The 71,903-nt window shown below is 42.4% G+C and overlaps 6 protein-coding genes across 6 annotated transcripts; all 6 read left to right on the top strand.

Moving 5' to 3' along the window:
- Nucleotides 1-13,012: 13,012 nt before the first annotated feature.
- Nucleotides 13,013-13,927, top strand: LOC117061142 (taste receptor type 2 member 8-like). Its single transcript, XM_033173825.1, has one exon. It carries the CDS (start codon nt 13,013-13,015, stop codon nt 13,925-13,927), a length of 915 nt encoding a protein of 304 aa, XP_033029716.1.
- A 6,055-nt stretch (nt 13,928-19,982) lies between these two features.
- On the top strand, nt 19,983-20,897 carry LOC117061143 (taste receptor type 2 member 8-like). The gene has a single exon (XM_033173826.1). The coding sequence runs from the start codon at nt 19,983-19,985 to the stop codon at nt 20,895-20,897; it is 915 nt and encodes a 304-aa protein (XP_033029717.1).
- A 5,319-nt stretch (nt 20,898-26,216) lies between these two features.
- Nucleotides 26,217-27,131, top strand: LOC117061144 (taste receptor type 2 member 8-like). Its single transcript, XM_033173828.1, has one exon. It carries the CDS (start codon nt 26,217-26,219, stop codon nt 27,129-27,131), a length of 915 nt encoding a protein of 304 aa, XP_033029719.1.
- A 10,449-nt stretch (nt 27,132-37,580) lies between these two features.
- On the top strand, nt 37,581-42,131 carry LOC117061145 (taste receptor type 2 member 8-like). The gene is made up of 3 exons (XM_033173829.1): nt 37,581-37,584; nt 41,437-41,673; nt 41,788-42,131. The coding sequence occupies exons 1-3, from the start codon at nt 37,581-37,583 to the stop codon at nt 42,129-42,131; spliced, it is 585 nt and encodes a 194-aa protein (XP_033029720.1).
- A 1,429-nt stretch (nt 42,132-43,560) lies between these two features.
- Nucleotides 43,561-44,469, top strand: LOC117061146 (taste receptor type 2 member 10-like). Its single transcript, XM_033173830.1, has 2 exons — nt 43,561-43,623; nt 44,302-44,469. Exons 1-2 carry the CDS (start codon nt 43,561-43,563, stop codon nt 44,467-44,469), a joined length of 231 nt encoding a protein of 76 aa, XP_033029721.1.
- Nucleotides 44,470-55,670: 11,201 nt separating this feature from the next.
- Nucleotides 55,671-56,594, top strand: LOC117061147 (taste receptor type 2 member 40-like). The gene has a single exon (XM_033173831.1). It carries the CDS (start codon nt 55,671-55,673, stop codon nt 56,592-56,594), a length of 924 nt encoding a protein of 307 aa, XP_033029722.1.
- Nucleotides 56,595-71,903: the final 15,309 nt, after the last annotated feature.

The following is a 71,903-nucleotide window of genomic DNA, read 5'->3' on the forward strand; positions in this document are numbered from 1 at the left end:
GTTTAGTTGAGTCCGACTCTTCGTGACACCATGGACCAGAGCACGCCAGGAACTCCTGTTGGAGCCTTATGTGCTCCCCCGGGGTACCTTGAGTTGCGCCCGGCGAGAAATGATGGAAGCAGTCAAGAGACACAAGGCTTCTGGCTTCAAAGAGAGAGAAAGATTTATTTCTGCATGCAGAGGCACTTGCTGTGTTCAAACAGCCAAGCAAGTACACAGCTAGTCAGTTTTCCAGCAGTTCTTATACAGTTTTTCAGCTCACCTCCCCATCCCAGGAATCTCAACCTGAAAGTGGGTGCTCGCAAGAGGGGTCAAGGGTTATATACAGGAATATAGGGGGACCTTGGTCTGCAGCTCATCATGAACACGCTGTCTAGAGACCTTGGTCTGCAGCTCATCATACATGTGTTGCCTTATACATGTTGACACGGGAAACCGGCTCCCCTGGTACGATGTTTTAGAATCCTTGAGAAGGGCCTCTTCAATTCCTATATTTTGTCTATGCTTTTAGTTGGGTAATGCATCGACCTGTGATAAGGAGTTCTTTCTCCCAGGGTCGTCTGCCTTCCTAGCAGGCTGGCTATCCTGCTTCCCTTCCTGTGTTTTGATAACTTTAGGCCTTCCTCACTATCTGAAGTGCTTAGCAGAGCAAGACACTCAGAAAGAGCACTAATGGGTCTTTAGGTGAAGGGGGAGAGAAAAACCTCTTTGGAAAAGCATCTTTGGAATGCCAGAGGCCTCTCACTTGGCTGCATTCAGATTTGGAATGCCAGAGGCCCCCTTTGTGAGAGAGACCCCTTTTTGCAGCACTAACCAGCTCAAAGTAAGAATTATACATTGAAAAGTATACACTGAGAAAGGTACAAACTTATACAATAGCAAGCTTCATCTAAATATATGCCTTATGCTGAAATGAGAAAACTACAATTTGGTCACCTCCTCCACTGTCTTCCACTGACTCCCGCAGTTTGATCAAACTCATGTTGGTAGCTTTAAGAACACTGTCCAACCATCTCATCCTCTGTCGTCCCCTTCTCCTTGTGCCCTCCATCTTTCCCAGTATCAGGGTCTTTTCCAAGGAGTCTTCTCTTCTCATTATGTGGCCAAAGTATCGGAGCCTCAGCTTCAGGATCTGTCCTTCCAGTGAGCACTCAGGGCTGATTTCCTTCAGAATGGATAGGTTTGATCTTCTTGCAGTCCATGGGACTATCAAAAGTCTCCTCCAGCACCCTAATTCAAAAGCATCAATTCTTCGGCGATCAACCTTCTTTATGGTCCAGCTCTCAATTCCATACATTACTACTGGAAAACCAGTATGCTACATCAACTATGCTACATCAACTAAAATGTTGAATGAAGTCATCATCTTAAGGGTCACCAAGACCTTATGGAAGTGACATCCCCTCGCAAGAATACTACCTGTGTGTGTGTGTGTGTGTACATATGCACTGAGGATACAGACTACCAGACATTCTCCTGCACAAGACTGCCACGCCATTATAAGCATAGCTGTCAATTATCCCGTATTGGCCGGGATTCCCCCGTTTTTAAATGCGTTTCCCGCTGCTGTCCCGGATGACTCAAAAACCCGTATATTCCCGGGTTGTGTGAGAATGTGGATGGGGTGCTTTGGGGAAGCCCCCCGAGAAACGTGCCCCCTTCTCAACAGCTTGTTTCGCTCCCCTCCGGCCGTGCGCCTTGCAGGCCTGCCGAGCAACGCGCTGCCCGCCCCCCCCCTGTGGGCCGGGGCGGGGCGCGCTGGCCAGGCCCTTGGGCGTTCCCACCCGGCAGAGCCGGCCCCTCATTTGGGCGGAGGCAGTGAAATAGAGGCGGGAGGGCGGGCCCACGAAAGGGGCTGGCCCGGCGAAGCAACCTCAGCCAGGTAGAGCGAGCTTGGGAGCCTCATGCGCGCTGCTGTCGGGCGGGAGTGAGAGAGGCAAGGCTCCATTCCATGCGTCCTGCCGCTTTCGCAGCGTAAGCCCTATGTGGATCACCCCGGCCGGCTCCCACTCTGTGCCCGTTCCAAATCCAAGGGGGGCTTGCGTCGCCAAGAGCGCGCACTCCCCCCACGGCGACGCTCACTGCTTGTTTGCTGCCTGCGCTCAATTCCAGAATTTACTGCTGCTATTTTCGAAAAAGAACAGCTCGGATTTGGCCTTTCATTGCCCCGGCCTCTTCAGGCCAGCTGTTCCCCTTTGCGCGTAGGGGCCATTGCGCTCCGAAATCTGGAAAGGGAATGGGTGGAGGGAGTGGTAGCAGTTATGGTAGTTAGTGGCAGAGGCAGTGTGGGGGAAGAGCGCGGACGCCCACTTTTGCTTCTGGCTCCGCCCACCACTGCCATGTGACTGTCATAGGTGAGGCTGCTGATCCCTTATTTTCAAATCCAAAAGTTGACAGCTATGATTACTGTATAAAGAGGTTTGCACAGGAGAACCTCCTGCTGGATATGCCCTTTTCCGCATTTTTTGATACTATATTCACTCTGTTTGCTTAATGATTTATTATTATTTCAAAACTGAATGACGATTATTCTGCCAAAGGAGGTTCCTTCCCCATTCTGTGCTTTGATTCAGTGGTGTCGAAGCGGCACCTCCTGGGGGAGGGGAGGGGGCACGCGCGTCGTGACGTCACGGCGCACGTGCGGCATCACCCGGGCTAGCAGCCGGCACCCCTTCCGCGGCGGCTGCTCGCACGGCAACTTTTAAGGCTGCAGCGCATAAGCAGCAGCACAGATGGGCGCCTGTGCTACTGCTCGCACGCTGCAGCTTTACAAGTTGCCGCGCGAGCAGCTGCTGCAGAAGGGGTGCCAGGCGGTGGCTTGGGAGTTGAGCGGGTAAACCAGCCCGGCCGCTGCCGCACTGCGGAGTGGCTGGCCATGTGAGACTCACTTGCTCAGCAGGCGATTTGTTATTCCTGCAGCAGGAATAACAAATCAACAGTCGAGCAAGTGAGGCTCGCACGGCCAGCCTCTCCTCAGTGCTGCGGTGGCTGAGCTGGTTTGCCCGCGCACGGCCAGGGCTCAGCCTGTCACCCCACCTCCTGAATGGAAGGAGGTGGTAATGGGAGCGCTCCGCTCCCATCGCGCATCCCCCCCCCCCAGCGATGCCACTGCTTTGATTTCAGATATCCATATTAACCTTCTCCTAATTATTTGCACAGCAATGGGGTGGCTGCTGTATGAGCCAACAGTGCTGTGGAGAAGTTGGTTCTACCTCTTTCTTTGGATGCTGTGACGGATTGGCCCTAAGATGGAGGAGGTATGACAGCCCAGCGCAGAAAGAGTTAAGCCACCTTCATTTTTTGACGGACAGTTCATCCTTCGGGGGAGGGGCGATCCCCGGTTTAAAAGGAGGGAACAGCCGTTTTGGCAAAAAGAAGAAGAGGGAGAAAGAGGGAGTAAGTGGTGACTGAGGAAGAGAGGGTTAGAGACCAGGATAGTGGGGGGTAGGTTAGGCTAGGTCGAAAGTTTAGTATGTTATACTGAATAGAAAACCTTGTATGCTGTTATGAAACTACCTTTAAACTATTGATTTACTGAAACCGTTATGCTATTAAAAAAATAAAGACTAGTTTGTGTTGCTATAAGTCAGTCATCGTCGATTCTTGGGTCTTGTTCTGCTTTGTTGTATACTGTCATTCACTTATGCTGCATACATAATAAATGTAACTTCTTGATGTGATACTGGAATGTTGACCCTGCCTTGAGGATATTAAAGCCAGAAGCCCTTATAAACAAATATAGATCAGCTTGGAATTCTTCTTGAATGACAGCCCAGTTAGAACCTCTGTAAAGGACTAAATACGGACTCTGCTTTGTTAATAGTCACATGCCTAAAGTGACAACTGCTCGCAGGTTACGCTTGCTAAATACAATGCGCTCCCAGGAAATGGTACCTTAGGCAAGCATTTACCTCACGGGTTGGCAATTTCCATTATTTCCAATGGAAACATTTCTAATCCATGGTTTGTCCAATCTCTCTCTTTCCCCCACCCGCTCCAATGATTTCTTCCTGAAATGGCTACAGCCAACCAAGTTTGGGTATAATCCTTTGAGTTCAGAAAACTGAATTTGCGAATAACGAGCTTTCTGATAGTAGGATCTGTGTATCACTGTTCTGATACCGCGACCTGTGTGACCATTTCTTTTGGTCAAACTTCCTTCTTTAATCTTTCAGCCTTATTCTCTTCCGGCATTATAGCTGCAACCCTGTTTTCGACACTTCCCCCAACTTCAAGCATCTGGTAAAACCTCTCTACAAAAGCAGAAAAATATTTTAATTTCATTAACCATAGAGTATGTTGAAATTAAAATATCAGCTTTTACAAGGTGTGCACCTGAACCCACTTGTATCCAGCACTCCCATGTATTCCTACACGGAGGTTTAGAATCTTTTGCTGGAATTAAGACATGTGTCTATTATGAATATGTTTACCCTTTACCCTTAGCTCAGCTCCGGCATCTCTCAGATGGACGCCATTGCCATTCTAAGAAAACAAGGGAGAAGTTCATGTTGAGCTCTGGCACCTCTTTTTCTAGAAAGATAGCGTTGGATATGAGGGTGCTGCTTTCAGACAGCAAAGTTACAAATATCAGCATATTTTATGAAAGGGACAGGAGTATTTTTGGATGAGTGATTTCCATTATATCCTTTTTCTTTGTACCATTGTTTATTTCCTACAAGTTCCTGTCTGTTTGCTATTTTGTTAACCTTGTCCAGTTTGTAGTTGAAAGGACAAGACCTAGTTAGAAATGACTAAGTGGTTACCGGTATCTTGTTTGTTTCCTGAATCCTGAGGTTAACTTTGGTAGAAGATTCTATCCAGCATTATTTTTCTAGAAAAAAGGGTACTAGAATTCACCATTAACAGCTCCTTTGTACTCTTAGGACTGAGTCCAGCTGGAGAAAAAAGCCCCGATTCTATTGTATAGGTGAACCCCCCCTTTTTTTACAGGATGTGTTAATTAAAGTTCAATGGTAACACCAAATGTGCCTGCTGAGCTTTCCTTATCCCAACTATATTAATGTCATCATCTAGAGAAATAAGCTGTAGAAAAAGTTCAGACGGACACATACCAATACACAGCTACCTGATGTTTAATTCCTCTAGTTTCCATTTTCCTTAGGAAATGCAATTCTAGACATTCCTGCTATTGGCCGGCTAATTAAACACCCTGTTTTAATTATCCAAATAATCAAAACAACTTCCCTTACAAACACAATAAACTTATTAAATCGTTAGATAAATATGTTTTCAGTTGGATTAAGAATAGTCATACTGTTGAACAAACATTCTTCAAAATCAACAAATCAAAAAAGAGTCATTCATCATTGTTTGCTAAGCCAGATGCAAAGATGATATTTTGCAAGTATGACAACAGGACAGATGATACAGATTTAGTAATAGAATCTTTACAGGTATGATTTGCATCTGAAGAGAACCAACAACTGAAAATAGCTCCTTCCTCTCTCTACAAGCATTTCTGGTCTAGATAGAAGGCAGAAAGTTTATGCTCTACACTGGTCATATAAAGGGAAGCATCAGCAGCAGACAGGGCTAATATTAAACATTATAGTGGAAGAAACATTCTTACTACGTGCTCAGAAATATGCCAACCTCATATGAATTGCTCGGCTTCATTCTTATTGTTATTGAAACCCTCATAGGAATGGTGGGAAATGGATTTATTGCTATCGTTAACTGCATTGACTGGCATAGAAGCAGAAAACTTTCCCCAGCTGACATGATCCTGAGTTGTCTTAGCTTGTTAAGATTTGTATTTCATGCATTTATGATACAGAATGCAATACTCAACCTCTTTTTCATGGACACGGTTCGGTTAACAGATGCAAAAGTGGCAGGTTTCACCACCTGGACTTTTATTACTACTGCTGACCTTTGGTTTGCCGCTTGCCTCAGTGTCTTGTACTGTGTAAAAATTGCTAACTTCTCCCACCCTCTCTTCCTGCAAATGAAGCGGAGATTCCCTGGGCTGGTGCCTTGGCTGCTTCTGGGGACAGTGGTCTTCTCTGCAATCACCACCACTGTGGCAATAACAGGCAGTACCATTATGACTAAATGTAACATATTTGAATCATTCCGAAACAATAACAATAACTCAGAAAATGAAATTTCCACCTCCTGTAAGTACCTTCTCCTTCTATATGTTGTTCCGAATTTATTTCCCTTCATGATATTTTTGTCCTCGTCCACCTTATTACTAACTTCTCTGTGGAGACATAAAAACCTTCTACAAAGCAGTGCAAGGGATGTGAGCACAGAAGTTCACCTGAATGCCATCAAAGCCCTGGCTTCTTTCTTCATTCTCTACACATCTAGCTTTTTCATGGAAATTTTGAGCATAGTCTTATACTGGATAGGCATTACATATGCTTGGTTATCAATACTTATTTTAAATGTGACGGTTGCATATTCCTCTGGCCATGCTGTTATCCTGATTTTCATGAATCCCAGACTGAAACAAAAATCAATAAGGATGCTACATCAACTAAAATGTTGAATGAAGCCATCATCTGAAGGGTCATCAAAATCTTATGGAAATGGCATCCCCTCACAAAAGCAATACAATGTGTGTATGTGTGCACATATACGCTGAGGATACAGTCTACCAGACATTCTCCTACACAAGGCTGTCAAGCCATTGTAAGGAGTTTTGCACAGGAGAATTTTCTGCTGGGTATGCCCTTTTCTGCATTTTTTGATACTCTATTCACTCTGCTTGCTTAATGATTTGTTCTTATATCAAAACTGAATAACGATTATTCTGCCAAAGGATGTTCCTTCCCCATTCTGTGCTTTGATTTCAGATATCCATATTAACCTTCTCCTAATTATTTACACAAGGTCGCTAGTGTCGCTGTGGTCTAACCCACAGAGCCTGAGGGCTTGCCGATCAGAATGTCGGTGGTTTGAATTTCCGCAAGGGGGTGAGCTCCTGTTGTTCGCTCCCAGCTCCTGCTCACCTAACAGTTTGAAAGCATGTCAAGAGAAGAAGAAGAAGAGGAGGAGGAGTTTGGATTTGATATCCCACTTCATCACTACCCGAAGGAGTCTCAAAGCGGCTAACATTCTCCTTTCGCTTCCTCCCCCACAACAAACACTCTGTGAGGTGAGTGGGGCTGAGAGACTTCAAAGAAGTGTGACTAGCCCAAGGTCACCCAGCAGCTGCATGTGGAGGAGCGGGGAAGCAAATCCGGTTCCCCAGATTACGAGTCCACTGCTCTTAACCACTACACCACACTGGCTCAAGTGCAAGTATATAAATAGGTACCGCTCTGGTGGGAAGGTAAATAGCATTTCTGTGCGTTGCTCTGGTTCACCAGAAGCAGTTTAGTCATGCTGGCCACATGACCCGGAAGCTGTCTGCGGACAAATGCCGGCTCCCTTGACCTATAGAGTGAGATGAGCATGCAACCCAGAGTCGTCCGCGACTCGACCTAATGGTCAGAAGTACCTTCATCTTTAATTATTTACACAGCAATGTGGGGTGGCTGCTGTATGAGCCAACGGTGCTGTGGAGAAGTTGGTTCTACCTATTTCTTTGAATGCTCAGTTCACCAGTGGAGTAAGTTCCTCAGAGAGAGCAAGCAGCATTGAAATGGGAATGGACCAAGTAAGCTAAAAATGGGGGACACAGCATGTGGCACAAAAAAATTGGATAAAGATGTTTAAGGAAGGCAGTTAATGGGTCAATTCTCTATGAGTCAAATGGGCACATTTGAGTTACTGGGCCCATTTGGTAATTAACTTTCTGTATAAAAGGACTCAGTTTACAACATACTGTGTGAGTCATGATAGCAGGAATTGTTGAAGGTTATCTGTTGGAACTGTGGATTTGAGTGAAGACTTTTTGAATAGATCGTCTAAGGAAGAAGTCGGAAAACTGCGAGACTTCAGAACTCAGAAAACTCTTATTAGTTGCAGAGCTCTTAAAAAACTGAATTTGGTGAACCTTAACACAGAATGGACCTTGAAGAAAAATATCTTCTCTAGGCTCAGAGAGAGAAGGCACCATGTAACCTGTATAAAGTGTGTAAATAGAGTGCGTGTTTTGTGTATACCAAGTGAGAGAGCAGCACTGAGACACATTGCTCTTGTGTGTCCCCTCTGCAAACGACAAAGGCACTAATGTGTATGTCATTTCAAGGCACTAATGTGTATGTCATAACCCAACTCTGAGAAATGTGGTGGGGATAAGGAGAGGGAGAAAGGAGAGCACTGAGTTGATCTCTGAAAGGAACTTATGGTGCTGCCTCTCTCTGAAAATCTGATGGGGAACCAAGAGCTATGAGACATGTTAGGGTGTTTAATGTTAAACTTTCACCTGTCTTCTCCTGTATATTTCCAAATAAGAAAATATCAGCAAGCCCCCACTGACTTAATTCCGGAGCCGAACCAGCAAATCACTGGAGCCTCTGAAGTGTCTCACGGCTTGCATACTTTCTGTGTTTTTAACAGTATATTTCTGATTAAAATACCTATTGCAAAGTCATTGTAAGTCCCTGGTACATTTCTCTCTCTCCCCCCCCCCCCCCACAAATCAAAATTGAACCCATGGGGCTCTCAGAATGAGGAATGTGGCAAACACAAAATAAATCCTTGACCTCATTATCATGCACAATAAAAGGTCATCATCATCATCATCATCATCATTTGTATATCACCATTCATCCGAAGATCACAGGGCAGTTCACAACATAAAAGTACAAAATGGAAACACAAAATACATAATAAAACAAAACAAACCAATAACCCTCTTTCCATTGATACATTTAAATGCCAAAGAATGTTAAATCAGCCAAATGCCTGGTTGGTGAGAAACACTTTCGCCTGGCGTCTAAAGATTTGTAATGAAGGCACCAGGAGAGCCTCCCATGGGAGGCCATTCCACAAAGAGGGAGCCACCGCAGAAAAGGCCCATTCCTGTGTTCCCACCCTCCAGACCTCTTGTTGAGGCCCATGAAGATGGGCTTCAGGTGATAATCACAGAGTTTAGGTCAGTTCATATGAGGAGAGGCGATCGTTGAGGTATTACAGCCCTGAGACATTTAAGGTTTTACTCCAAATTCTTATTCCTAGCCAACCTGGCAACCAGGAGCAGCAGCCACAGACCCAAGGCATGGCTTACAGAACAACCACAATTCCCCAGGTTGAAAGAGGGGCTGGCATCCATCACAAACATAAACTGCCTGTGCTGTGTGCCCTTTACCCAGCCTGCCCCACTTCCCACACCATACCTCCCCCTATCCCAAACCACTCTGATTAGGTCCCCCTTTTTCTCTCCAGCTCCTCTCTTGCCATACACATCCCCCAACCCCCCCCCCCCCCAATTTAAATATGTATTAGTTAAAACCAGTTAAAAAAATTAAAAACATTTTAGGCAATGGGGACAATAATAACAAAACTGTAACCAGCTGAACCATGTCCCAACCCAGAAGTCTATTCAGCTGCCTCAGCTTTCAAATCTGTAGTCAGTGTGCGGCCCTCTTGCTAGGCCAGGTGGAAGAGGCCTGCAAGGCCCGAAGCAGATCCCTCAAGACTCATAGCCAAGATATATCAATATGTCAATAGTTTTAAGGACATTCAAGGAGAGTGCATATCAAGACTGAAAGAGGGATGGCCGGAATCGCAAAAGAGAGACTGGGAGGGCTACATTTGGTCCCTGTGTCTGATATTCCTTATCCTTGGTCTAACCCAGCACCCTTAATTACAATCACCAAGGCATTTTCTTTTTGACCTCAGGCAGCAAATTGTATTGGGCAGGTTTTGACTTCCCCTCTCCTTTACACTTCTGTAAAATCTCTCTAAACTTCCTGATGTTTAATTCCAACTTTTTACCAGGGAGTGTAACTGCAAACATTCCTCCATTGGCCTGACAAATATAACACCCCACTTTAATTATTCAACCTATTAGAACAACTTCACATAGAAACTACCAGTAAGTCAACTTATTGAACCTTTGAAGAAGAAAAGTATGTTTTTGGACGGATTGGAAATGTTGATACTGGTGAACAAACATTAATCAAAATAAACAAATCGTAAAAGAATCATATATCCTTGTTTGTTATACCAGATGCAAAGATGATATTTAGCACCTGTGCAGAATTTGCAAATATGGTATCAGAAGAGATATTACAGATTCAGCATTTGAGTCTTACCAGGTGTGATTTGCATCTGAACAGAATCAACATGAAAATATCTCACTCCTCTCTCTACAAGTTTTTCGGTTCTAGGGAAAAGTCAGGAGTAGACGGTGCAGATACTGCACTTTACAGTGGAGGAAACAGTTTCATTTCATGCTCAGAAAGATGTCTACCTTATTTCAATTGTTCGGCTTTGTTCTTCTTGTTATTGAAACCCTCATAGGAATGGTGGGAAATGGATTTATTGCTATCATTAACTGCATTGACTGGCATAGAAGCAGAAAACTTTCCCCAGCTGACATGATCCTGAGCTGTCTTGGCTTGTTCAGATTTCTATTTCATGCAGTTGTGCTACAGTATGCAATTTCTATCCTCTTTTTCATGAAGACTGTTCAATTCAAGCACCTAAAAGTGGCATATTACACCTCATGGTCATTTATCAATACAGCTGATCTTTGGCTTGGCACTTGGCTCAGTGTCTTGTACTGTGTTAAAATCGCTAACTTCTCCCACCCTCTATTCCTCCAAATGAAGCGCAGATTCCCTGGGCTGGTGCCTTGGCTGCTTCTAGGAACTGTGGTCTTTTCTGCAATCATTACCATTGGAACAGGTACATCCAAAACTAATGTTTCTAAATGTAATTCTTTTGAATCACTTCTGACCAATAATAGTGACTCGGAAAATGAAATTTTCAACTCCTGTAAGTATCTTCTTCTTCTATATGTTGTTCCGAATTTATTTCCCTTCATGATATTTTTGCTCTCATCCATCTTACTACTAACTTCTCTGTGGCGGCACAAAAAGTTACTACAAAACAGTGCAAAGGATGTCAGCACAGAAGCTCACCGGAATGCCATCAAAGCCCTGGCTTCTTTCTGCATTCTCTACGTAGCTAGCTTTATTGTGGAAATTTTGCTGATAGTTTTGTTTGCAATGGGCATGAAAGGTATTGGGAAGCTTTTTTTCTTTTTCAATGTGATTCTTGCATATTCCTCTGGACATGCGGTTATCCTGATCTTCATTAATCCCAAACTGAAACAGGAATCAATCAAGATGCTACATCAACTAAAATGCTAAGTGAAGCCACCATCTCAAATTCTACCAAGACTGCATGGAAGTGGTTCTTCTTTTGCAAGAACATTGCTGCTTGCCTGTGGGTGTATGTGTGACACACATGCACTGAGGGACAATCTAGCAGAGGTTTGTACAGGAGAATTTTCTGCTGGATGTGCCCTTTTCTGGAGGTTTTTGATACCACATTCACTCTGTTTCCTTCATGGAACAGCAATTATTCTGTCAAAGGAATTTCCTTCCCATTTCTGTGTTTTGCTTTCATTTATCCACATTAACCTTCTCTTTACACAGAATTGTGACTTGGCTGCTGTTTGAGCCAACAGAGGTATGAAGAAGGTGTTTCCTAATGGCTGTGTCTATTTCCTTTAATGGTCAGTTCACCTGTGAAATATTTGCCTCACAGAGAGCAAGCTGCATTGAAATGGAAAAGGACAGAGTGAGCTAAAAGTGGAGGATCCAGCCTCAGCCTTTTTGTGTGAAATAGGAGAGCACTGAGTGGATCTCTGAAAGGAGCTGGTGGTGCTGGCTTTCTCTCTGAAAATCTGGTGGGGGAGCCAAGAGTTATGAGACATATTAGAGTGTTTAAAGATTAGCTTTCCCAGGTCTTCTACCTGTATGTTTCTAAATCAGAAAATACCAGCAAGCCTCCACTGACAAGTCACTGGAGCCTCTGAAGTGTCCGACTGCTTGGAACTGAACCAAGAAAACACCAGAACCTGTGAATGTCTCGTGCTTGCATATTTTGTGTGTTTTTAACAGTATATTTCCAAATCTAATAGCAATTGCAAAGTCATTGTAAATCCCCAGTGCTTTTCTTTCCTTTTTTACCCAAAGAGATCAAAATCCAAGGCGTCTCTGAGTGAGGAAAGTGGGAAGCATACAATGAACTCATTTTTCGTGTGCAATTAAAGTCACAATATATCAATCTGTTGGTAGTTTTAAGGAAATTCTTTTTGAAAAAATGAAGACTTAAAACAATGTTATGAATGGGGGGGGGGGCTCCTCATAATCTCTACATTCAGTGAAGGGTCAGTGTTTATGGATTCCTGGACTAAGCAAGGAATATCACCAGCTAACTTTCTCATGGGGCCAGCCTGGTGATGGTGGGACATTGAAGAAACATTGCTGCTGATGGTCAGCCATTAGCCCCCCAAGGGAAGGCATCAACAAGACGGAATTCTCAGCCAGGCAAAGAGGGAGGTTGCCAGGGTAACCACAGGAAGAGGGGGTGTTGGGTTACAAGAGAGGTTTTGAGAGCAGGGGTTTCTGGGAAGAAGAATCAGGAAGTGGGGAGAATTCCAGGTGGGGACTTAAGGGCAACAGTCATGCTGGCTGGCTGGAGCAGGCTGTTACAGAGAGACGTGTGTGTGGTGCTATGGATGCCTCTGAACCCAATGCTGGGAATGACAATCTTGAGATGTTAAATACTGGTGAACAAACATTAATCAATATATAGAAATCATAAAAGAATCATCTATCATTCTTTCTTAAACCAGATGCAAAGAGGATATATAGCACCACTGTCGAATTTGCAAATATGACAGCAGAAAATATGATAGAGGTTTAGGAAGAGAATCTTTCCAGGTGTGATTTGCATCTGAGCAAAATCAACAACTGAAAATAGCTTGCTCCTCTCCCTGCAAATTGTTCTGGTCTCGAAAGAAGGCAGAGGTATTCTGCTCTCCTCTGCTAATATACAAGGCAGCATAAGCAGCAGACTGTGCTAATATTCCCCATTACCGTGAGGAAAACACTTTTATTTTGGGCTCAGAAAGATGTCCACCTCCTTTGAATTCTTCGGCTTCATTCTTCTCATTATTGAAACCCTTGTAGGAATAGCGGGAAACGGATTTATTGCTATCATTAACTTCATTGACTGGTTTAGCAGCAGAAAACTATCCCCAGCCGACATGATTCTGAGCTGTCTTAGCTTGTTTAGATTTGCATTTCATGCAATTGCAATACAGGCTACAATTCATCTCCTCTTTTTCATGGATACCTTTCTTTTGAGGAATGTATATATTGCATACAATGCCTCATGGCTATTTGTTAATACGGTTAACCTTTGGTTTGCCACTTGGCTCAGTATTTTGTACTGTGTAAAGATTGCCAACTTCTCCAAGCCTCTCTTCCTCCAAATGAAGCGGAGATTCCCTGGGCTGGTGCCTTGGCTGCTTCTGGGGACAGTGGTCTTCTCTGCAATCACCACGACCATCAAGACAATAGTGAGAAGTACAATCAAGTCTGAATGCAAGACAATTGATTCACTTCTAAGCAATAACACTGACTCAGGAATTAAGACATCTGACTCTTGTAAGTATTACATGCTTCTATATCTTCTTCCAGAGTTCTTTGCCTTCATTATATTTTCTTCCTCATCCATTTTATTGCTAACCTCTCTGTGGAGGCACAAAAATCTTTTACAAAACAGTGCAAGGAATGTCAGCACAGAAGTTCACCTGAATGCCATCAAAGCTCTGGCTTCTTTTTCCATTCTCTACGTATCTAGCTTTTTTGTGGAAATATTGACAACGTTCTTCACTTGGATGGATATTGAAGGCATTGAGATGAATATTTGGCTTTTTGATTTTGCTGCTGCATATTCCTCTGGCCATGCCATTATCCTGATCTTCATTAATCCCAAACTGAAAAAGGAATCAGTCAAGATGCTACATCAACTAAAATGCTGAATGAAGCCACTATCCTAAAGGCTACCAATTTTGCATCCTCTTTTGCAAGAACAATATTGTCTGCCTGTGGATGTGCAGGTGCACCCTTGTGCTAAGGACACAGTTTAGCAGAGGTTCTGCTGCATAAGACTGCCAAGCCCTTGAAGACATAGAATCCTAGAAACATAGAACTGTCGAGTTGGAAGTGACTCTGAGTTACATCAAGTCCAACCCGTTGCAGTGCAGGAATCCTGCCCACAGCTGTCTCTGGGTGGGTTCGAAACACCAGCCTTCTGGTTAACAGCCAGATGCACTCACCCATTGCTCCCTTGACCCGTTGTGTCATTGTGCTGGGTATGCCCTTGAAGTTAGGTTGGTAGTTTTTTTTTAATATATTTATTGAATTTTATAAAACAAAAAACAATCACAACAAAAACAACCCTAATCAAACAACAAACAAATATCACTTTATTAAACATTAAAATCCTAAATATAACAACACTAAAAAGAAAACATAAACAGAAACATAAAACAAAGAACTCATTTCTTAACATAATTGTCTCTCACATTGTAAATAGACTTCCTCCTGTCTCCTCTTCCCGCGTTCCTTGTATATCATCCTTAGTAATTTCTAAAAATCTTGCAAAATCTTATTTACTTTAAAAATTATCTTACTATTTAAACTTAACTAGTTTTCTTAACTCAAATTCATCTGTCTTAAATACTTAACCTTACTCTGAATCTATAGCTTAGCTTTCCTTCCTAATTATATCTAATTATCAATCATACAATTTAAATTTCTTCCAATCTTCTTCCACCGCATCCTCCCTCTGGTCACAAAATTTCCCGGTCATCTCCGTGAGCTCCATATAGTCCATCATTTTCATCTGCCATTCTTCAATCGTTGGTAATTCTTCTGTCTTCCAGTCTTTAGCTATCAAAATTCTAGCTGCTGTTGTGGAATACATAAATACAGTTCTATCACATTTAGGAATTTCCTGGCCAAGGATGCCCAGTAAAAAGGCTTCTGGTTTCTTTTTAAATGCGTTTTTCAACACTTTTTTCATTTCATTATAAATCTTTTCCCAAAAGTCTTTTACCTTTGGGCACAACCACCACATATGGAAGAAGGTTCCTTCTGCTTGTTTACATTTCCAGCCTGGTGATGGTGGGACATTGAAGAAACAATGCTGCTGATGGTCAGCCATTAGCCCCTCAAAGAAAGGCGTCAAACAGACAGAAGGCTCAGCCAGGCACAGAGGGAGGTTGCCAGGGTAACCACAGGAAGAGGGGGTGTTGGGTGATGGTGGGACATTGAAGAAACATTGATGCTGATGGTCAGCCATTAGCCCCCCAAGGGAAGGCATCGACAAGACGGAAGTCTCAGCCAGGCAAAGAGGGAGGTTGCCAGGGACAGGAAGATAGGTTTTGAGAGCAGGGGTTTCAGGGAAGAAGAATCAGGAAGTGGGGAGAACTCCAGGTGGGGACTGAAGGGCAACTGCCATGTTGGCTGGCAGGAGCAGGCTGTTACAGGGAGACATGTGATATGCTGCTTTGGATGCCTCTGAATCCAATGCTGGAAAGGACAAGGCGATTTTGAGATGTTATTGCTATGAACTCCACCTCCATTGAAGACTTCAGGGGTAAACATGTGTGAATAAACAATATTTCTAAGACACTGCTGACTCCCCTGTGCCGTTCCCCCACCCCCAAGAAAACACAAACTCTGGTTAAGTGCCAAGACCCCTGAAATCTCTTGCTACAGCTCAGCAAAGATTGGGGTGGCCCATAACAATGAAATAAAGGGAATAAATAGCAAAACGAAGAGAAGAACCAATGCCTGCTTTAACATTTTAGTTGTTTAATAATATTTTAATCACTTTCCTATTTTAATTATTGAGATGTTTTTGAATGGGTTATTCCTTGTATATCTTTTATGTGTGTGTATATCTTGTATACCTTATATATCTTTGTATATCTTATGATATCAATTTAATAATACAATCTTTCCAGGTTTGATTTGCATATGAACACAATAAACAATTGAAATAAACAATTGAAAATGGCTTGACACTTTTTTCTGTTCTGGTTAGAAGGTAGAAGTATTGTGCTGTACACTGGTCATATAAATAAAGGGCAGCATCAGCAGCATCTTGTAATTATCCAAATAATTAGAACAACTTTCCTCACAAACATGGTAAACTTACTAAATCAGAAAGACTAAAGAAGATTTACAGGATTTTATTCATCATGAGCAATGTAGATTTCTGCCTAAAAGAAAGTTACGACATAATATTAGAGATGTGTTAAATACGTTGGAGTACCTGGATTGCCACAATGAGAAGCAAACTGTGTTAATCTTTCTGGATGCAGAAAAAGCCCTTGAGAAAGTGAACTGGATATTTTGGATTAGAGATTTGCAATAAATGAATTTTAGAGATAACTTTATTAAATGGGAAGATTTAAAAAAAGAAACATAAATTACAAGCCTTTGCAGATTATTTGATGCTAGTTCTGGAAAACCCACTACAGGGAATAGATACTCTTATGAATAAACTAAATGATTTTGGTATATTAGTAGGCTTTAAGGTTAACCACCAGCAAACACAAATATTAACAAATAATATGACTAAAAAAGATCTAAAGTTTTCGATTGAAAAAACCAGGATTTCAATTTGAAAAAAAGTAAAATATTGAATTTTACTATAACAACTATGAATCATATGATGTTTCAAAACAATTACAGTATGTTAAGACATGGACTGGAATGAAAAAAGATATGTCAAGATGGGAGAAGCTAAAATTGTCATTGCTGGGTACAGTCTCAGTGATAAAAAAATGAATGCTTAGCCTAGAATGATATTTTGGTTTAAAACAATACCTTCTTTGGCTACTGATTTACCATTTAAACAATTACAAAAATAATTATCCAAGTTTTTATGGCATGGGAGGCAATTTAAAGTATTGCATAATGCACAGGAATGGGGACAATAGATTTGAAATTGTATTCAGCAGCTTGTTGTTTAGTGTGGTTGAAGAAGTGGGTGACATTGATAAACAAGAGACTATTGGAATTAGAAGGGCATGATTGAAGGTTCAGTTGGCATGTTTATTTGTGGTACAATAAAGTTAAAGTTAATTTGGATTTCAAAAATCACTTTATTAAACATACCATACTAAGAATCTAGGCTATGCCCAAAGACACCTTTATGGATTTCACCACAAGAAGCTCTCTATAGAAAAGATGTGACAGGCAAAGAGAAATGGATGACCTATCAAGAGTGATTACAGTCTTATCCAGGAGATTACAAAATTATGTATTTTGTGGTTTTATATTGTGGTTTTATGTTGTGACTGTCCTAAGACCTGTGGGTATAGGGTGGTGTACAAATTCAATCAATCAAAATTTGAAACCAGGGAACAGTTAGGAGCAGAAAGTTACAGATTTGAGTGGTTTTTGCATCTAGTAGAGAGATATAAGATGGATTTTAAAAACTTCTGCTATAGAAAAAAGAAAGATTTTTATCTGTACTAGTGTGCACAGATGAACATGTTGAAATCTGTTGAAATTTGAAATGCAAGAAGAAAAATTTAAAGAATGTATATTAAATGGGCAAAAAAATGGTTAAAATATAGAAATGGAACAGTGGGAACATAGGTGGACTAAAGGGTTAAAAAGTACACTAAGTCATGATCTTAAACAGAATTTTTCTAAAATGACATATCGTTGGTATTTAACTCCTGCAAAATTATTTAGAATGTATAAAGGTGTTTATATGCATAAAGATGGAAAGATTCATCATTACCTACTGCCAGGCTTCAGGACAATCAATTTCCTCCTATGGGGCAGCCCAGAATCAGAGAGATGATAAGAGTTCTTACCAAGCCATTTATTCAATAATTCACAGAGAACGATGAACGAATGCAGCCTTCCTAAAAATAGAGCTGCTCCAACTGAGCTCCTCCCCTCCCTTCCTAGCAACAACACTTCCCCTTGTGGTGGACAACAGGGGCTAATTGTCTCTGAGTCCTTCTACTTTTGACGCACACTGAGTTATGAGAGAAGGGGGCTCAGGAATACTCTCCAGTGATAATATGTCAGCTGGCTGCAGGGCTGTCTTAAGCATATGCAGCGCCAGAGTGCAAAGACCCACCTGGCGCCCCTCCCCCCCCGGTTGTCCAGAGTTGTCAGCCTTTTTGGGAGAGGAATCCCAAGGATGTTGACCTTTTTAAAGGAAAGGTTCCACACAGTTGTCGAGTGCTGGGGGAGCGGGGTGGGCAACCAATGCAAGCAGCAGAGGAGCCCAGCGCAACAAACCAGCCTGAGGTGTCAACGTTGGCAACAGAGCAAAGCCGGGCGCCTCATGGTGTAAACAGCGTGTGCTGGGCAGGCCTCTCTATGGCCCTACTCCAAGTCCAGGGTACAGGAGGTTGGAGCCGGCCAGCCCCCTTAGCACATCGCTACCTCGCTCGCCCCCAAACTCGCAGCACAGAGCCGCCCGCAGCAGAAGAGCACACTGCGGTGCTCCGACAGATGGACGGGCTTTTCCCCGGACTCAACTCTCAGGCCTCAGAATCTCAACCTGGCACCTCTGAGAGCCCAGCACCTGAGTGCCCCGCACCCCTGGCTCCTATGGGTAAGATGGCCCTGGCTGGTCACTCTGGCTCCCCCTTCTCTTCTCCCAAACCTTCCCAACTCTTCTGTTCACCTGTCTCTGAGCTGTGACCTTCCTCAAACCACTGCTGTGCTTCAATACTGCCTTCCTCTTCTCTGGGAAATTCAGGAGGAGCGGGGGGGGGGGCATCTCCATCATACCTCCTCAGTCTCGTCTCCCTCAGTCTAGTCCCTGACACCTACTATGGAGGAATGGCTGCTGAAATTCCTGGACTTGGCTGAGATGGCAAAGTGGTATCTGAAGAAGTATGCATGCACACGAAAGCTCATACCAAGAACAAACTTAGTTGATCTCTAAGGTGCTACTGGAATAATTTTTTTTTTATTTTTTGTTTTGACTATGGCAGACCAACACGGCTACCTACCTGTAACTAAAGTTAAAATGTTTAGAGAAAAATCATTGTTGATATTGATTCTAGATTGGAAACGCTTTGTGGACTTTTTGCATGAAAAAGAAAAGGAACTTAGCACATGTGGGCTTGAGGAGTGAAGAAAATACTGGTTTATAGAAAGTAGAATAGTTGGGTGTTACCTTGGAGCGAATATTTTAAATAATTTTTAAACTATAGCTGACAGAGGCTGGATCAACATTATTAAATTATTAAATTGCACGTTCTATAAGGTTCAATGGCAGTTTCCCTTTGTCAGTGGCTTGCACTCTGGTGCCACATTTTAATAACACATTTTAAGGTTATAAACTACAAATGTGGATCTACCCAGAGTCACTTCTATGATTCTATTATTCTGAAGCCCTGCCTCCCCCCCGCTTTCTTCTTTTCCTTCCTTTGTATTTGTATTTATCTTAGTTTCTTTTAACTATTTGCACCATAAAGGATATTTGATATTAATATTTGTATATTTTCTTTTAGGCTTTAATAAAGTCTATTGGGGTGAAGGGGGAGGAAGCACTGACCACTTCCTTCAGCCACTCAGCCAGTCACCTGTGGGCCCTTTCGATGAGTCACAATCTAGAACAAGTGTAGTAGATCTCACAATGAATTTTATTAATTCATTTGATAATTATCTCTGCTTTCAGGTGGATTAAAAATAAAAATACTGGTGAACAAACAATAATCAAAATATAGAAATCATAAAAGAATCATCTATTGTTTGTTAAGCCAGATGCAAAGATGATATTTAGCACCACTGCCGAATTTGCAAACATGACAGCAGAAAATATGATATAGATTTAGGAAGAGAATGTTTCCAGGTGTGATTTGCATCTGAGCAAAATCAACAACTGAAAATAGCTTGCTCCTCTCCCTGCAAATTGTTCTGGTCTCGAAAGAAGGCAGAGGTATTCAGCTCTCCTCTGCTCATATACAAGGCAGCATAAGCAGCAGACTGTGCTAATATTCCCCATTACCGTGAGGAAAACACTTTTATTTTGGGCTCAGAAAGATGTCCACCTTCGTTGAATTGTTCGGCTTCATTCTTCTGGTTATTGAAACCCTCGTAGGAATGGTGGGAAATGGATTTATTGCTATCATTAACTTCATTGACTGGTTTAGCAGCAGAAAACTATCCCCAGCCGACATGATCCTGAGTTGCCTTAGCTTGTTCAGATTTGCATTTCATGCAATTGGGATACAGGCTGCAATTCTTCTCCACTTTTTCATAGACACTTTTCAGACGAGGAACGTGTATATTGCTTACAGTGCCTCATGGACATTTGTTAATACTGCTAACCTTTGGTTTGCCGCTTTGCTCAGTATTTTGTACTGTGTAAAGATTGCCAACTTCTCCCAGCCTCTCTTCCTCCAAATGAAGCGGAGATTCCCTGGGCTGGTGCCTTGGCTGCTTCTGGGGACAGTGTTCTTCTCTGCAATCACCGCAACCATCGAGACAATAATGGGCAGTAGACTCATGTCTGAATGCAAGGCAATTGAATCACTTCTAAGCAATAACACTGACTCAGGAATTAAGACATCTGACTTTTGTAAGTATTCCATCCTTCTATATGTTGTTCCAGAGTTCTTTCCCTTCATTATATTTTTCTTCTCATCCATTTTATTGCTAACTTCCCTGTGGAGGCACAAAAATCTGTTACAAAACAGTGCAAGGGATGTCAGCACAGAAGTTCACCTGAATGCCATCAAAGCTCTGACTTCTTTCTCCGTTCTCTACGTATCCAGCTTTTTTGTGGAAATATTGGCAGCGTTCTTCACTTGGATGGGCATTAATGTCATTGGGATGCAATTTTTGTTTATTAATTTGGTTGCTGCATATTCCTCTGGCCATGCCATTATCCTGATCTTGATTAATCCCAAACTGAAACAGGAATCAGTCAAGATGCTTCATCAACTAAAATGCTGAATGAAGCCACTATCTTAAAGGCTACCAATTTTGCCTCCTCTTTTGCAAGAACAATATTGTCTCCCTGCGGGTGTACAGGTTCACACATGTACTGAGGACACAGTTCAGCAGAGGTTCTGCTACAGAAGACTGCCAAGCCCTTGCAGACATAGAATCCTAGAATCCCAACATTGTAGAGTTGGAAGTAACCCTAAGCGACATCAAGTCCAACCTGTTGCAGTGCAGGTATCCTGCCCACAGCTGTCTCTGGGTGGGTTCGAACCACCAGCCTTCTGGTTAACAGCCAGATGCACTCACCCATTGCTCCCTTGACCCATTGTGTCATTGTGCTGGGTATGCCCTTGAAGTTAGGTTGGTAGTTTTAGGGAAATGCTTCTTTTAAAAGATGAAGATTCATAATAATGTTATTTAAAAAATGGAGGGGGGGACACTCTTCATAATCTCTACATTCAGTGAAGGATACATGGATTTCTGGACTAAGCAAGGAATATCACAAGCTAACTTTTTCATGGGGCCAGTCTGGTGATGGTGGGACATTGAAGAAACATTGCTGCTGATGGTCAGCCATTAGTCCAGGGGTCAATAACCTTTTCCAGCAGGGTGCCGGTCCACCACTGTCCCTCAGAAAATGTGGGGGGCCGGACTATATTGGGGGGGGGGAGGTTGAACAAATTCCTATGCCGCACAAATAACTCGGAGATGCATTTTAAATAAAAGCACACATTCTATTCATGTAAAAACATGCTGATTCCCGGACCCTCTGTGGGCAAGATTCAGAAGGCGGTTGCGCCAGATCCGGCCCCCGGGCCTTAGGTTGCCTACCCCTGCATTAGTCCCTCAATGGAAGGCAACTACCAGACAGAAGGTTCAGCCAGGCACAGAGGGAGGTTGCTAGGGTTTGATCGGTGCATAATATCATCACAGGAAGAAGGGGCATTGTCTTACAAGAGAGGTTTTGAGAGCAGGGGTTTCTGGGAAGAAGAATCAGGAAGTAGGGAGAACTCTAGGTGGAGACTAAAGGGCAGCTGCCATGTTGGCTGGCTGGAGCAGGCTGTTACAGGGAGACATGTGATGTGCTGCTTTGGATGCCTCTGAATCCGATGCTGTAAACGACAAGTCCGTTTTGAGATGTTAATGCTATAAACTCCACCTCCATTGAAGACTTCAGGTGTAAACATGTGTGAATAAACCATATTTCTAAGACACTGCTGACTCCCCTGTGCCCGTCCCCAAGAAAACAGAAACTCTGGTTAAGTGCCAAGACCCCTGAAATCTCTTGCTGCCGCTCAGCAAAGATTGGGGTGGCCAATAACAATGAAATAAAAGGAATAGCAAAACGAGGTGGAGGACCAATGCCTGCTTTAACATTTTAGTTGTTTAATAATATTTTAATGACTTTTGTTTTTTAAAATTATCTGGATGGTTTTCAATGGGTGTATTCCTTGTATATCTTTTGTATATGTGTACATCTTGTATATCTTATATATCTTTGTATATTTTATGATATCAATTTAATAATACAATCTTTCCAGGTGTGATTTGCATCTGAACGCAATAAACAATTGAAAATAGTTTGCTCCTCTCTTGACAAGTTTTTCTGTTCTGGGCAGAAGTATTGTGCTGTACACTGGTCATATAAATAAAGGACAGCATCAGCGGCATCTTGTAATTATTCAAATAATTAGAACAACTTCTCTCACAAACACAGTAAACTTACTAAATCAGAAAGACTAAAGAAGATTTTACAGGACTTTATTCATTATGAAAAATGTGGATTTCTGCCTAAAAGACAGTTCAAAGATAATATTAGAAATGTGTTAAATATGTTGGAGTACCTGGATTGCCACAATGAGAAGCAAACTGTGTTAATCTTTTTGGATGCAGAAAAAGCCTTTGACAATGTGAACTGGATGTTTTGGATTAGAGATTTGCAAGAAATGAATTTTAGAGATAACTTTATTAAATGGGAATTTTTTTAAAAAGCAACATAAATTACAAGCCTTTGCGGGTGAGTTGATGCTAGTTCTGGAAAAGCCCTTTGTCAGTGGCTTGCACTCTGATGTCACATTTTAATAACACTTTTTTAAAACATATAATTTTTATTCATTTTTTTACAGATACAGAAAAGAACATAGTGTAATAACTGAAAATAAACATACATACAACCATTGTTTTGTTTGTTATTGCATTATTATTATATCATGTTTGAAACTGTTTTTTCATGCGAAATAAACCATTCTGATGCCCTATTGTCTAGTTCATTAGCTTATTATACACCATCCCTTAAAGAAAAAAAGAACAGGGATTCTCCCCCCACCGTAAATAAATAAAAAGGGGGGGGGAGGTTTTCTCTCTTTTTCCAATATCTTAATAAACTACATTTTAGACTTCCTGTTAATTCCTAGTGTATATAGTTATTTCTAAAAAATGAATGTACTCAATTCAGTAACCATTCTAATAAGTAATTGTCCAATACATTCTAACAAAACTATGTATCCTTAATTTTGTTGTCCAACTCCTTATTTTTACATTATAAACTACAAATGTACAACTACCCACAGTCCTTTCTATGATTCTATTCTTCTGAAGCCCTCCCTCCCCCCTCTTTCTTCTTTTTCTTCCTTTGTATTTGTATTTAACTTAGTTTCTTTTATCTTTTGCACCATAAAAGATATTTGATATTAATATTTGTATATTTTATTTTATTCTATTGGGGTGGAGGGGGAGGAAGCACTGGCCACTCCTTTCAGCCGCTCAGCCAGTCCCCTGCTGGCCCTTTTGATGAGTCACAAAGGGCAAGGATCTAGCACACCTTTAGAAGATCTCACAATTCCAGTGATCTTGTCACATTGGAAAGTATCCATTAGCACTGGACAAGCAGATGCCCAAGGTACATTCAGGGGATCTGTATCAACTATTGCTGTTAGTTATAGTGCCAGAAGAAGATCTTTGATCTGACTCTTGCACAGAAATAAAACTTATTTAACACAAGTAATAATAAGGCTTTACTTGTAGGACTTAGTTTTAAATGTTTACATTACAAAAGAGAGATTGGTTTCTGTCTCACAAACTGCCTCACTCTGGTCCCAGTGTGAGCCTTTAAACCTCCTTTACTAAAAAGTGGCTTTCCAACTAAAAATAAAATCAAAATATTGTTTCTCCCTCTTCCTCTTGCCGCATACCAGCCAACACTCAATGACCAACCACCACACGTGGTCTATGTGTGTCTGTGTGATGCAAGCAGCTTCATCTGTATATATATACGCTAGCTAAGGCATACAACTTCTCTCACCACTGCCTTGTGATTTAACTCGTGATCCAGACATAAAACAAGGTAGCCTGCCACAGTCTTGAGTGGACAAACACCAGCCATTTGGGCAAATACTGCCTAAATTCTTGAATAAAATTCAACTCAAATATAGCATTTAATGTAACATTAAACATAATTTCAGCAATAGGGTCCTAGTCAGAACAGATCTGAGTGATTCTGTCAGTGAAGCGCTAAGCAAATTGTTCACCATGGGCCATCGTTTAGTCTAAATTCTCCTCACGTGGGCCAGAGTTTAAAATGCCCCTGACCACGCGAAACATTAATTCATTTCATTCATTTATTAGACATTAGTCACTTCTCATCCAAAGGTCTCCAAGTGACTTACATCAAAATATATACCAAAAAAACCCCATATATTACAGCCATACCTCAGGTTACAGACGCTTAGGGTTGTGTGTTTTTGGGTTGTGCACGGCGCCGAACCAGTAAGTACCGGAACGGGATACTTCCAGGTTTTGGTGCTTGCGCATGCGCAGAAGAGACAAATCGCAACCCACACATGCGCAGATGCAGCGCTGCGGGTTGCGAACGTGCCTCCCGCATGGATCAAATTTGCAACCCGGGCATCCACTGTACCATAGGCAGAAAAGTGGGGAAAATAATATAATACATTAACATTTCATATAATATCATTTATATAAAAAACTCTAATACTAAACAAAGCTATACTCAGATTCCCTGCTTAACAAATAAACAAAATAACTAAAACCTCATCTTCCCCTTGTCCAAAAATCATTCACATTAAACAATTTTATTTTTCTCCTTTAACCGCTCCACCCCACCCCAAAGTCTGGTGTCAATTCGAGCCGTCTGTCAGGAATGCTTTGATGGTGTTTCCTGCTTGGCAGGGGGTTGGACTGGATAGCCCTTGTGGTCTCTTCCAACTCTATGTTTCTTATAAATCAGTGGTGGGTGGGTCCAGTGTCCTTCAGGGATGACTCCTCGTTCCTGACGCAATGGAGGCAGAGAAGAAAGATTTTTCTTGCCTGCACTGCCACAGAATAGATCTTCAAAGTGGATCTATCAGATGTTAGGTCAGCCTCATTCCGAGTTTTCCACCAAATGTTGCTCTTATCACCATCTCACTTTATTGACATCATGATCTACAGAAATAAACCACAGCAGGTCAGCCCATATTGGCACATACCATTGCACAACTTCCTTGTTTTTAATTCCTCTGGTTTCCACTTTTTAAAGGAAATGTAACTCTAAATATTTCACCTCTTGGCCTGCATAATTAAACACCCTGCTTCATCTCTCTTACCAATTGGAACAACGTCCCTCACAAACACAATGAATTCTATTAAATCATTTGATAAACACCTCTGTTTTCAGATTGATTAAAAATAAAAATACTGGTGTCAGGGACATGCCCAGCAGAGAGGAATCTCCAGAGGAGGAGGAATTGGCTGCACCTGAGACTCCAAGAAGTAGGAGGCGGCGCAAGCGATTAGAGCAGAGGCAGGCCAGAAGGAGGCAGGAGAGGACGTGGCATATCTCTGTCTTTGAGAGGGGTCAGAAGCCAGTTGTGTCAACTGACTCCGACGGCAAAGGATGCAAGCCTGTTATTGAGAAATAAACCTCAGCTACTTAAGCTGCCAGCGTTCTGTGTCTTGTGTGGGAGAAGCGCTAAACCTGACAACTGGTGAAGAACATTAATCAAAATATAGAAATCATAAAAGAATCATCTATCATTGTTTGTTAAGCCAGATGCAAAGAGGATATTTACCACCACTGTCGAATTTGCAAATATGACAGCAGAAAATATGATATAGATTTAGGAAGAGAATCTTTCCAGGTGTGATTTGCATCTGAGCAAAATCAACAACTGAAAATAGCTTGCTCCTCTCCCTGCAAATTGTTCTGGTCTCGAAAGAAGGCAGAGGTATTCAGCTCTCCTCTGCTCATATAAAAGGCAGCATAAGCAGCAGACTGTGCTAATATTCCCCATTACCGTCAGAAAACACTTTTATTTCGGGGTCAGAAAGATGTCCACCTTCTTTGAATTGTTCGGCTTCATTCTTCTGGTTTTTGAAACTCTTGTAGGAATGGTGGGAAATGGTTTTATTGCTATCATTAACTTCATTGACTGGTTTAGCAGCAGAAAACTATCCCCAGCCGACATGATCCTGAGTTGTCTTGGCTTGTCCAGATTTGCATTTCATGCAATTGGGATACAGACTGCAATTCTTCTCCTCTTTTTCATGGATACTTATCAGAGGAGGAACGTAAATATTGCTTACAGTGTCTTGTGGCTATTTATTGATACTGCTAACCTTTGGTTTGCTGCTTTGCTCAGTATTTTGTACTGTGTAAAGATTGCCAACCTCTCCCAGCCTCTCTTCCTCAAAATGAAGCGGAGATTCCCTGGGCTGGTGCCTTGGCTGCTTCTGGGGACAGTCGTCTTCTCTGCAATCACCGCGACCATCAAGGCAATAATGAGAAGTAGACTCATGTCTGAATGCAATACAATTGAATCACTTCTAAGCAATAACACTGACTCAGGAATTAAGACATCTGACTTTTGTAAGTATTCCATCCTTCTATATGTTGTTCCAGAGCTTTTTCCCTTCATTATGTTTTCCTCCTCATCCATTTTATTGCTAACTTCTCTGTGGAGGCACAAAAATCTTTTACAAAACAGTGCAAGGGATGTCAGCACAGAAGTTCACCTGAATGCCATCAAAGCTCTGGCTTCTTTCTCCATTCTCTACATATCTAGCTTTTTTGTGCAAATATTGGCAATATTCTTCACTCGGATGGGCATGAATGTCATTGGGATAGAAGTTTTGTTTATTAATTTGGTTGCTGCATATTCCTCTGGCCATGCCATTATCCTGATCTTCATTAATCCCAAACTGAAACAGGAATCAGTCAAGATGCTACATCAACTAAAATGCTGAATGAAGCTACTATCCTAAAGGTTACCAATTTTGCCTCCTCTTTTGCAAGAACAATATTGTCTGCCTGTGGATGTGCAGGTTCAGACATGTGCTGAGGACACAGCTTAGCAGAGGTTCTGCTGCACAAGACTGCCAAGCCCTTGAAGACATAGAATCCTGGAATCATAGAACTGTTGTGTTTGAAGTCACCCAAAGCGACATCAAGTCCAACCTGTTGCAGTGCAGGTATCCTGCCCACAGCTGTCTCTGTGTGGGTTCGAACTACCAAGCTTCTGGTTAATAGCCAGATGCACTCACCCATTGCTCTCTTGACCCATTGTGTCATTTTGCACGGTATGCCCTTGAAGTTAGGTTGGTAGTTTTAAGGAAATTCTTTATTAAAAAATGAAGATTTAAAATAATGTTATAAATGGGGGGGGGCTCATAATCTCTATATTCAGTGAAGGGTCTGTCTTCATGGATTACTGGACTAAGCAAGGAATAACACCAGTTAACTTTCTCATGGGGCCACCCTTGTGATGGTGGGACATTGAAGAAACAATGCTGCTTATGGTCAGCCATTAGCCCCTCAAGGAAAGGTGTCAACCAGACAGAAGGCTCTGCCAGGCACAGAAGGAGGTTGCCAGGGTAACCACAGGAAGAGGGGGTGCCGGGTTACAAGAGAGTTTTGGAGAGCAGGAATTTCTGGGAAGAAGAATCAGGAGGTGGGGAGAACTCTAGGTAGAGACTAAAAGGCAGCTGCCATGTTGGCTGGCTGGAGGAGGCTGTTACAGGGAGACATGTGATGTGCTGCTTTTGATGCCTCTGAATCCAGTGTTGGAAAGGACAAGGCCGTCTTGAGATGTTATTGCTATGAACTCCACCTCCATTGAAGACTTCAGGTGTAAACATGTGTGAATAAACAATATTTCTAAGACACTGCTGACTCCCCTGTGTTGTTCCCCCACCCCCAAGAAAACACAAACTCTGGTTAAGTGCCAACACCCCTGAAATCTCTTGCTACAGCTCAGCAAAGATTGGGGTGGCAAATAACAATGAAATAAAGGGAATAAATAGCAAAACGAGGTGGAGAACCAATGCCTGCTTTAACATTTTAGTTGTTTAATAATATTTTAGTCACTTTCCTATTTTTTTAATTATTTAGATGGTTTTGAATGGGTGTATTCCTTGTATATTTTTATATATGTGTATATCTTGTATATCTTATATATCTTTGTATAACTTATGATATCAATTTAATAATACAATCTTTCCAGGTGTGATTTGCATCTGAACACAATAAACAATTGAAAATAGCTTGCTCCTCTCTTGATAAGTTTTTCTGTTCTGGGCAGAAGGTAGAAGTATTGTGCTGTACACTGGTCATATAAATAAAGGGCAGCATCTGCGGCATCTTGTAATTATCCAAATAATTAGAACAACTTCCCTCACAAACACGGTAAACGTACTAAATCAGAAAGACTAAAGAAGATTTTACAGGATTTTATTCATCATGAGCAATGTGGATTTCTGCCTAAAAGAGAGTTAAGAGATAATATTAGAAATGTGTTAAATATGTTGGAGTACCTGGATTGCCACAGTGAGAAGCAAAGTGTGTTAATCTTTTCGGATGCAGAAAAAGCCTTTGACAATGTGAACTGGATGTTTTGGATTAGAGATTTGCAAGAAATGAATTTTACAGATAAGTTTATTAAATGGGAAATTTTTAAAAAAGAAACATAAATTACAAGCCTTTGCGGGTGATTTGATGCTAGTTCTGGAAAAGCCCTTTGTCAGTGGCTTGCACTCTGATGTCACATTTTAATAACACTTTTTTAAAACATATAATTTTTATTTATATTTTTTTACAGATACAGAAAAGAACATAGTGTAATAACTGAAAATAAACATACATGCAACCATTGTTTTGTTTGTTATTGCATTATTATTATATCATGTTTGAAACTGTTTTTTCATGTGAAATAAACCATTTTGATGCCCTATGGTCTAGTTCATTAGCTTATTATATACCACCCCTTAAAGAAAAAAAGAACAGGAATTCTCCCCCCACCATAATATTAATAAACTACATTTTAGACTTCCTGTTAATTCCTAGTGTATATACTTATTTCTAAAAAATGAATGTACTCAATTCAGTAACCATTCTTATAAGTAATTGTCCAATACATTCTAACAAAGCTATGCATCCTTAATTTTGTTGTCCAACTCCTTATTTTAACATTAGAAACTACAAATGTAGATCTACCCAGATCTACCCAGTTTAGCAGAGGTTCTGCTGCACAAGACTGCCAAGCCATTGCAGACATAGAATCCTACAATTGTAGAGTTGGAAGTGACCCTGAGCGACATCAAGTCCAACCCATTGCAGTGCAGGAATCCTGCCCACAGCTGTCTCTGGGTGGGTTCAAACCACCATCCTCCTGGTTAACAGCCAGATGCACTCGCCCATTGCACCCATGGACCCACTGTGTCATTCTGCATTTGTTTACATACTAGGTTCTTGTACTGCGTACCCTTGAGCAGGGGCATCCTCTTAGTCCCCAAATTATGTGTGCCCAGTGGCACATGTGATGCAACGTGACATCATGGTTTCACGTTACAGCGTAATGCCACGGTGTCACATTACATCGTGTGCACCACAGCGGCACTGGAGACCCCTGGAAGTTGTGTCCAAGGTTTCTTCTGGGGGAAACCGGAAGCCACACAATCTCCGAGGTCCTGCAAGGCCTTGGGCGCAAATTTTGGACACAACATCCAGTTTCTCCCGGAAGTCGCATTGGAGGCTTCGTGAAGACTCGGACAATATCTCCAAGGCCCCACGTGGCCTCAGATATGGATTCCAAGGCCCTATGAGGCCACTAATTTGACCTTCAAGGCGTACAGAGCATCAGAAGTTGCATCAAAGGCCCCATGGTGTGGGTGCTGAGCACCAACCAAAAATACGTTGTGGGTGTCTGGACCCCCAGCACCCCCTTTGTTAGCCCTAGAGTGCCCCCCAGAAAAAGCACTGGTGTTTACTATGTTTGCCTAATGATGTATGTGGAAACTGAACAGCAATCACTCCAGCAGTTAATGTTCCACTTCAGTTCCATTTTTTGCTATCAGAGAGCCGTATTAACTTTCTCTAAATTATTTACACATTTTGAGGTGGCTGGTGCATGAATAATCAGAGCTGTAAAATTGTTGGTGTTTCTTAGTGTCTGTGACCCTTTCCTTAAATGGTCAATACACTTGTGGAATATATGCCTCAAAGAGAGCAAGCAACATTGAAATGAGAATGGAAAGAGTGGGCTGAAAGTGGGGAATCCAGCCTTTGTGTGTGGTGGATATTCAACTTGAACACCCTGGTTTTCTTCGGATGCGAAATATCATATTGGCATCTGGCTTAACAAAGAATGATATCATTCTTTGTTAAGCCAGATGCCAATATGATATTTAGCACCACTGTGGATTTTTCAAATGTCAGAAGAGATGATATTGAATTACTAAGAATGCTTCCAGGTGTGATTTGCATCTGAACAGAACCAACAAATGGAAATAGCTCCCTCCACTCTCCACAGCTTCCTGATCTACACAGAAGGTTTCTACATTGCTCAAATAAATAAAGGGCAGCATCAGTAACAGACGGTGCAAATACAACACATTACAGCGGGGGAAAACACTCTTATTTTGTACTTACAAAGATGTCCACCTTACTTGAATTGTTCAACTTTGTCCTTCTCGTTATTGTGACCTTCACAGGAATGGTGGGAAATGGATTTATTGCTATTGTTAACTTCATTGACTGGTTTAGAAGCCGAAAACTATCCCCAGCCGACATGATCCTGAGTTGTCTTAGCTTGTTCAGATTTGCATTTCTTGCCATTGTGATACAGACTGCAATTCTTCTCCTGTTTTTCAAGGACGCTTTGCAGAAGAGGAACGTATTTATTGCATTTGATGCCTCATGGCTGTTTGTTAATACTGCTGACCTTTGGTTTGCCACTTGGCTCAGTGTTTTGTACTGCGTAAAAATCACAAACTTCTCCCACCCTCTCTTCGTCCAAATGAAGCGGAGATTCCCTGGCCTGATTCCTTGGCTGCTTCTGGGGACAGTGGTCTTCTCTGCAATTGTCAGCACCGTCACAACAGGCAGTACTGCCATATCTAAATGTAGATTATTTGAATGGCATGTAAGCAATAACAGTAATTCGGGAAATGTAATGCCTGACTTCTGTAAGTATCTCAAACATCTTTATATTGTTCCAGATTTCTTTTCCGTTGCGGTATTTTTGTCCTCATCTATCTTAGTGCTAACTTCTCTGTGGAGACACAAAAATCTTCTACAAAGCACTGCAAGGGATGTCAGCACAGAAGTTCACTTGAATGCCATCAAAGCTCTGGCTTCTTTCTCCATTCTCTATGTATCCAGTTTTTGTGTGGAGTTTTTGGACATAGTCCTGTCCTGGATGGACACTAAAGATGATTGGGTAACAATAATTTTGTTTAATTTGATTGCTGCATATTCCTCTGGTCATGCCGTTATCTTGATCTTCGTGAATCCTAAACTGAAACAGGAATCAATCAAGATGCTACATCAACTACAATGCTGAATGAAGACACCATCATCAAGGCTACCAGGACCTTATGGAAATGGCATCCTCATTTGGAAGAACAATACTGCCTGTCTCTCTGTTGGTGTGCACATGTGCACATATACACTGAGGACAGTCTACCAGATATTTTCCTGCACAAGACTGGCAAGCCATTGGATGGAAGTTTGCACAGGAGAACTTCCTGCTGTGTATGCCCTCCAAGTCTGCATTTTATGATACCATATTTACTCTGTTTGCTTAATGATTCACTGTTATGTCAAAACTGAACACCAGTTATTCTGTCAAAGGAATTTCCAGATTGTAACCTTGCCTGTAAAATGGCCCGTCACAGGGAGGTTGACAAACAGAGCCTCTCCAGGTAAGGGTCTAGCCACATCGGCAGGCATTGCTTGGGTCTGCACCAGGGGAATAAATAGTGCATCTGGCACGGCCCCTGCACCCAGTTGACAGAGGTGCTGAGTTCCTCCTGACATCGGGGGCCTCTGGCGTGTGTGTGACATCACGTGTGTCAGGAGGAGACCATGAGGCGCGATGAGGCTCAACACCACTCTGGGGAGGCCTGGGCCCTCAAGATTGGGGGGAGGGCTTCACCCTGTCCCCACATCTTTGGGGTATGTGCTGCAACAGAAAAAATGTGGCTTGAAATGCAGGGGGGGATAACCTTGCTGCATTTTAAGTCATGAATGTGTACGTAGCCCAACTCTTTGAAATGGGATGGGGCTGGGAGAGAAGAAGAAGAAGAAGAAGAAGAAGAAGAAGAAGAAGAAGAAGAAGAAGAAGAAGAAGAAGAAGAAGAGTTTGGATTTGATATCCCACTTTTCACTACCCGAAGGAGTCTCAAAGCGGCTAACATTCTCCTTTCCCTTCCTCCCCCACAACAAACACTCTGTGAGGTGAGTGGGGCTGAGAGACTTCAGAGAAGTGTGACAAGCCCAAGGTCACCCAGCAGCTGCGTGTGGAGGAGTGGAGACACGAACCCGGTTCCCCAGATTACGAGTCTACCACTACTCCACACTCTGTACAGAGAGTGTACAGAGAGCTGCTTTCTGAAAGGAGCTGATAGTGCTGGCCATCTCTCTGAAAGTCTGATTGGGGAGCCAAGAGCTATGAGACACGTTAGGGCATTTAATGCTAAGCTTTCACCTGTCTTCTGCCTCCATCTTTCTAAATAATAAAATACCAGCAAGCCCCGACTGACTTCATTACAAAGGTATCAAACCAGGAAAGCACTAGAACCTCTGAAACGAATCACTGCTTGGATACTTCATGTGTTTTTAACATTATATGTCTTAATAAAATAGCTATTGCAAAGTCACTTTGCTTTTCTCTCTTTCTACGCACACAGTATCCACACCGTATTCAGTATTTACCCAGACTGTATTCACACAGTGAATACTAGACCCCATGTTCATGCACAATAAAAGGTCGCAGTCTATCAATATGTCATCAGTTTTAAGGAGTTTTTTTAAATGAAGATTTAAAATAAAATGGAGGGAATAGCAAAGGGAGTCGGAAGGCCAATGCCTGTTTTAGTATTTTTTTTGTTATTTAATAGCATTTTAATCATTTTTGTTTTGAATGGGTATATTTCTTTGCATATCTTATATATCGTATACATGTTTGATGGACCACTGGTTGAAACACATTTAATTATATTCTGGTTTATTTCACTTTCCCAAATGAGTATTTAAAGGTTATGTTAGTTTCAGGGCCGTCTCGTCCATTTGGGCTGGTGGCGCGGCACACCAGGGCGCCGGGCGCCCCTGCGAGCCCACCAGCATACCGGGTGCCCCCTCCCCAACCCGATCCCACGGGCGGGTGGGTGGGCGGGCAGACGCTCGCGTGCCGGAGGCACAGCCCCGTCTTCAAGTGCAGTGAGCGGGGGGAGTAGCGCAGCCCTGCCAGCAGCCTCCCCCCCGTCCCCACGGGTGGCCGGGTGCTTGCACCTCTAGTGCCCTCCCCCGGATGCCCTGGACGCATGGGGGCGCCGGAAGGACCGAGCCCACCGGCATACCGGCCGCCCCCCTCCCCAACCCGCCCCCGCCCCCAAGGGCGGGCTGTCAGCAGGGCGCTTGCGCGCTGGCAGCTCAACCACTGCCGCCCATGCCGGTCCGGGCCGGCTGCGAGCCGGCTGCCCTCGCCTCCCATCCCAGGAGCACTGGAAGGGCGCACAGAGCTCCGCACCACTCCAGCGCCATGCCCCTCATCCCCTGCTTGCTCACCCCCCCTCCCGAGGGGCGGCAAGCGCGAGAGGGAGGCAGCAGAGAGGCAGTGCGCCGGAGGGATCACTGCGCCACGGCGGCCGATCTCCTTAAGACGGCCCTGGTTAGTTTGAATCTGTCTCTGGGTGGGCAGCCTCCCAGCTTTGCAAGGAAGTCACTTCAGTCCTCAGCCAGTAAGACATGGTGCAAATGCAAGAGAGTGATCAGTCAACAAAATGGAAAGAGGAGGCATATTGGGGAGTGGGCAAGGAAGAAGGGCTGAGATGAGTCCCCTCCCACCACCTTTGTACTTTCTCTCCATCCAAAGATACATTTTTTAAAAAAAACACCATAAAGAGAATGAACAGATAGTGAATATCAGAACTGGAGAGGGGTGGCCTGACAAAGAGGCTTGGACAACTGCGTTGTTTCCCTGAGACTGATATTCCCTATCCTTGGTCTAACCTAGCACCCTGAATGTACTACAATTCCCAGGGCAGGGGCATCACCTGTACGCTTCTGTAAAATCTCTCTATAAAGGCAGAAAACTTGGAGAAAGAATTCTGTTGGATTTACACTTCCTGATGCTTAATTCTTCCAATTCCTACTGTTCTAGGAAGTGTAATTATAAACACCCCCTCCTATTGGCATGCATAAATTAACATTTTTATTATCCAACTAGTTAATTTTTTAGTTATCAAACTAATTAGAACCAATCACAAATGCAACAAACTTATCATTTGATAAACAGCTATGTTTCTGGATGGATTGAAACTACTAATACTGGGGTGGGGATATTAATCAAAATAAACAAATCCTGAAAGAATCGCAAATCCCTGTTGGTTACACCAGATGCAAAGGTGATATTTAGCACCTCTGTAAAATTTGCAAATATGATGTCAGAACAGATATTATAGATTAAGCAATAGAGTGCTTCCAGGTGTGATTTGCATCGGAACAGAAATCAACAAATGAAAATAGCTCCCTCCACTCTACAAGTTTTTCTGTTCTAAGGAGAAGGCGTAAGTATTGTACTCTGCACTGCTCATATAAATAAAGTGTGTCGGTGGCAGAAGACGGTGCAAATATTACATATTACAGAGGATGAAACACTTTTATTTCATGCTCACAAAGTTGACCCATTTTGGTCATTAACATAATTAAAGAATGGGGTCCACGTAGTCAACCTGATACAGTGCAAAACAGTGCAAGATGAGCATACAGTCATCTCTGCTTTCAGATGGATTAAAAATAAAAATACTGGTGAACAAACAATAATCAAAATATAGAAATCATAAAAGAATCATCTATCATTGCTTATTAAACCAGATGCAAAGAGGATATTTAGCACCACTGCCGAATTTGAAAATATGACATTCTCTACGTATCTAGCTTTTTTGTGGAAATATTGACAACATTCTTCATTTGGATGGATATCGAAGGCATTGAGGTGAATATTTGGCTTTTTGATGTTACTGCTGCATATTCCTCTGGCCATGCCATTATCCTGATCTTCATTAATCCCAAACTGAAACAGGAATAATAATAATAATAATAATAATAATAATTATTATTATTATTATTATTATTATTATTATTTATTTGTACCCCGCCCATCTGGCTGGGTCTCCCCAGCCACTCTGGGCAGCTTCCATCAAATATTAAAATACATTTAAAATATCACAGTTTAAAAACTTCCCTAAACAGGGCTGCCTTCAGGTATTTTCTGAATGTCAGGTAGTTGTTTATTCCCTTGACTTCGGATGGGAGGGTGTTCCACAGGGCGGGCGCCACTACCGAGAAGGCCCTCTGCCTGGTTCCCTGTAGTTTTGCTTCTCGCAGTGAGGGAACCGACAGAAGACCCTCGGCGCTGGCGCTTCAGTGTCCAGGCTGAAGGATGGGGGTGGAGACGCTCCTTTGGGTATACAGGACCGAGGCTGTTTAGGGGTTTAAAAAGTGAGCACCAACACTTTGAATTTTGCTCGGAAACGTACTGGGAGCCAATGTAGATCCCTCAGGACCGGTGTTATGTGGTCCCAGCGGCCACTCCCAGTCACCAGTCTGGCTGCCGCGTTCTGGATTAATTGCAGTTTCCAGGTCACCTTCAAAGGTAGCCCCACATAGAGTGCATTGCAGTAATCCAAGTGAGAGATAACTAGAGCATGTACCACTCTGGTGAGACAGTCTGCGGGCAGGTAGGGTCTCAGCCTGCATACCAGATGGAGCTGGTAGACAGCCGCCCTGGACACAGAATTAACCTGTGCCTCCATGGACAGCTGTGAGTCCAAAATGACTCCCAGGCTGCGCACCTGGTCCTTCAGGGGCACAGTTACCCCATTCAGGACCAGGGAGTCCCCCACTCCCACCCGCCCCCTATCGCCCCAAAACAGTACTTCTCTCTTGTCAGGATTCAGCCTGAATCTGTTAGCCGCCATCCATCCTTCAAACACCTCCAGGCACTTACACAGGCCCTTCACTGCCTTCACTGGTTCTGATTTGAAAGAGAGGTAGAGCTGGGTATCATCCGCATACTCATGAACAACCAGCCCAAACCCCCTGATGATCTTGATGCTACAATAACTAAAATGCTGAATGAAGCCACTATCCTGATTTTGCCTCCTCTTTTGCAAAAACAATATTGTCTGCCTGTGGGTGTGCAGGTTCAGACATGTGCTGAGGACACAGCTTAGCAGAGGTTCTGCTGCATAAGACTGCCAAGCCCTTGCAGACATAGAATCCTGGAATCATAGAACTGTTGTGTTGGAAGTCACCCAAAGCGACATCAAGTCCAACCTGTTGCAGTGCAGGTATCCTGCCCACAGCTGTCTCTGTGTGGGTTCGAACTACCAAGCTTCTGGTTAATAGCCAGATGCACTCACCCATTGCTCCCTTGACCCATTGTGTCATTCTGCACGGTATGCCCTTGAAGTTAGGTTGGTAGTTTTAAGGAAATTCTTTTTTTAAAAAAATGAAGATTTAAAATAATGTTATAAATGGGGGGTGGGGGTGGGACCTCCTCATAATCTCTATATTCAGTGAAGGGTCAGTCTTCATGGATTACCGGACTAAGCAAGGAATAACACCAGCTAACTTTCTCATGGGGCCACCCTGGTGATGGTGGGACATTGAAGAAACAATGCTGCTGGTGGCATATACGGCACCGGGATGCAAAGATCCAGCCGGCGGCCCTGCCCCCGGTTGCCCAGAGTTGTCAACCTTTTTTGAGGGGGAACCCCAAGGCTGTTGACCCTTTTTTAAGGAAAGGTTCCTCAGAGTTGTCGGGCACCTGGGGGGTGGGCAACTAACACAAGCAGCAGAGGAGCCCAGCGCAACAAACCACCCCAAGGTGTCGGCTTCGGTGACAGAGCGAAGCTGGGCGCCTCGTGGTGTAAGCAGTGTGCGCTGGGCAGGCCTCTCCATGGCCCTATGCCAAGCCCAGGCGCGCAGGAGGGTGGAGCTGGCTGGCCGCCTCAGTGCCTCGCTGCCTCACTTGCCCCGAAACCCGCGCCGCAGAACCGCCCGCAGCAGAAGAGTCCACTGAGGCACACCCACCAACGGGCAGGCTCTTCCCCGGACTCAATTCTCGGGCCTCAGAATCTTGACCTGGCACCCCTGAGAGCCAGGCGACTAAATGCCCAGCACCCCTAGCACCTATGGGTAAGACAGCCCTGGCTGGTTGCTCTGGCTCCCCCTTCTCTTCTCCCAACACCTCCCAACTCTTCTGTTCACCTGTCTCTGAGCTGTGACCTTCCTCAAACTACTGCTGTGTTTCAATACTGCCTTCTCTTCTCTGGGAAGTTCAGAAGGAGTGGGGGCCATCTCCACCATTCCTCCTCAGTCTCGTCTTCCTCAGTCTAGTCCCTGACACCTACTATGGAGGAATGGCTGCTGAAATTCCTGGACTTGGCTGAGATGGCAAAGTTAAAATGTTTAGATAAAAATCATTATTGATATTGATTCAAGATTGGAAACGCTTTGTGGCCTTTTTGCATGAAAAAGAAAAGGAACTTATCACATCTGGGCTTGAACTTCAATACATAACATGAGGAGTGAAGAAAATACTGGTTTATAGAAAGTAGAATAGTTGGGTGTTACCGTGGAGTGTGGGAATACACTTCGTGGGTGCGCTTGCACCTACGGTTATTTATGTTTATTTCTTATTATTTATGTACTATTTGATTATACTTCCACGTTAATACCGAAAGTGAAAGGAGGATCCAGTGGGCGACTTGCCGCTGGGATCACTCCGCCGGGGCTTTTTTGGCTCCAAGTTTAAACTGTTTAGTGGTCAGTTAATCTGCTTCCCGCCCTTTTCAAGGGGAGCAACAGTGTTCTGATTGGTAAAAGTGTTGATGATGACGTTGTTTGTTCTTGTCAATAAAAGGCTGCGGCTCCCCGTGCTGGGCAGACAGATAGAGAGATAGATAGGTGGAAAGATAGAACTGAGATAGAACTTGGGGGGACTTGGAGTAGCATTGCGGAAGATCTTCGGTGGGATAATTGGGGATTATTGGGGTAGTATCGCGGAAGAATTACGGTGGGATTATTTGGGATTGTTTGGGATAATTGGGTATATTTGGGTAGAACTATTGCAGAACTAAAAGAAGAGTACAGGTGGAATGAACAAGCTCAGATAGAAGGTTGCGTGGCAAGGTATAGAGAGAAGAAACCGCCCGCACGAGTCAGCCAAAGCCACATTAAGAGAAACCATGGTCGTCTGTCTTTATTTCATTTTAGCTTAATTTTCGTCGTTTATTAGCTTATCATTTGGCCGCCGTTTTGGCCACCTTTACTTTAAATTCCTTGCTTTTGGGAACAACTTAAGAGGTCGCAAGTGCTTGCAGATTCTTTTACGAGGCACTCATTCATCCGAACAACTCATTCATCCTTCAGATTCAGCCTGGCGGACAAACTCCTTCACGGCGCGGTGTGAGCTGGGCTCCGGAATTACCGGCTGTCCCGTCCACAGGCTTGGCCAGTGCTCTGTGCAAGGGGGCACGTGAGGCGCTGGCGATAGATCCCCCCAGCAACTGGTATCCCACGCGCAGTTGGCTTTGCCCTGTGCGCGGGAGGCTCCAGCCAAAGAATCCCCGCAGTGGAGCGAATGTTTTCAATAATTTGTAAACTATAGCTGACAGAGGCTGGATCAACATTGATCTCCTAAACTTTATTAAATTGAACGTTCTATAAGGTTCAATGGCAGTTTCCCTTTGTCAGTGGTTTGCACTCTGGTGTCATATTTTAATAACACTTTTTAAAAACATATAATTTTTATTCATTTTTTTTACAGATACAGAAAAGAACATTGTGTAATAACAAAAAATAAACATACATACAACCATTGTTTTGTTTGTTATTGCATTATTATTATGTCATGTTTGAAACTGTTTTTTCATGCGAAATAGACCATTTTGATACCCTATTGTCTAGCTCATTAGCTTATTATATACCATCCCTTAAAGAAAAAAAGAACAGGAATTCTCCCCCCACCGTAAATAAATAAAAAGGGGGGGGGAGGTTTTCTCCCTTTTTCCAATATCTTAATAAACTATATTTTAGACTTCCTGTTAATTTCTAGTGTATATACTTATTTCTAAAAAATGAATGTACTCAATTCAGTAACCATTCTTATAAGTAATTGTCCAATACATTCTTTTTTTAAAAGAAAATTCATTAAATTTTAACAATAAAACACACACAAAATACAACAAAAAAACTACAAAAAATACAAAAATCTTAACAAACACTTATCTAACTATCCTTATCTTATTCCTAACATTATTTAGGGACCTCCTCACATCCTCTCTTCTGCGTTCATTTCTAATCTTCTTTAGTAACTTTATAACATTGTAAAATCTTCCTTTTCATCAAATCTTAATCTTTACAAATCATAATCATCATATACCTATAATCTTGTTCCTAATAAAATAAACATTACACAATTCTAACTTCTTATATCCTATCTTAACTTCTCATTACTGTAGCCTTAAATATCCTCTGATTCCAATTTCAACTTTCTATCTATTCACATCATTTCAAATAGTTTTTAAAATTTCTTCCAGTCCTCTTACACCGTTTTTTCCCTCTGGTCTTGAAATTTCGTGGTCAGCTCTTCCCCCCCCTTTAAATTGTCTTTCATCACCCCATACCTTTCCTGACCATTCTAATCCTTCCCTTTCTCCTTCCCATCCCCCACAGATCCCCCCCCAAAAGTCTTCTCTTTCCAGCTCCTACATCTTCTTTTGTTATTTTTATCTTGCCCAATTCTGGACTTGGCATTCTTATTTGTAAATTCTTCTTCTCCGGGTTGTATCTCTTTTCTTCTTTGTGGGCTACTGATCTGTAATAGCCATAAAGTTTTTTCTCTTTGTGCTCTGTTGCTTGTTGCATTTTTCCTTGTTGTTTTCCTTGAACTCTTGATCTCTCACTAAAAGAGCTCTCTAATCTTTCAACTTTCTGGACTCCAAGCCTCTCACTCTTAAAGAGCCCTTCTTGTTTTGCTGGTTGTTCATCCTTGCAGCCCTCCTCTCCTTCAGTAATTTTACACAGTTTTACAACCTTTTCATCAAGTAAATTCATAGTCATTTGCGTGTTATTTGCAAGAACAGTTCCAATATGGGCAAACTTTTCTGTAACCATCTGCTGAAGAGCATCACACTTCTGCTGAAGAGCTTCACACTTTGTTAACACCATCTGCTGGAAAGCTGTCATCGTTATGTCTCTCATCCTCTCGTCTTCAAGGACACCGTGGAGTTTGAAAAACAGGAAATGGTGGGGTCTTCAGTAACTTTCCTAATACGCATTACAGTCCAGCCAAATGTCCGCCATCCGCTAACTGACCCGAACTCCTTAATCCAGAGGGTTAGCGGTGTAAAGTAAACTTCCTGAACCTTTTGAGGGGAAAGTATGTTTTTGGGTGGATTGGAAATGTTGATACTGGTGGAAAAATATTAATCAAAATAAACAAATCGTAAAAGAATCAAAATCCTTGTATGTTAAACCAGATGCAAAGATGATATATAGCACCTCTGTAGAATTTGCAAATATATTACCATAAGAGATATTACACATTTAGCATTTGAGTCCTACCAGGTGTAATTTGCATCTGAACAGAATCAACAAATGAAAGTATCTCCCTCCTCTCTCCACAAGTTTTTCGGTTCTAGGGAGAAGGCAGGAGTATTGTGCTCTACACTGCTCCTATTAAAAAAAATTGTGGTGGTGGGAGAAGACGGTGCAGATATTGCACTTTACAGTGGAGGAAACACTTTCATTTCATGGTCAGAAAGATGCCTACCTTACTTCAATTGTTCGGCTTCATTCTTCTGGTTATTGAAACCCTCATAGGAATGATGGGATATGGATTTATTGCTATCATTAACTTCATTGACTGGCACAGAAGCAGAAAACTTTCCCCAGCTGACTTGATCCTGAGTTGTCTTAGCTTGTTCAGATTTGCATCTCATGCAGTTGTGATACTGAATGCAATTCTTCTCCTCTTTTTCATAGATACTTTTCAGATGAGGAACGTAAATATTGCTTACAATGCCTCATGGACATTTGTTAATACTGCTAACCTTTGGTTTGCCGCTTTGCTCAGTATTTTGTACTGTGTAAAAATCGCTAACTTCTCCCAGCCTCTCTTCGTCCAAATGAAGCGGAGATTCCCTGGGCTGGTGCCTTGGCTGCTTCTGGGGACAGTGGTCTTCTCTGCAATCACAGCGACCATCGAGACAACCATGGACAGTAGACTCTTGTCTGAATGCAAGGCAATTGAATCACTTCTAAGCAATAACACTGACTCAGGAATTAAGACATCTGGCTTTTGTAAGTATTCCATCCTTCTATATATTGTTCTAGAGTTCTTTCCCTTCATTACATTTTTCTCCTCATCCATTTTACTACTAACTTCCCTGTGGAGGCACAAAAATCTTTTACAAAACAGTGCAAGGGATGTCAGCACAGAAGTTCACCTGAATGCCATCAAAGCTCTGGCTTCTTTTTCCATTCTCTACGTTTCCAGCTTTTGTGTGGAAATATTGGCAACGTTCTTCGTTTTGATGGGCATGAAAGTCATTGGGATGCAATTATTGTTTATTAATGTGCTTGCTGCATATTCCTCTGGCCATGCCATCATCCTGATCTTAATTAATCCCAAACTGAAACAGGAATCAGTCAAGATGCTACATCAACTTAAATGCTGAATGAAGCCACTATCTTAAAGGCTACCAATTTTCCCTCCTCCTTTGCAAGAACAATATTGTCTGCCGGCAGGTGTGCAGGTTCAGACATATGCTGAGGACACAGTTTAGCAGAGGTTCTGCTGCACAAGACTGCCAAGCCATTGGAGACATAGAATCCTAAAATTGTAGAGTTGGAAGTGACCCTGAGCGACATCAAGTCCAACCCATTGCAGTGCAGGAATCCTGCCCTCAGCTGTCACTGGTGGGTTCGAACCACCAGCCAGATGCACTCACCTATTGCTCCCATGACCCATTGTGTCATTCTGCTGGGTATGTCCTTGAAGTTAGGTTGGTAGTTTTAAGGAAATTCTTTTTTAAAAAATGAAGTTTTATAATAATGTTATAAATGGGGGAGGGGGACCTCCTCATAAACTCTACATTCAGTGAAAGGTCAGTGTTTATGGATTCCTGGACTAAGCAAGAAATATCACCAGCTAACTTTCTCATGGGGCCAGCCTGGTGATGGTGGGACATTGAAGAAACAGTGCTGCTGATGGTCAGCCATTAGTCCAGGGGTCAGCAGTGGGCCGGTCCACTGTCCCTCAGACAATGTGGAGGGCCAGACTATATTGGGGTGGGGGTGAACAAATTACTATGACCCACATAACCCAGAGATGCATTTTAAATAAAAGCACACATTCTACTCATGTAAAACCACGCTGATTCCCAAGCCATCCGTGGGCCGGATTTAGAAGGCGTTTGGGCCCGATCCGGCCCCCAGGCCTAAGGCTGCCTACCCCTGCATTAGTCCCTCAAGGGAAGGCATCAACAGACAGAAGGTTCAGCCAGGCACAGAGGGAGGTTGCCAGGGTAAGATTGGTGCATGGTATCACCACAGGAAGAAGGGGTGTTGTCTTACAAGAGAGGTTTTGAGAGCAGGGGTTTCTGAGAAGAAGAATTAGGAAGTGGGGACAACTCCAGGTGGGGACTGAAGGGCAACTGGCATGCTGGCTGGTTGGAGCAGGCTATTACAGAGAGACGTGTGTGTGGTGCTATGGATGCCTCTGAATCCAATGCTGGGAATGACAATCTTGAGATGTTAAATACTGGTGAACAAACATTAATCAAAATATAGAAAGCATAAAAGAATCATCTATCATTGCTTATTAAACCAGATGCAAAGAGGATATTTAGCACCACCGTCGAATTTGCAAATATGACAGCAGAAAATATGATATAGATTTAGGAAGAGAATCTTTCCAGGTGTGATTTGCATCTGAGCAGAATCAACAACTGAAAATAGCTTCCTCCTCTCCCTGCAAATTGTTCTGGTCTGAAAAGAAGGCAGAAGTATTCTCTCCACTGCTCATATACAAGGCAGCATAAGCAGCAGACTGTGCTAATATTCCCCAATACCGTGGGAAAACACTTTTATTTTGTACTTACAAAGATGTCCACCTTACTGGAATTGTTCAACTTTGTCCTTCTCGTTATTGTGACCTTCACAGGAATGGTGGGAAATGGATTTATTGCTATTGTTAACTTCATTGACTGGTTTAGAAGCCGAAAACTATCCCCAGCCGACATGATCCTGAGTTGTCTTAGCTTGTTCAGATTTGCATTTCTTGCCATTGTGATGCAGACTGCAATTCTTCTCCTCTTTTTCAAGAACGCTTTGCAGAAGAGGAACGTATTTATTCCACTTCATGTCTCATGGCTGTTTGTTAATACTGCTGACATTTGGTTTGCCACCTGGCTCAGTGTTTTGTACTGCGTAAAGATTGCCAACTTCTCCCACCCTCTCTTCCTCCAAATGAAGCGGAGATTCCCTGGGCTGATTCCTTGGCTGCTTCTGGGGACAGTGGTCTTCTCTGCAATTGTCAGCATCGTCACAGGAGGCATTACTGTCATATCTAAATGTAGATTATTTGAATCGCATCTAAGCAATAACAGTAATTCGGGAAATGTAATGTCTGACTTCTGTGAGTATCTCATCCATCTTTATATTGTTCCAGATTTCTTTTCCATTGTGGTATTTTTATCCTCATCTATCTTAGTGATAACTTCCCTGTGGCGACACAAAAATCTTTTACAAAACAATGCAAGGGATGTCAGCACAGACGTTCACCTGAATGCCATCAAAGCTCTGGCTTCTTTGTCCATTCTCTATGTATCCAGTTTTTGTGTGGAGGTTTTGGACGTAGTCCTGGTCTGGGTGGACACTAAAGATGATTGGGTAACAATAATTGTGTTTAATTTGATTGCTGCATATTCCTCTGGTCATGCCGTTATCTTGATCTTCGTGAATCCCAAACTGAAACAGGAATCAATCAAGATGCTACATCAACTACAATGCTGAATGAAGACACCATCATCAAGGCTACCAGGACCTTATGGAAATGGCATCCTCATTTGGAAGAACAATACTGCCTGTCTCTCTGTTGGTGTGCACATATACACTGAGGACAGTCTACCAGATATTTTCCTGCACAAGACTGGCAAGCCATTGGATGGAAGTTTGCAGAGGAGAACTTCCTGCTGTGTATGCCCTCCAAGTCTGCATTTTATGATACCATATTTACTCTGTTTGCTTAATGATTCACTGTTATGTCAAAACTGAACACCAATTATTCTGTCAAAGGAATTTCCAGATCGTAACCTTGCCTGTAAAATGGCCCGTCACAGGGAGGTTGACAAACAGAGCCTCTCCAGGTAAGGGTCTAGCCACATCGGCAGGCATTGCTTGGGTCTGCACCAGGGGAATAAATAGTGCATCTGGCAGGGCCCCTGTGAAGGAGAAGAGTTTTATTTCCTGAGATATTTTTAAGCTCTTTCATTATGCTTTCTTAGATTTTAAGTTTTCTCTGTATATCTGGATTTTTAAAAGCAGTTCCTAATTGGCATAAGCAGGAAAAGAGGCCTCTCGCAGCGCAATCTGCCAAGTGTCTCAAGGTTGAGATAAGGCCAATGCACACTGTCTGAAGGGAGACAGAGAACAATGCAGCTTAAATCTTATGAGTCAAAAATAGCCTGAACACCCAGTCTGCAAGACAAGAAAGGGGGGAGAGGTTCTTCGCCAGAGTGTCTTTCCCAATATATTAAGCTTCATATTTAAAGTTAGCTTTTATATTCAGCATTAGCCTAACCCTATTATAAGCATCAGGCTAGATATTCCATTGAAGTTTGTTAGGGTATTTTAATTATGTTAGTATGTTTTGTTCATACCCTCAATGGTCCCCAGAAGTTCTTGCTAATTAACCGAAGTCATGCTTTCTTACTTTCTTGCTGATTGGCAAGCACAGGTGCAAATAAATAGACCTAAGCACTGAACCTTGAACAAAGGATAGTGGATCTTTGTGCTCATAAGCCAGACACACATAAGATGATTTTTGTGTTGCCAGCTTGTAGGAGGCTTGCCAGGAAACCCCCTTCACATTCTCAGACAGGAGGGTGGGCTCCGGGAGGCTGAAGGTTGAATTCCCAGAAAACACGTGAACACTGAGCTAAGTTTCGAATTCCTATAGGCATGTATAAAAGAATGTGCACACCAGTTTCTAGGTGTGCAGTTTGGCGAATTATTTCCCTGTACCTTTTGCTTTGCATATGCAATCCAAAATAAACCTGTTGTATCCTGCATGGTGTTTGCCTCTTTGTGTTCATGTTCCTGCATTCAAGAGCCCAGAATGGTGCTACACCTGCACCCAGTTGACAGAGGTGCTGAGTTCCGCCTGACATCGGGGGCCTCTGGCGTGTGTGTGACATCACGTGTGTCAGGAGGAGACCATGAGGCGCGATGAGGCTCAACACCACTCTGGGGAGGCCTGGGCCCTCAAGATTGGGGGGAGGGCTTCACCCTGTCCCCACATCTTTGGGGTATGTGCTACAACAGAATAATGTAACTTGAAATGCAGTGGGGGGGGGGGAATAACCTTGCTGCATTTTAAGTCATGAATGTGTACGTAGCCCAACTCTTTGAAATGGGATGGGGCTGGGAGAGAGACAGAGAGTGTACAGAGAGCTGCTTTCTGAAAGGAGCTCGTGGTGCTGGCCGTCTCTCTGAAAGTCTGATTGGGGAGCCAAGAGCTATGAGACACGTTAGGGCGTTTAATGCTAAGCTTTCACCTGTCTTCTGCCTCCATCTTTCTAAATAATAAAATACCAGCAAGCCCCGACTGACTTCATTACAAAGGTATCAAACCAGGAAAGCACTAGAACCTCTGAAACGAATCACTGCTTGGATACTTCATGTGTTTTTAACATTATACGTCTAAATAAAATAGCTATTGCAAAGTCACTTTGCTGTTCTCTCTTTTTACTCACACAGTATCCACACTGTATTCAGTATTTACCCACACTGTATTCACACACTGAATACTAGACCCCATTTTCATGCACAATAAAAGAAGAAGAAGAAGAAGAGTTTGGATTTGATATCCCGCTTTTCACTACCTGAAGGAGTCTCAAAGCGGCTAACATTCTCCTTTCCCTTCCTCCCCCACAACAGGTTTTCCACACTTATCAGCCGATCACCCATTCCCACCACCCTTCTGAGTAATACCCCTCCCCACTCCCCCACTATATTTAAGGATCTGGTGACTTCTGTTTCAGTGTATCTGAAGAAGTGTGCATGCACACGAAAGCTCATACCAAGAACAAACTCAGTTGGTCTCTAAGGTGCTACTGGAAAGAATTTCCTATTTTGTTTCGACTATGGCAGACCAACACGGCTACCCACCTGTAACACCCCCACAACAAACACTCTGTGAGGTGAGTGGGGCTGAGAGACTTCAGAGAAGTGTGACTAGACCAAGGTCACCCAGCAGCTGCATGTGGAGGAGTGGAGACGCGAACCCGGTTCCCCAGATTACGAGTCTACTGCTCTTAACCACTACACCACACTGGCTCAGTCTATCAATATGTCAGCAGTTTTAAGGAGTTTTTTTTTTAAAAAAAATGAAGATTAAAAATAAAATGGAGGGAATAGCAAAGGGAGTCGGAGGGGCCAATGCCTGTTTTAGTAATTTTTTTGTTATTTAATATTAATATTTTAATCATATTTTTTGAATGGGTATATTTCTTTGCATATCTTATATATTGTATACATGTTTGATAGACCACTGGTTGAAACACATTTAATTATATTCTGGTTTATTTCACTTTCCAAAATGAGTATTTAAAGGTTATGTTAGTCTGAATCTGTCTCCAGATGGGCAGCCTCCCAGCTTTGCAAGGAAGTCACTTCAGTCTTCAGCCAGTAAGCCATGGTGCAAATGCAAGAGAGTGGTCAGTCAACAAAATGGAAAGAGGAGGCATATTGGGGAGTGGGCAAGGAAGAAGGGCTGAGATGAGTCCCCTCCCACCACCTTTGTACTTTCTCTCCATCCAAAGATACATTTAAAAAAAAAAAACACCATAAAAAGAATGAACAGATAGTGAATATCAGAACTGGAGAGGAGTGGCCTGACAAAGAGGCTTGGACAACTGCGTTGGTTCCCTGAGACTGATATTCCCTATCCTTGGTCTAACCTAGCACCCTGAATGTACTACAGTTCCCAGGGCAGGGGCATCACCTGTACGCTTCTGTAAAATCTCTCTATAAAGGCAGAAAACTTGGAGAAAGAATTCTGTTGGATTTACACTTTCTGATGCTTAATTCCTCCAATTCCTACTGTTCTAGGAAGTGTAATTATAAACACCCCTCCTATTGGCATGCATAAATTAACATTTTTATTATCCAACTAGTTAATTTTTTAGTTATCAAACTAATTAGAACCAATCACAAATGCAACAAACTTATCATTTGATAAACAGCTATGTTTCTGGATGGATTGAAACTACTAATACTGGGGTGGGGATATTAATCAAAATAAACAAATCCTGAAAGAATCGCAAATCCCTGTTGGTTACACCAGATGCAAAGGTGATATTTAGCACCTCTGTAAAATTTGCAAATATGATGTCAGAACAGATATTATAGATTAAGCAATAGAGTGCTTCCAGGTGTGATTTGCATCGGAACAGAAATCAACAAATGAAAATAGCTCCCTCCACTCTACAAGTTTTTCTGTTCTAAGGAGAAGGCGTAAGTATTGTACTCTGCACTGCTCATATAAATAAAGTGTGTCGGTGGCAGCAGATGGTGCAAATATTACATATTACAGAGGATGAAACACTTATTTCATGCTCACAAAGTTGACCCATTTTGGTCATTAACATAATTAAAGAATGGGGTCCACGTTTCTTGGAAGGTGTCTCTTTGTTATGCCTTTAATTGCCCTCCTGTGTCTTGTGAGACATCCAGATATGATTTTTCCATATGTTTAGAGGTGTTTCAGTCTGGTTCTTCCACTGCTAAGCTATCGCTAAACATGCTGCAGTCAATAAGAGGCCTACTAATTCTCTGTGGTGCAGAATGGGGCTTATGTCTGTTGGACTCAGCTACACAGCTGCAATTATAACATTTAAGTGTGTTATAAAAATGGGACAACAGATGGTGCTGTAGAGCTTAATGGCAAATTGCATACCGTATATTTATTTATAGTGTTTTTATAGCATTTTTTAATATCCATGTAGATCCAGCCTATGTCCAAAGATAGTAGCGCTAAGAGGTTGGCTTGTAATTATGGATATAATGGAGAATACTCTGTTCCAAAAGTTTTTAACATGGGGTCATTCCTACCAAATGTGAATAAATAAGCCAAATTTTCCACAATCCTTTCAACATAAAGGGGAAAGGGAAGAATTGTTTTTTGCTAGCTTGACTGGCATCCAGTGCCATTGGAGAATGACCTTGAATGAGGCCTCTTGTAAGTGAGCAGAGATGATTTTAAAGGGGAGTAGTGGTCCAGATACCCTCCCATTTGTGATCTTGGGTGCCCTGATTCCCTTGCAATTTGATGGCCTCTGGTATCCCCCGCATCATGATCTAATACAGTGGTTCCCAATTAGCTAATTACTGAGAACCCCCTATTTTTCAAAAGCCAAGCCACAGACCCCTACTTTTGAAAATGTTGATAACTCTATGGTAGTTACCTCTGCAAAGCAAAATTTTCTGAACAAAATGTGGGGTAGCCGCTGATAAGCAAAGGATTTTAGGTATAGTCGAAAAATAAACTAGGGGAGCAATATCTGGTTTCAACAACGTGATATACAGTGGTGCCCCGGTAGACGAATGACTTGCTAGACGAAAAACTTGCTAGACGAAAGGCATTCGCTAGCGGAAGGCTGCCCCGCAAGACGAAATTGTCAATGGGGCTGCCTCGCAAGACGGGGGGGGGGAACCGCTATTGCATTGGTGCTTCGCTAGACGAAAAAATCGCTAGACGAAGATACTCGCAGAACGAATTATTTTCGTCTAGCGAGACACCACTGTATCAGCAGCTAAACATTGCAATACAGTGGTACCTCATGTTGCAAATCAGCGATCAGCTTGTTGCTGACTCATCTGAGTCTTACTATTAAAAGTTCCTTCCTGGTAAACCCCTTCTAATCCCTCTTAAAAGGAATAAACACAAGGATCTGATTAACGTTAATATAAAAGTAGTTTACTCACCGATCCATTCAGGTTCACAGACATATCCCTGAAGGCAGGCTTAGGTTACCTAACAACTAGAACTATTCCATAAAGAAGTTAGTCCCAAGTGACTGCGACTAAGCAGTCACTTCTCCAAACACACAGCAACATACAAAATGGAGAAGACACACTGTTCAGAACATGGAGGCCATGTGCTACTCCATGGTAGTACAACAGACCACACCTTCATCAGGTCACATGTAGTGGAAGTCTGTCCCAGCTCAGGAGGAAACAGGAAGTCTTCTCCTGAGTGGTACAAAACATCCCCTAACATGTCCACTGTAGGAATGTTGTACTTCACTGCAGTTTTACATCTCACAAGTGCCAGGGGACTCGTAACAGTGCCTTGAAGTGAAGACGATCAGCTGCCCTGTTTTTCCTCAGCGTGAGGGAAGGCAGCTCAGATCAGCAGCGTTATTGGCTGAGATCACAGTGGGATATCCGGCTGCCCTGTTCTCCCTCGCGCAAGGGGCGCATATTGCCGGGTGAAAATTGCTATTGTGGTGGGATTTCAAAACCATTTTTGGTCAATATGCTGTAAAATTGCATGGTGCTAAAACAGACCATAAAATTCGTGATATTACCATGCAAAAGGGACAAAAAAAATAAACTTAGTTGTGGGGAGGCACGGGGTGGGGCCGCGGACCCCCTGTGTGCGTTCCGCAGACCACCAGTGGTCCCCGGATCCCTAATTGGGAACCACAATAGATTGCTATATATTAGGGAAACAGCACCCTTCAGGTCTTATGCTAGCCTGTGGCATAAAGATTCAAACAAGGAAATTGTGTGTAGGGCCTCTCCCATGCGCTCCAAATGAAGTGCAAAGGAATGAGCTTGAGCTACCTGGTAGTACGAATGCCTTTTAATTTACCTTGCAGTTCCGCTTGGGAAATTGTTCCCTCTCTGGGAAGCAGGTCACGTGGATTGTATAAATGCCTGCATCTTCCCAATCCTTGAACTGTTGACATTTATCTCTGTTTTTGAAAGCTGGATGATCCAGGAACAGGAACGGTGGTGAAGGGTCAGGGGCCAGTGTTTTGCTCCATGTTCTCCATGCCATCGGTTCTGATCTTGTAAATGGATTGTCCATTTTCCATACCTCCTTCAAGGACAAAGGTAAGAAAGGGTGGCCTCTCGTAGAAAGTGTGGAAGGGACCAGCTTGAGTTTGACCGGAGGGTCCTCTGTTCTTCCCCTGAGCAATGGGATCAAGGATTTTATTTGAAAAGCAGCATAGTATTACATTAACTTTGGCATTCTTAGTCCTTCTTTTGTTCTATGTCCATAGAGAGTTGTGTTGCTTGTCCTAGATTTTTGCATCCTGACACAAATGCATTGAGTTTGTTTTACCATCTCTTTAGCTAAAGAGGAGGGATAGGAATAGGCAGAACTTTAAAAATGAAAGAACATAGGTAACACTGACATATTTACCATGGCTGTTCGCCAAAGCCATCTAAGGCCCTGCTGGATGTCCCTTAAGAGGTCAATAACCTGAGCATCAAATCCATTGATTGCTTAAAGAGGTGTATGAACTTAGAAAAAAAGAACCAATTCTTTAAAAATCTCCTATTGGCCTGCACAATTAAACGCCCCTCACAAACACAAAGAATTTCATGAAATCATTTGATAGACATCTCTGTTTTCAGATGGATTAAAAATAATATAGTACTGGTGAACAAACATTAATCAACAAACAAATCCTAAAAGAATCATGTATCACTGTTTGTTAAACCAGATGCAAAGATGATATTGAGCACCATTGTCGAATTTGCAAATATGACATCATAACAGATGCTATTGATTTAGTAATAGAATCTCTCCAGATGTGATTTGCATCTGAACAGAATCAACAAATGAAACTAGTTCACTCCTCTACCTGCAAGTTTTTCTATTCTGGAAAGAAGGCAGACGTAATCTGCTCCCCACTAGTCATATAAAGGGCAGCATCAGCATCAGCCTGTACTAATTTTACACATTACACTGGAAGAAACGCTTCTATTTCATGCTCAGAAAAATGCCTACTTTATTTGAATTGTTTGGCTTCATTCTTCTGGTGATTGAAACCCTCGTAGGAATGCTGGGAAATGGATTCATTGCTATCGTTAACTGCATTGATTGGTTTAGAAACCGAAAACTATCCCCAGCTGACATGATCCTGAGTTGTCTTAGCTTGTTCAGATTTGCCTTTCATGCCGTTATGATACAAGTTGCAATATCCAACCTCTTTTTTGTGGACACTTTTCTGATACTGTACCTAAACATTGCATATGATTCTTCATCGCATTTTATTAATACGGCAAGCCTTTGGTTTGCCGCTTGGCTCAGTGTCTTGTACTGTGTAAAAATTGCCAACTTCTCCCACCCTCTCTTCCTCCAAATGAAGCGGAGATTCCCTGGGCTGGTGCCTTGGCTGCTTCTGGGGACAGTGGTATTCTCTGCAACCACCACTGTGGCAATAACAGGCAGCATCATTGTGTCTAAATGTAATCTATTGGAATTATATCTAAACAATAACAATAACTCAGCAATTAACACAACAAATTCCTGTAAGTTTCTTACCGTACTACATATTTTCCCGCATTTCTTTCCCTTCGCGATATTTTTGTTCTCATCCATTTTATTACTAACTTCTCTGTGGAGGCACAAAAATCTCCTACGAAACAGTGCAAGGGATGTCAGCAGAGAAGTTCACCTGAATGCCATCAAAGCTCTGGCTTCTTTCTCCGTTCTCTACGTATCTAACGTTCTTGTGGGAATTTTGTCGATAGTTTTGTCTCGGATGGGCCTTATTAAGAACATTGGAGTGCATTTCATTTTATTTAATGTGATTGCTGCATATTCCTCTGGTCATGCTGTTATCCTGATCTTCATCAGTCCCAAAGTGAAACAGGAATCAATCAAGATACTACATCAACTAAAATGCTGAATGAAGCATTGAATGAGTGAATGAATGAGTGAATGAATGAATGCACTATGTCAAGACTGAACAGCAAGTGTTCTACCAATGGAGGTTGCTTCTTAGTTCTGTGCTTTACTTTCAGATATTCATATTATCTTCCTCCCCATTATTTACACAGCATTGTGAGGTGGCTGGTATATGGTTAATCAGAGCTCTGAAGATGCTGTTTTTTCTTAGCGGCTGCGGCTCTTTCCTTGAATGGTCGATTCACCTGCATGTTATGTGCCTCAGACAGAGCAAGCAACATTGAAATGGGAATGAACAGAGACGAAGTAAGCTGAAAGTAGAGGATCCAGCCTTTGTGGGGGGAATCTTCTGCCTGAAGTAGGAGATAATCTTCTGGGACACTTTCCAATCCTGTAATTTTAAATGTGGGATCTGCTGTTGTTGTTGTTCAGTCGTTCAGTCGTGTCCGACTCTTCGTGACCCCATGGACCAGAGCACGCCAGGCACGCCTATCCTTCACTGCCTCTCGCAGTTATTGGCCAAACTCATGCTAGTCGCTTCGAGAACACTGTCCAACCATCTCATGCTCTGTCGTCCCCTTCTCCTTGTGCCCTCCATCTTTCCCAACATCAGGGTCTTTTCCAGGGAGTCTTCTCTTCTCATGAGGTGGCCAAAGTATTGGAGCCTCAACTTCAGGATCTGCCCTTCCAGTGAGCACACTAGGAGGAATGTTGAAGATTATTTTCACTGACGTATCGATAGTTACAATGTTTGCAGGCAGATAGCAGAGAATGACTAAGGAATATACAGATATTGTTCCTGAAAACCAGGGACAGGGGAGAACAGGCTTCACTAACAGCTCGTCTCAGTACCTGGCTCTCACTCCGGTATGGATTGTGGGAGGCAGGGAGGTGCTGAGTGCAAAAACACGTTGCCTACTGATAACCCTGCTATGCCGCCATTAAGAAACAGATGTTTTCCTGTTAATTAGAACTTAATTTGGACTAATGTACATGCTAATGCAACAAGAGATGAAGTCATAAACTGTGGAACTGAACCAGCTGCAACGTCATTAAGGTCTGAACTTGAGAGAAGACTTCATTCGGTGCAAAAGACGTGGGGGGGGGGGAGAGCAGAGCCTACGGCTTCTTTAGATGAAGTTTTCTTCTCTATGCTTAGGATTCGGCAACCCTCCCTTGAATGCTAGTTCAGATTGTATAAGTGCAAGTGAGAAGGGATGAAACTGGAGTGTAGATATGGAATATAACATTAAATGGAACTGTGTGTGTGTGTAAAAAAAAAAGGAAAATGGGATGAAGCTCTGTGTTGCAAGACGTTTATAATAGAAACTTAGAGCTTCCTCTTCCCCATCCTTTATTATTTACAGACTGAACTGAATAATGTTCAAAGGACTTGGACTTCAATATAATTTGAAGTACAACTGCTCAGTTATCTCCAGCCGGACAGAAGGGTGAAAGCAATCTGCGAACTTGCCAAGGAACTGATAAGGTTCATTACTGGGACAGTGTGGTTTTTGCAGCTGTTGTCAAAGTTGCAAAACAACGAAGCATGCAACGGAGCAATGGAGAAATTTCTGAAACAACAATAGGATATAATATTAGCTCCACCCAAGGCATGATGGAGAACAGCAACAACCGAGAGAAGACAAACATTTTACAAGGACAGGAAGAAACACCACGGACAGAATAATTGCCACACACAGGAAGAACAAGGATATAGTTTGAGTGCCTCACTTGTAGTTTCATAAATCATTTAATGTGTCAACAAAAATAGAAGTTATTAATACTGCAGTTGTTCTATTTTTATTTTTATTGGATTGTAATTGAAATTAATAAGATTTTGGAACGCAGAAATAAAGAAAACCATCAAACCATCAATTCTAGCATGCGGGGGGACACCTAAATTATATAATTTGGTATTCGAATGATTGGTATTAGTAATTGTATTATAATTTGGCATTGTTATAATGAGGCTATTATTGGACTGTAATTGAAAAATAATAAAAATTATTATCAAAAAGAAAGAAAGAAAAGAAAAGCATGTGCTGCAAGCAAGGGATCTGTGTAAATAACACAAGCCCAACAGCTTTGAGTCAGGTTGTATACACATTACCATTTTCCCCAGCTCTAATTCTAGCCCACTCCCACCACTGGTGTTTGAATCCAAGCACACATGACTTAGGCTACAATCCGTATGTGTCCTGCAGCTTCTTGAGGAATGGACAGGTTGACCTGCCGCTGACTGCACTGGGGGTGTCCAGTGAGTAGCTGATTTGCAATTCTGCTACACTATGAAACATTTCTCGCTGCCACTTAAGTGGTTAAAGGGCTGTTAATGGATTTTGCAAAGATAAGAGGGAGTCATCTGCAAACATACCTTGTGTACCTCATCCTGCACAATGACACTGCAGAAGTGTCTTTGCATAGTTGGATGCCTAGTACCTCCATGACCAATGCAAACAGCAATGGCGACAGAGGGGAGCCCTGCTGGGTGTCCCATAAGAGGTCGATAACCTGAGCATCAACTCCACTGATTGCTTAAAGAGGTGCAAGAACTTAGAAAACAATGAATAAATTATATAAAAAAGTAAAAATCTATTGGCCTGCACAATTAAACACCCTGCTTTATTTCTTTGAGCAATTAGAACCACGTCCCTCACAAACACAATGTATTTATGAAATCATCTGATAGACACCTCTGTTTTCAGATGGATGAAAAAAAATAATACTGGTGAACAAACATTAATCAAGATAAACAAATCCTAAAAGAATCATGTATCACTGTTTGTTAAACCAGATGCAAAGATGATATTGAGCACCATTGTCGAATTTGCAAATATGACATCATAACAGATGCTATAGATTTAGTAACAGAATCTTTCCAGATGTGATTTGCATCTGAACAGAATCAACAAATGAAACTAGTTCACTCCTCTACCTGCAAGTTTTTCTATTCTGGAAAGAAGGCAGACGTATTCTGCTTCCCACTGGTCATATAAAGGGCAGCATCAGCATCAGCCTGTACTAATTTTACACATTACACTGGAAGAAACGTTTCTATTTCATGCTCAGAAAGATGTCTACCTTATTTGAATTATTCGGCTTCGTTCTTCTGGTGATTGAAACCCTCGTAGGAATGGTGGGAAATGGATTCATTGCTATCGTTAACTGCATTGACTGGTTTAGAAGCCGAAAACTATCCCCAGCTGACAGGATCCTGAGTTTGCTTGGCTTGTTCAGATTCGCATTTCTTGCCGTTTTGATACAGGCTGAAATAATAAACCTCTTTTTCATGGACGCTGTACTGATGCCAAACCGAAACATTGCATCTGATTCCTTGTGGCTATTTCTTAATACGGCAAGCCTTTGGTTTGCCGCTTGGCTCAGTGTCTTGTACTGTGTAAAAATTGCCAACTTCTCCCAGCCTCTCTTCCTCCAAATGAAGCAGAGATTCCCTGGGCTGGTGCCTTGGCTGCTTCTGGGGGCAGTGGTCTTTTCTGCAATCACCACCACTGTGGCAATAACAGGCAGTAAAAATGTGTCTAAATGTAATATATATGAATCAGATCTAAGCAATAACAATGACTCAGCAATTAACACATCCAATTCCTGCGTGCTTCCTATCCTGCTACATATTTTTCCGAATCTCTTTCCCTTTGCGATATTTTTGTTCTCATCCATTTTATTACTAACTTCTCTGTGGAGGCACAAAAATCTTCTACGAAACAGTGCAAGGGATGTCAGCACAGAAGTTCACCTGAATGCCATCAAAGCTCTGGCTTCTTTCTCCGTTCTCTACGTATCTAACGTTTTTGTGGAAATCTTGTCGATAGTTTTGTTTTGGATGGGCATTAACGACAATTGGGTGCATTTAATTGTTTTTAATGTGATTGCTGCATATTCCTCTGGTCATGCTGTTAGTCTGATCTTCATGAGTCCCAAACTGAAACAGGAATCAATCAAGATACTACATCAACTAAAATGCTGAATGAAGTATTCAATGAATGAATGCACTATTGTGTCAAGACTGAATAGCAAGCGTTCTACCGATGTAGGTTGCTTCTTAGTTCTGTGCTTTACTTTCAGATATCCATATTAACTTCCTCCCCATTATTTACACAGCATTGTGAGGTGGCTGGTATATGGTTAATCAGAGCTCTGAAGATGCTGTTTTTTTCTTAATGTCTGCAGCTCTTTCCTTGAATGCACAATTCACCTCTATGTTATGTGCCTCCGAGAGAGCAAGCAGCATTGAAATGGGAATTGTAAGAATTTTAAGGTGTTTTATTTTTATATATAATAATTGTTATTAATGTACCAAAACAAATAAGGCCACATGTCTGAAAAAACAGCACAGACAGGCTTCACTCCATTTTGACTCCCAACTGACCAAGTATTTCTTTGTCTCAGGAACAAAGGGGGGGGGTTGCCCCTCCAACTACTCAGCAGCCCTCTGCCTGAGTGATAATCTCTGGCATCCTGATATCTGAGTGTCAGACAAAAAGGTGTGATTAACTTGGCTGGGATATAGGGAAATGTAAATATCTTTTGTTTCACTTGATGGGTTTTTGGTGCACAGCTACCAGACCCTCCCAATTTGTGATGTAATTCTAATGTATGGAGGGGTGGTCTTGAGCTGGAGGGGGGGGGGCAATTTCAAAGTCTATATAGGAGCTTGCATGCCTCTGTTCGGGGTCTTTTGCTTGCAAAAACACCCTGCTGCAGCAGTTCTAATAAAGGGCTACCGCCTTGCTTTGGGAGATTTTGTATTGTCTCTATTTATTCATAAGTGCTCCTGAGAGGAGGGGAGCCCTACTAAGGCTCTCCCCCGGGTTCGTGGACTCCCTTCTGGGGTTGAACCTAATTTTTATAAAAGAATGAACAGGGACAAAATAAGCTGAAAGTAGGGGGTGTGGCCTTTGTGGGGGGAATCTTCTGCCTGAAGTAGGAGATAATCTCCTGGGGCACTTTCCAATTCTGTGTTTTTAAGTCTGGGACAGGGGCGGAGCAAGGGGGCAGGGGCGGGCTGCCCTGGGTACCGCCCTGCGGTGGTGACACTCTCGGGGCGGGCCCCGCCCCCACAATCGGCGCCGGCGCGTGCGACACAGCAACGTTTAAAAGGCTGCAATGCGCGAACAGCGCCTGTGCTGCTGTTCGCGCGGTGCTGCCTTAAAATTTGCCGCGCCGCTGGTCAGCAGGGGTGCTGGCCGCTTGCGCCGGCCATCTTGGGTGGACTGCGCATGTCCACACATGCGCAGTCCACCCAGGAGGCTGTGCACGTGTCGTGGTGTCAGGGAGCGCGCACGCTAGGGATGCCAGGTGGCAAAGTGGCTCCCTACGCCGCTGGTTGGGATCTGCCAAACTGGTTTACCTAAGATTACTTTCATAGACGTATCATTTATTAAAATGTTTGCAGGTAGATGGTAGAGAGTGACTAAGAAATATACAGATATTGTTCCGGAAAAGCAAGTGCTGCAAGCAATGGATCTGTATAAATAACACAGCCCAACAGTTTTGAGTTAGCCTGTGTACATATTACCATTTCCCCACAGCAATAGCTCTAGCGCACTCCCACCACTGGTGTTTGAATCCAAGTACACATGACTGAAGCCACAATCCGTATGTGCCCTGCAGCTTCTTGAGAAATGCTGGTGTTCAATGTGTTTCCCCTCAAACCAGCTTCCATCTGATAGAAAGCTGCAAGTTGTGGTTTCTTTTTCAAATTTTATTCAGTTATTATGTTTGCTTTCCCATTTCCTTACCAAGTAATTCAAAGAGACTTACACTAAAACCAACTAAAAGTAAAGAAAAGACTTTACTTGGGGGCTAAAACTGGATGAAGGTGGTGGCAGGCAGGGGCGTAGCGAGCCACTGGGGTGCCGGGGGCGGTAAGCCAAGCAGCACCCCTGGGGGCGGGGCGTCGCTCCGTGTGCATGACGTCATGACGCATGCGCACGGAGTGATGCCTCCGCCCGGGCCAGCTGGCCCGCCCCTCTCCATTCCCTGCGGGCTCCGCTCCAGGAGCGCAGCGGCAAATCCCTAAGCAGAGCCGTCCCGGGGCATGGAGAGGAATTGGGCCAGCGAGGGGGGTGACACCCCTCCTCACTGGCCCGCCCCTCTCAATTTCCCGCCACCTCAGGGAGCACAGCGGCAAAAAAGCCACTGAAAGGGGGAAAGCCTCCTCTTTCAGCGGCTTTTTTCGATGCTGGCTGGAGGCAGGGATTGCGGGAGGCGGGACTCCACCCCGAGTGTCACCCCCCAAGGGCGCTACCCAGGACCCCCCCCCCGCCCCCTTGCTACGCCCCTGGTGGCAGGCCTGCCTACCTGGGAATAGCATTCCACAAGTGAGGGGCCACCACTGAGAAGGCCTGTTCTCATGTCACCACCCTCCAATTTTTTTTTTTTATGAAGAATTTATTAACATTTTCATAATACAACACATACCCAGACCCACACCTACAAATACAAAACAAATACAATACACATAATGCCAGGATTCTTCTTCTTGCTTGTATACCTTACAAAAAAAAAAATTCTATTTCTGAATCTTGACTTTTGACTTCCCCCGCCTTTTCACCTTCGGTTTTAAATCCATATTTTACTTTCTTAACAACTTTTCTCTATGAAATTTTTTTAACTTCAATTAAAGATAGCACAATTCTCTTAATCATCCTATTATAACATAAATCTTAACAGAATATTCTTATAAAAACTAAACTTATTTCTTCTGTCCTTTATCATGCTGCTTTTAACTTAAAATCCAATATCTCCTTGCTTATTCAAAATAAACTTATAATTAACAAACTTCACTCTCCGATTTCAGATACCATAACAGACCATTTGGGTTTTACATTTAATACTTCATCCCACCCCCCCTCTGTCCATTGTCTTTCTCTGTCTTTCGCCAGAACCAATCCTCCAGTTGTCTTCTTGTCCCAAATGTCCACAGATCCAGGCAGCATTCACAACAGACCTTGCATCGAGCTTCAGGGTGCACATCACATCCTTCCTGGGCTCCTCCGCTTCTTTGTACCATACTTCTGCTTCTTGTAGATATCTTAATTCCATGTCCCTTGCCCCCGAGCTCCCACCTCGGGGTCTGGATATTATAAATTTTCCCGTTCCAGGGCTGCCACCCCCAGCAAACGGTTCCTTTTCCCGGAGTTGCCCAGCCATTTCAGACCATCCTTCAAGCACCCCTTCCAGCTCTTTGCCAAGGTTTGCTTCCAATGTGTAAAACTTTTGAAAAGCCTCCTCTGTGGAAAATAAATTCTTTTTATTTATAATCCCACTCAAGACTTGCAATTTCCGATTAAGCAGTTCCAGCCTCAAGACAGTAAGCATTTCTTCATCCTTTAGACCAGAGTTCAAAACAAGTTCAAACACAAAGTCCAGCATTTTGGAAGGGAGGGTGAGTGAGTGTCAAATTTCAGTTCCTGTCTCTTCCTTCCTTTGTTTCAATTGTTTCCCACGTCAGTCCAAATTTTCCATCGCCATTTTTTCTGAAGCCAGAGTGTAAAGACCAAAACTTTAAATGGAGATATTTTCTCCCCACTTAATCCCCAAAGGGAAAACTCAGCAGTCTCAGTTTTCAAATTCCGAACACTTTGTATCCATTATTGTAGCAGCAGTCACTTAAACTGGTTACTTTCTTTCTCTCCCGAAGGGAGGGAGGCAGGCTCCCTTTCCTCTTCCCCCCGGATCGTTCCAAAAATAGAAAAGTCAGTCAAATACTCACAACCACCGGGTTCTTTCAGATCGTTAAAGACAGGTAGAACTTAGACGCTCATCACAGGCTTTGTCGCCGCATTTACATCCCGGTTGGGGCATGTCCCCTATAGCCCGGCTCCGTCGTCCCTTCACCCCCACTCCCCCTTTACAGGGGGAGCGAGGGAAGGGTTCGGAGCCACAACGGGCACAGCCGGGGAGCCCAGGGTGCGGGACGCTCTTCCCGCACCCCACCGGAGCCCCGCTTTGCGGTAGCGGGGCTCCAAACCCCCGGGATGGACTGGGCGCTTCGCAGCCGAAGCAGCCCACGACCACCCGCAATGGCGTCGCCGCCGGAAGTCCATCACCACCCTCCAAATTTTCCACACAGGAGAAACACAAACAAGGGCCTTGAGTGATGACAGCAGGATCCACATTGGTACCCCTGGGATTAGGCAGCTAAGCTGAGGTGTATATTTTTCGAACAGCTGTTCAGCATGCACACATGACACCCCACTGAATTGGAGTTGGGGGGCGACACAGGTGCAGGGAAACAAATCAGGTAATGTACAACGGTTGGTGAAAGACACCCCCACTTGCTTTTGATTTGAGATGTAGCAGTGCGAGTGAGGGACAAGCCACTAATTTGTACCTAGCTGAAGTCTAGGAAATGAGAGCGAGAGAGTGCTGAATTGATTTCTAAAAGGATCAGATGGTGCTGGCTGTTTCTCTGAAAATCTGATGGGGGAGCCGAGAGCTATTAGGCATCTGTTGGAGTGCTTAATGCTAAATTTTCACCTGTCTTCTACTTGTATATTTCTAAGTAAGCACAGCTATTACAAAATGCCATCAAGCATCGCTCTAACCACATTCCAAAGGAAACTGAACTTCTGAAACTTCTCACTGCTTAGAGACTTTGTGTGTTCTTAACATTATATTTCTAAATAAATAGCTATTGCAAAATAATTGTAAGTTCCTAGTTGTGGTTGTTTTTTGGGGGGGTGAGGGTTGTTTTATCATTATTATTATTATTATTATTATTATTATTATTATTTCTTTCCAAACAAAGTTCAATCCTTGAGGCTCTTAGAGTAAGGAAAGTAGGAAACATACAAAAATACTATACCTTGTTTTCATGCAGAATGTATCCATATGTCAGCTACTTTACATGAATTATTTTGAAATGTAGATTTAAGATAATGGAAATAACAAAGGAAGATAGAGGGCCAATGCTTGTTTTTTTTTTTTTTTTTAAATAAATGTTGTTTTACTCAAGTGAAAATAAATCCCTGGCAAAGTTGTGTGCATATGTGTGCACTGCCCCACAAGCTAATATATTACTTGGGGTGGGGGGTTCTTGGAATCCAGTCACAAAATGAATAAAAACAATTTCAAATAAAAGTCACCTGATGCCTTATTGCCTTAACGCACTTGCCAGTTCAGAGAACTGGCTGGCCCAGCAAATATGTTCTAGGGGTTGTAAAGCTGATTAGCCAAGAAAGTCTTTTAATCAAGCTTAATAATAATAATAATAATAATAATAATAATAATAATAATTTATTTATACCCTGCCCATCTGGCTGGGTTTCCCCAGGCACTTTGGGCAGCTTCCAACAAAATATAAAAAATACAATAAAACATCAAACATTTAACACTTCCCTAAGCAGGGCTGCATTCAGATGTCTTTTAAAAGTCATTTAACAAAGCCTTAACTGCCAAGTTATGACTATTGCTATGAGGAAGACAGGACCTCCAAACAGGCCCAATTTGTTTGTGGACTCAATTCCTTCACATCCCCGAATATGGCGGCCAATGATCTCCACAGCAAGATCTTTAAGACAAGCCACCCACGGAGCCAGAAGGCACAGGGTGGGTGGGCTGGTTGACCTGCTGCTGTCTGCACTGGGGTTGTCCAGCTTAAATACCCCATTAGTGGACCAGAGTGAAGACTTGCTCCCTCTGGCCTGCCTCTGAAGCCCTTCCTCTCATGTTGCCCCTCATTGGACAGTTTAAATCTTATGTCTTGGCAGCGTATCCTGTCGTCCTCTGCGGCAGGCTGGCGCTTCAAGAAACAGCCAGCCATGAAGAAGGAGGGGCCGCTTCCCCCCCCAAACCCAAGAAGCCATGCCAGGTCACAACCATCAACCTCCTCAAGAAAGGCGTAAGTGATTTTTCTCCCCTATCCTGTCTCTCATGGTGCAGGCTACTGCTGTGCTGTCGTAGGTAACATGGAACTTCACACCCCTAGATGATGCTATAGGGCAAGGACCTCCAAGGCCACCTTCTGGAATCCATACACCACCACCCACAACAAAAATGGAACAAAACACAGTGCTCCCAAAGATGATATTTAGCACCTATGTGGAATTTGCAACTATGACATCAGAACACGTGATATTGATTTAGTAATAGAATATTTCCAGGTGTTGTCTTGGTTGTCTTCACTCCTGCCCTGGTTATATTGTTATGGGGTTGAGGTTGTGCTAGATGATCTCCTTTGATTTTTAAGAGTGGGATCTGCTAAACTAGTTGAAGCAGTCCGAATGCTGGGTGTTACTATTTTGTACACAGTTTGCAGGTAGGTAGCAGAGAATGACTAAGGAATGTGTTAATACTGTTCTGAAAAGAGGACGCTGCAGGCAAGGGATTTGTATAAAGAACAATAGACTGACAGCTCCGAATCTGGCTGTCCACATGTTAGTATTCTCTCTGGTTAACATGGTTTGAATCCCATGATGAAAGGTAGAGGCTGAGACATCTCGCCCAGTCTTTGGGCGCCCAAGGATGGTGGCAGGGCTGTGCCACACTGCAATAGACGCATCACAATTCATGTTGAGGGAGCAGGTGCAGGCAGTGGAAGAGGGAAATCATTTGTGGGGACAACAACAAACAAACAAACAACAAACAACAACAATTTTTATATGCCTCCCATCTGACTGGGTTGCAAGATTTCTCTATAGGTAGGTAGCCGTGTTGGTCTGCCATAGTCAAAACAAAATAAAATAAAAAATTCCTTCCAGTAGCACCTTAGAGACCAACTAAGTTAGTTTTGGTATGAGCTTTCGTGTGCATGCACACTTCTTCAGATTCCTCTATAAAAGCAGAAAACCTGGATAAAGTGTTTTAATTCCATTAACCATATATTATGTTAAATGTACACAATCAACTTCCGGGTTTTTAATTCTTCTAGCTTCTGCCTTTTCACGGAATACCATTCTATTGGTCTACATAATCTAACATCCCACTTCAATTACCCAGCTAATTAGAACAAATACTGGTACCCATTTGATAAAGATATGTGTTTTCAAATTGATTAATAGTAATAATAGTAATACTGGCGGACAAAGATTAATCAAAATCAACAAATCGTGTGTGTGTGTGTGTGTGTGTGTGTGTGTATAACTTTGTTAAGCCAGATTCAAATATGATAATTAGCATGTCTGTGGGATTTGCACACATGACATCAGAACAGGCATCTGAACTGAATCAACAAATGGAAATAGCTCCCTCGGCTCTCTAATACCTTTTCTGTCCTAGATAGAAGGCAGAGGTACTGTGCTCCACCCAACTCATGCATAAAGTGTGGTGGCAGCAGATGGTGCAACAGAGCTGACATTCTCCTTCCTGCTCAGAAAGATGTCTACCTTATTTGAATTGTTTGGTTTCGTTCTTCTGGTTATTGTGACCCTCACTGGAATGGTGGGGAATGGATTTATTGCTATCGTTAACTTCATTGACTGGTTTAGAAGCAGAAAACTATCCCCAGCCGACATGATCCTGAATTGTCTTTGTTTCTTCAGATTTACATTTCTTGCCATTGTGATACAGACTGCAATTCTTCTCCTCTTTTTTCAAGGACACTTTGCAGAAGAGGAACGTATTTATTGCATTTGATTGCCTCATGGCTGTTGGTTAATACTGCTGAACTTTGGTTTGCCGCCTGGCTCAGTGTCTTGTACTGTGTAAAAATCGCTAACTTCTCCCACCCTTTCTTCCTCCAAATGAAGCGGAGATTCCCAGGGCTGGTGCCTTGGCTGCTTCTGGGGACAGTGGTCTTCTCTGCAATCACAGCGACCATCGAGACAATAATGGACAGTAGACTCTTGTCTGAATGCAAGACAATTGAATCACTTCCAAACAATAACACTGATTCAGGAATTTAGACATCTGGCTTTTGTCAGTATTCCACCTTCCTATTTGTTGTTCCAGATTTCTTTCCCTTCATTATATTTTTCTCCTCATCCATCTTATTACTAACTTCTCTGTGGAGGCACAAAAATATTCTAACGAAACAGTGCGAGGGATGTCAGTACAGAAGTTCACCAGAATGCCATCAAAGCTCTGGCTTCTTTCTGCATTCTCTACGTATCTAGCTTCTTGTGGAAATATTGGATTCTGTCCTGTCCTGGATGGACACTGCAGAGCTTTGTGTAACAATACTTTTTTTTAACGTGATTGCCTGCTTATTCCTCTGGCCATGCCATTATCCTGATCTTCATCAATCCCAAACTAAAACAAGAATCAGTAAGGATTCTACATCAGCTGAAAAGCTGCATGAAGACACCATCTTAAAGGCCATCAAGGCATTATGGAAGTTTCATCCTCTTTTGCAGATACAAAACTTTCTGTCTGAGAACTGCCTAGAAGAATTTCTCCTGCACAAGACTGCCCAACCGCTGCAGAGTGCTCTGCATAGGAGTATATTGTACAATATTGTCTGTCTGTGGGTTTGCAGGTGTACACATACTCTGAGGACACAGCTTAGGAGAGGTTCTCCCGAACAAGAGTGCCCGCTGTTGCAAGGAGCGTTGCACAGGAGAACTTTCTGTTGGGGTATGCTTTCTAATTCTGTAGTTGTGTATTATACCAACCTCCAAAAACTCATGCATGGCTATGAAGAGGGCATTTGTCTTCCCACTAACAGATTCTCCTTTGGCCTTCATTAGACATGTTTACTACTGTTCTCTTCCCTAACCAATTGGTCATTTTTGCTGTTGTTGATGCTGCTATTTCTGATCTCATTTCATTCTGTTTTTTAAAAAAATATTTTTATTCATTTTATAAGAAAAATACAAACAAAACAAATACAAAACAAACAACACAAATTTCTTATAAGCTCTTAACATTCTTCCTCTAACATCTTAGGGTGACTACCCCCGATCTCCTTCTTCTGGAATTCATTTTCTGATCTCATTTCATTCTGATGTAGATTTGCAATTGTAGTTGCAATATAAAAACATCAGCCTAGGGAAAGAGTTAACAGGCTGATAGTTTGTTTGTTTGTTTTTTTAAAGATTTTATTATTTTACCATAGAACAAAGCAAAAACAACATTGGACATACATAAACACAATCAAAACATAATACACAATCAACAATATAAAACACAACAATACCATACAAAAAAGAAAACTTATACAAACCTTACCTAACACTTATCTTTGTTTCTCATCTTATTTTAAACTTCTTAGGGGGGGACTTCCCCTGATCCCTCCTCTGTCTTCAAAAACATATATTTTCTTTAGGTAGCTTCATTTCTTTTCCCATTGACTTATACTCAATATCCTAATACTCTTTAAATTTATTTAAACCAATATATTTCTTAACTTATATTCTATATCTTAGAACCTTCTTATACAAATAGATCTATCACATCAAAATTTCTTCTAAACCATTATCACTAACCTTAAATTTCTAAAAGCCGACTCTTTTATATGTTTCTGCACAAAAATTCAAACATTCAGTTTAACATGCTTAACTAAATAGTCCTTAAATTTCTTCCAATCTTGCGACACCTTCTCCTCCCTCTGGTCTCGGATTCTGGCGGTCAGGTCTGCGAGCTCCATATACTCCATCAGCTTCGTCTGCCATTCTTCAATTGTCGGTAGCTCTTCACCCTTCCAGTTTCTTGCCAATAAAATTCTAGCCGCTGTCGTGGCATACATAAAAAGGCTGATAGTTTGTGTCTTGGAGTTCCCTCAGGAGGGGCTAGCAGGCGGAAACCTTGGTATTGCCACAGAGTTGCTAAGAGGACTTAGCTAACTGATATAGTGAGGGATCTAATGAAAGAGAGACCCCGAACTGTAGGCAAAGAAGAGTTTAACCCCTGAAGCCCAGAGCAGAGGATATAACCGGCCACGGCCGCTGGACAGGAAAACTCCCGTTACTAAGAGATCCCCAGATTATAAATAAAAGGGGATTGACATCACAGACGGACCTCAGGGGGACAGGTGGGGTGGATTGAAATTTGACCCAGAACACCTGATTAGAAATTCACTTAGTAACAAGGGGAGAGTGTGAAGGGGAGGTTCCTCGCACCAGCCAATTACACTTGATGTGCCTTTTGGAAAAATGTGCCTTTTCGCCTTTCCTGCTCTGAAGAACACACACAGCCGTTGCCCCCTCCCACAGAAGGAAATAATTCTGTTCTAATGTATTTTACTGCTATTACATTTTCTGTTACTTTTATTTCGTATTAATGTATTTTAACCACTGTAGAATATATATTTAGTTCTAAAAGGCTTTACTTTCAGCAAGATGTATCTTCTATGTCCTGCTAAAGAAAGTGACATGTAACAGATTGTATCTTTTGCCTCCAAACCACCATGACGAATTTATCTTTCTGCAACCCTTGCCAGTAACAAAGTATACCCAAGCTCACATTTTCGTGAGAGAATATGTATTTCCCTCGTTATATGTAGTTAGAGAAATTGTAGGAATGTATTTTACTGCTAGGAGCATGTAGAAATGTATTCTATCACTGCAATACTTAAATGTTCCCCTCTTGCAATTTCACGAACTGTCAAAAATCTCTGCTACGGGGCCTGCGAAAGATACCATGAATACACAGCAAACACCATTCAAAAAAACCAAACCACTTTATTTCATGGGGTGTACACACTTCGAAATCATCGCTCTCCAGCTGATAGCCATGTAAAGCTTTGATGTACACACCGATTGCTAGAAGCTCTGGCTCCATTCTGCAGATCAAAGGAAGAACAGAATTAATTAATCAAATCCAAAGACAAACGGAAACCTACTCAACACCCATTGTCCCGATATTCCAGGCAAATTGGACACACACCCCCACACACAACCTCTCAAATGCCCACATACCTTATGCTAATCCTCTCCTTCTGCCATCTCTGCCGCTTCATGCCTTTTTCGTACCATTGATCTGTATGGAAAAGAAAAACTGTATATAAGTAAACCCGCACCATTGTTCTGGCTTCTTCACTCCGTCTGTGCTACGTGAGAGAGGAACCACCCTTGCAGTGGTTCCTCTCTTGTAGTGTTTCTAAACTAGGAAGGAGCACAGATTTAGAGTAGATGATTTGCAATTCTGCTACCCTGTGATACATTTCTCGCTGCCACTTAAGTGGTTAAAGGGCTGTTAATGGATTGCAAAGATAAGAGGGAGTCATCTGCAAACATACTTTGTGTACCTCATCCTGCACAATGACACTGCAGAAGTGTCTTTGCATAGTTGGATGCCTAGTACCTCCATGACCAATGCAAACAGCAATGGCGACAGAGGGGAGCCCTGCTGGGTGTCCCTTAAGAGGTCGATAACCTGAGCATCAAATCCACTGATTGCTTAAAGAGGTGCAAGAACTTAGAAAACAATGAATAAATTATATAAAAAAGTAAAAAATCTATTGGCCTGCACAATTAAACACCCTGCTTTATTTCTTTGAGCAATTAGAACCACGTCCCTCACATACACAATAAATTTATGAAATCATTTGATAGACATCTCTGTTTTCAGATGGATTAAAAATAATAATACTGGTGAACAAACATTAATCAAGATAAACAAATCCTAAAAGAATCATGTATCACTCTTTGTTAAACCAGATGCAAATGATATTGGGCACCATTGTCGAATTTGCAAATATGACATCATAACAGATGCTATAGATTTAGTAACAGAATCTTTCCAGATGTGATTTGCATCTGAACAGAATCAACAATGAAAATAGCTCACTCCTCTACCTGCAAGTTTTTCTATTCTGGAAAGAAGGCAGACGTATTCTGCTTCCCACTGGTCATATAAAGGGCAGCATCAGCATCAGCCTGTACTAATTTACACATTACACTGGAAGAAACGTTTCTATTTCATGCTCAGAAAGATGCCTACCTTATTTGAACTGTTTGGCTTCATTCTTCTGGTGATTGAAACCCTCGTAGGAATGGTGGGAAATGGATTCATTGCTATCGTTAACTGCATTGACTGGTTTAGAAGCCGAAAACTATCCCCAGCTGACAGGATCCTGAGTTTGCTTGGCTTGTTCAGATTTGCGTTACATGCCGTTTTGATACAGATTGCAATAATAAACATCTTTTTTCAAGGACACTTTTCAGATGAGGAATGTATATATTGCATACAATGCCTCATGGCTATTTCTTAATGAGCCTAGCCTTTGGTTTGCCGCTTGGCTTAGTGTTTTGTACTGTGTAAAAATTGCCAACTTCTCCCACCCTCTCTTCCTCCAAATGAAGCAGAGATTCCCTGGGCTGGTTCCTTGGCTGCTTCTGGGGACAGTGGTCTTCTCTTCAATCACCACCACTGTGGCAATAACAGGCAGCATCATTTTGTCTAAATGTAATCTATTTGAATCACATCTAAACAATAACAATGACTCAGGAATTAACACGACAAATTCCTGTGAGTTTCTTACCCCACTATATATTTTTCCAAATTTCCTTCCTTTCATGATATTTTTGTTCTCATCCATTTTACTGCTAACTTCTCTGTGGAGGCACAAAAATCTTCTACGAAACAGTGCAAGGGATGTCAGCACAGAAGTTCACCTGAATGCCATCAAAGCTCTGGCTTCTTTCTCCGTTCTCTACGTAGCTAACATTTTTGTGGATATCTTGTCGATAGTTTTGTTTTGGATGGGCATTAACGACAACGGGGTGCATTTAATTCTTTTTAATGTGATTGCTGCATATTCCTCTGGTCATGCCATTATCCTGATCTTCATGAGTCCCAAACTGAAACAGGAATCAATCAAGATGCTACATCAACTAAGATGCTGAATGAAGCATTGAATGACTGAATGAATGAATGCACTATTGTTTCAAGACAGAATAGCAAGCATTCTACCGATGTAGGTTGCTTCTTAGTTCTGTGCTTTACTTTCAGATATCCATATTAACTTCCTCCCCATTATTTACACAGCATTGTGAGGTGGCTGGTATGTGGTTAATCAGAGCTCTGAAGATGCTGTTTTTTCTTAGTGGTTGCGGCTCTTTCCTTGAATGCACAATTCACCTGTATGTTATGTGCCTCAGAGAGAGCAAGCGGCATTGAAATGGGAATGAACAGAGACAAAGTAAGCTGAAAGTAGAGGATCCGGCCTTTGTAGGGGGAATCTTCTGCCTGAAGTAGGAGATTTTCTGGGACACTTTCCAATCCTGTAATTTTAAATGTGGGATCTGCTAAACCGGTCTAACTAGGAGGAATGTTGAAGATTATTTTCACAGATGTATCGTTAGTTACAATGTTTGCAGATAGATAGCAGAGAATGACTAAGGAATATACAGATATTGTTCCTGAAAACCAGGGACAGGGGAGAACAGGCTTCACTCACAGCTCGTCTCAGTACCTGGCTCTTGCTCCGGCATGGGTTCTGAAAGACAGGGAGGTGCTGTGTGCAAAAGAAATTTGGCCACCGTTAAGAAATATAGGTTCTCCTGTTAATCAGCGCTTAATTTGGACTAATGTACATGATCGTGCTAGAAGAGATGAGATCATAAACTGTGGAACTCAACCAGTTGCAAGGTTGTTAAGGTCTGAACTTGAGAGAAGACCTCATTCAGTACAAAAGATGAGGGGGAGTCTCCGGATTATTTAGATAAAGTTTTCTTCTCTACATTTATGATTCGGCAACCCTCCCTTGAATGCTAATTCAGATTGTATATGTGCAAGTGAGGAGGGATGAAACTGGGTTGTAGATATGGAATATAACATTAAATGGAACTGTGTGTGTAAAAAAAAAAAAAGGAAAATGGGAGGAAGCTCTATGTTGCAAGAGGTTTATGATGGAAACTTAGAGCTGACTCTTCCCCATCCTTTATTATTTACTGACTGAACTGAATAATGTTCAAAGGACTTGGACTTCAATATAATTGAAGTACAATTGCTCAGTTATCTCCAGCCGGACAGAAGGGTGAAAGCAATCTGTGAACTTGCCAAGGAACTGATAAGGTTCATTACTGGGACAGTGTGATTTTTGCAGCTGTTGTTTAAGTTGCAAAACAACAAAGCACGGGGCAGAGCAATGGAGAAATTTCCGAAACAACAATAGGATATTAGCTCCACCCAAGGCATGATGGAGAACAGCAACAACCGAGAGAAGACAAACATTTTACAAGGACAGGAAGAAACACCACGGACAGAATAATTGCCACACACAGGAAGAACAAGGATATTGTTTGAGTGCTTCACTTGTAGTTTCATTAATCATGTAATGTGTCAACATGAATAGAAGTTATTAATACTGCAGTTGTTGTATTATTATTTTGATTGGAATGTAATTGAAATTAATAAGATTTTGGAAAGCAGAAATAAAGAAAATAATCAAACCATCAATTCTAGCATGCGGGGGGACACCTAAATTATATCATTTGGTATTTGAATGATTGGTATTAGTAATTTATTATAATTTGGCATTGTTATAATGAGGCTATTATTGGACTGTAATTGAAAACTAATAAAAATTATTATAAAAAACATAGAAAGAAAAGAAAAGAAAAGCCATCACTGCAAACAAAAGCCCAACAGTTCTGAGTCAGGCTGTGTACACATTACCATTTCCTCCAGCTCTAATTCTAGTGCACTCCCACCACTGGTGTTTGAATCTGCTATAGGAATTCTAAGGTCTTATATATTTATAGAAACTGAACCTGAAGCTAAGGCTCCAATAATTTGGCTACCTCATGAGAAGAGAAGACTCCCTAGAAAAGACCCTGATGTTGGGAAAGATGGAGGGCAAAAGGAGAAGGGGATGACAGAGGACGAGATGGTTGGACAGTGTTCTTGAAGCTATCAACATGAGTCTGACCAAATTGCGGGAGGCAGTGGAAGACGGGAGTGCCTGGCATGCTCTGGTCCATGGGGTCATGAAGGAAGGGAGGAATAAAGAGAGAAATAAAAGAAGGATTAAGAGAGAGAGAAATAAAGTTAAGAAACTAAAGAACTTCCAATTCTTCATCTGTCAGCTATATATAAACATTACTCCACACATCCACTCCAATATAACACCCAGCACAACTACTTTTTATAAACCAATGTTATAGTCAGCCTTCATAATGAAAGAAATTCCGACCCGTCTGCTTAAAAAGAGGGAGAACTATAAGTTTATAACATCGGCATTGAGGAAAAATGGAATTTTGTTCAAGTGGGAGTTCCCTGAAGGGCTCTCGTTTACATTTAAGGAAAGAAGAAGACTTTTCAAATCTGTAGACGATACTGAAATCTTCTGGAGAAAGTATTGGGAGGAACTGGGTGGCAGAAACGACCAGAAAAGAGTATTCAAAACGACTGAAATAACAAGAGAGGGGCGGCTAGAACATCAGAGGAC

The sequence above is a fragment of the Lacerta agilis genome, chromosome 16 (assembly GCF_009819535.1).
Source record: "Lacerta agilis isolate rLacAgi1 chromosome 16, rLacAgi1.pri, whole genome shotgun sequence".
Taxonomy (NCBI): domain Eukaryota; kingdom Metazoa; phylum Chordata; class Lepidosauria; order Squamata; family Lacertidae; genus Lacerta; species Lacerta agilis.

Coding starts and splice junctions, on each gene's coding strand:
- LOC117061147 (XM_033173831.1), top strand. CDS start 55,671: ATGCTCAGAAAGATGTCTACCTTATTTGAATTATTCGGCTTCGTTCTT.
- LOC117061145 (XM_033173829.1), top strand. Junction 41,674..41,787: donor CATCGAGACAACCATGGACA/GTAGACTCTTGT, acceptor ATATTGTTCTAG/AGTTCTTTCCCTTCATTACA.
- LOC117061143 (XM_033173826.1), top strand. CDS start 19,983: ATGTCCACCTTCGTTGAATTGTTCGGCTTCATTCTTCTGGTTATTGAA.
- LOC117061144 (XM_033173828.1), top strand. CDS start 26,217: ATGTCCACCTTCTTTGAATTGTTCGGCTTCATTCTTCTGGTTTTTGAA.
- LOC117061146 (XM_033173830.1), top strand. CDS start 43,561: ATGTCCACCTTACTGGAATTGTTCAACTTTGTCCTTCTCGTTATTGTG. Junction 43,624..44,301: donor TTGTGACCTTCACAGGAATG/GTGGGAAATGGA, acceptor TTTTGTGTGGAG/GTTTTGGACGTAGTCCTGGT.
- LOC117061142 (XM_033173825.1), top strand. CDS start 13,013: ATGTCCACCTCCTTTGAATTCTTCGGCTTCATTCTTCTCATTATTGAA.